Source organism: Athene cunicularia, assembly GCF_003259725.1.
Source record: "Athene cunicularia isolate RWA chromosome 1 unlocalized genomic scaffold, athCun1 chr1_part1, whole genome shotgun sequence".
NCBI classification, from domain to species: Eukaryota; Metazoa; Chordata; class Aves; order Strigiformes; family Strigidae; genus Athene; species Athene cunicularia.
Window position 1 is genome coordinate 44,688,297 of NW_020799091.1, and position 69,211 is coordinate 44,757,507.

The window sequence follows — 69,211 nt, forward strand, 5'->3', positions numbered from 1 at the left end:
ACCAGATTATAGTTTCCTTGTCACACTTTTTGTGTAAGTGGCCACAGTGCAGCAGTAGAACTGTTTTCTACAATGCATCACAGAATGTGCAGTTGCCTTGAGAATGAGATGAATTTTGATGTAGTTTAAATGCAATACTGCTGAGGTGGCAGAATAAGCTTTGTGACTTGAATTTTGGCTAGACAAAAAGAAAAAAACCTGCATGCTTGCTTCCTTTGCCTTTTAATTTGGCAAGGAGTCATTGCTTTCTCCAGAGCAAAAATTTTATTTGAAATCCTGCCATTACATGGGATTTATCTGATGTTGTCTAGGTGTTTACAGTGTAGATGCCTACATCTGACTTGCCATCTTAGGCTCCCTTTCTAGACAGTGGAGAGAAACAGTAACTTCTAGAGCCCAATACTCTGACCTACTTTAGTCATCTACATTAGAGTGAGATTACATTAGGGGTGTCTTGAGTGACAAAAGTAGAGGTAGGAGCTTAGCTTTTGATGTAGCCTAGCTTTTTTGTTAAATAAGGCCTGTGATGGAAAATCTCACCCAGCTCTCAGGAAACAAGTGTTTGAAAATAGTTGTCACCAGTTTGACTTCTTTCATTGAGAAGAATTCAGATTATTTGCTTAGACATTAATTGACATTTAGTTTTCTCGGGCTAATAGCCTGCACAAGGATCCAGAGCAGCCCACACTTGAAATTAGTGGGTGCTTCACAGTCTGCTCCTATAGCACTATGACAGGATCTGGAACTTCAGGAACTGATCTGGGACTCCATGATTATATCCAGATAATTATAATAATTCTGTTCCGACTCTTTCCCTTATAATATCACCCAAATTATTTTGAAATCAACCTGTTTTAAAGCCCAGCCTTGTTTTCACTGCACTTAGCAATTACAATAACAAAACCAAATGAAAGCACCTTCAACTCAATTCTTCATGCACTGAACATTAAGAGTCATGTAAAAGATTGTTTCTGCCAACATTCTTTCCAAAGTACTCACAGTTTTGAAAACAATTACTCAGAACAATATAATTTACTCAGAATAAAAGGGAAGGAGAAGTTGATATTTAAAATGTACTAGCTTCCTCATCATTGTAACAGTCTATTGGCTGGTTTATATCAAAGGACAAGTATTTTGTAAAAGCAAGAAGAGAGTTCAGTTGTTTCTTCAGTTTCTTAGCCCATTAAGCCTTACTTGCAGATGTGTTAATTTAGGAAAGATATTCTCCTTTTTTTCACACAGTTCTGTTTGCAATTGATGTCTGCACCTGAAATTTATTCCTTGGAATGTGTTTGGAAATACTAGTTCTACTTGTGTGGATAAAGGAGGACAATGAGACAGCCGAATTCTTCAGAGAAGCTGTGGAGGGAAGATGCCATTTCTGTGATAACCATTTTCTATTTTACTCCTGCAGATCACCTATGTTTCAACACATAATAAATCTGCCTTGCTATTTTATCTGTTATTTGAACAGATGAAGAGTTTTATTTGACTGCAAAAGTATTTATGAGTAAGGAGAGGGTCTTAAACATGTGCTAACAAAATATAGTGCTCTCCATATTTACATATATACATACTCTCCATATTTGTCATGTAACTAGAGAAGAAATTCAGCCTGAAGAAACTAAAACGGCAATGCTGAATGACTCTCAGCTGAGGGGCTGAATGACCGCCCCTTCACTAAGGAGACTGGCTTACTTTAATATCTAAAGCATCAAGATTCTACAATAATTTGATATCATCTTGATTGTATTGCTAGCTGCTTACATCAACATCAATGAAATAGGAAATACTTTTATTGTGATTTTAGTTATGTGCCTTATACGCATTTTGGACATAGGTGCATAACATAGGATTGGCAGTCGCTGGTCAACCCAAAGGTCTATTTAGCTCATATTCTGTCTCGAACAGTGGCCAAAAGCAGATGCTCAGGGAAGAGTGGAAGAACTGAGAAGGCATATATGTTGCTTTCCCTGAGTGTCCTCCAGAGTCTATGTCAGTTTGCATGTTAGGGTCTTTCTTAGACAAATGTAGTTTCTCTTTACTTAGTAATCATCAATGGATTTCTCTTCCACAAGCTTATCTTGTTTCTCATTGAACTGGTTTATGTATGGATATACACACATGCATATATAAGTATTACGTACATACACGCACACACACACAAGTACAGAAATAAACTGTTGCATTTCTTAAACTATTGAAAACACAGCTTCCTGCAGCAAGGACCGCCTACATATAAATTGTAGGAACACCTCTTTTTTTTTGTTTGTTTGGTTTTTTTTTTTTCTTCCTACTAGCTTAATTTCGATGCCAAATAGCTCTTGTACCAGGGGAGAATTGAAATACACCCTTCTCATACTCTTTGTGATTTTTTTAGACCACTTATACCTCCTTCCAGGTATCCCTTCAGTCACTAAAAAGGTCTTAGTTGATGCATTTGTTCCTTTTGTGGAGTAATTTTGTATCTTTGATCATATTTTTTTCCTTCTCTGAACTTTCTAAAGTTTAACTCCATCTTTTCGGAATCCCATTTTCAGCCTTTGTCTTATTTCTGTTGTTATTGATTTTGGAATGCATTTTCTAATAAGTCTTCTACAGGAAGCCATTCTGTGCTATCTGTACCACAGCCAGCATCTTCCAGGCATGGGGGAAAAAACCTACCTTTGTTCCATGCTCATATTCAGCTTTGATGTGGGTAAAGAACAGGATCACAATCTGTTACACTTGTGTGGCATGCATAGAAGTTATGTGTGCTGATAACAGTAGTGTGGAACCCACCTGTCAAATGAAGATTTCATTAAATAGGTGGGATATTGATTCACTTATTTGATTGGTATAAAATTTCCATATAGGTTTTCAGATGACAATCAAGTTCTCAGTCAACTAATTTGATCCAAATAGTAAAAGAAAGAATCCTCACTACAAGAGAAAAGGCTGCTTAGCTCTAGCAGATAATCCCAGTACCATACCAGCACAAGGAGAGAAACCCAATCTATCAGATAAGTATAATTTGAAGTTCGTCATTTTATGGGGCAGATACATCTTCTTGTCTGCACCATAAAAAGAACAGCCTGGGGGAGTTGTCTTCCATGTATTTACTGTCCCTGTGACAAATTAACTGCTAGAAGAATATTTCAGATAGGGAGCAGGAAGAAACTTTCCTCCCCTTAACTTCTTTGCTTCTAACATCACCTAACAAGATGGCTTTCCCTGAGATCAGCACTGTTGGTTCTTTTTCAGAGCGCTCTCAGTGGAGGTTTTTAGGTGACAGGGATATTATAAAGTCTTTCTTATTCTTTAATGAAAAAAGCACATCTAATCATAATTCTCACACTCCCACTACTATTGGTCAGAACATGGTTTTCATTTCTTTAGCCACACATATGAATGCTCTTTGTTAATTCAGATGATGGTAACACATTAACAAACAAGCTATTTATCAATTACATAAGGTACAAAACTGGTTACAGCCATTCAGCTGGTACCACACAGATGTCATTTGACTTAGCCAGATTTTCAGCACAATTTTCCTTAGATTTTATCAGTAACTCTTTGTATTCTTTAGGTAGAGTAGTGATGGCAGTGGTGCAAGATCAAGATACACAAGTTTAGCATACTGTGGACCAGACTTTCAGGGACTTCTATAGGATATTTCAGTCATTTGCAGAGTAGGGAGGTATTCATATTGTGGGAATATCAGGCCCACTAACACCAAAGACTGTGTATCTCCATGAAATGTGCTGGCATCTGCTATGATTAATATTTTTTCTCTGCCAAGCAATTTTAGAAAGGAAAGCAGAAAACACTGCTCAGCCATTTTCCGTGGCAATTAGAAGCAGTGAAAAGGTTAGACATTTTGCATACTATTTAAAGCATTTTTTCTTCCTTCTTTAGTTTACGAACTTTGACACACCCTTTGGGAGAACAATGGACTGCCAAATACATCTGCATTGTCACAAAAGTTTTCTTAGCATTTCAAAAATGCATATGAAAAAGCTCTGTCAGTGCTCCTTCCTGTACTCAGAAGGGTGTGGTTAAACAACCAGCCTGCATACCTTACACTAACCAGCTGAAAGGTCTTCCCCAGGAATGGCAACCTGCAATAGCACTAAGAAATGTAAGCTGGCCTGGGAAAAGTTAATCCATAAAAGACGATGTTATCTCTGGTGCATTCTGGTGTTTCATATCAGACTTACTGAAATGTTGTACTCAAGTGAACAGCAACATAATCTAGTGAAAATGGCTTTGACTTGTTCTCCTCTGCATAGCAGCTGTTGCTACATGATATTACAAGATTACTCTTTACTTATTTTAATCACTCAATAAAATATATTAATAAAATATTAATAATTATGAAATATATTAAAAGTACTAAACCGCCTGAAATGTAGAATATAAAAAGGAGAATTCCATGTGTATCTAAATATTCAAGTAGACAGTGTTGGGACTAATACTGGTATGTGGTAGCAAAAGGGTTGTAGTGTTTTTCTATCTTCAGTGAATATATAAACTTTAGGGAGGTAGAAAAACTGGTAATTCTGTTACATCCCACAGAAAATATTATATAACTCAGTGGTTAGGGCAGTCTGCTGGTAAAAATGGGCTGCTGTCAAAAGGAGTGATTTGAACTTGGGTTTAGTCATAGACTAAGTAACTTTTCCCATTGGTAGGCTGTTGTTTTCTTGTCCTGTTCTTTGAAAGACCTAGGCATGCTTGGAGATGAGTCATGTGTGGATTAGGCAGAGGAATTCTGACATTTTTTCAGACAATTTCTGACATGAGCACCAAGGGAGGAAAAAAATTGTTGAAAAGGACCCCAGGCACTTGGCACTGACAGTAGTTGCTCTTTACAAGGCTGCCCAGGACATTGTTTATCTCCTGCATCATAGTCTGACCCATGGAGAAAGTTTCCATCTTACATCAGATCAGTAGTTTTATTTATTTTGAGATGGCTGTCTAAGAGCAGAAGAACCAGAATCTTAAGGGAAAGTTACAAAAACCCCATGAGAGTCTAATGATAGACTAACTGGCCCATGGGAAAAAAAAAAAAAATCATACTCCTTATTTCTCTCTCCTCTCTCTTGCAGTCATGAATGCTACTGGCATTCACACAAGCATTTCAGATCTGGTCCTGAGTCACATATACCTCTTAGTAAGCGGGTACCCATAGGCAATAGGTTCCCTTGGATAATTATTTTGACCAGGGGTGAAAAGTACCTCTGTACACAGGGGTAACACAAGTTTCAAGCATTCCCTTTTTTTATGTAGGGCTGAATCAGGATTTAAGGGAGGAGTAGTCCTTGTGTTAGTCACCTTCAAGAGGAAGGTGTCACTCTATGCATGAGCATCAGTTCCTTTTCTATGTTAAGCAGTATTATATTTGCTGCACTGAGTTCTTTTTTCCTTAAATGACTCTTCTCCTGTTGGCATAACCTGTTAGAAGTGCTGGCTACATATATAGGTGATCTTAGACCAAGCTTAAGCAAGAAAAATGTGCTGGTGGCACAGATGTGCAACCCACCTCCCAAATAAATGTTACATTAACTAACTGTGTCTGACTCCTAAATGCTGTCTGGCAGCTGGCCATCATCCACTGCCAACACCTATCTGTGTGTTTTAGAGTGTTTAGTTTTAGTCATATTTTGACACCAGTTATGTTGAACACAATTCACTTCAGAAAAATCAGGTCCAATGAGTAGGACCATACTACATAAATAAGGAGGATTAGGACCTGGGCTTGAGCAATATCCTCTCTTTGTCCTTGCCATTATCATGCACACTCCTTGACACAGTTTTGTTCCTGCCAATTAATTATCTCTGGAAAAAAGTCTGGGTCTCTCTAGTACAAGCCCCAGACTGTTTCCAATAGGAGAGTGGATGAGGCCACGCACGACTTTTTGGAAAGCTAGTTTAGTGATATAGATACAAACCATGTTGTGCGACTTGCCCTCAGGTCAGAGATTGGGTTTTGATATGTTTAACTTAATAGGATAAGTGTAGCTGTTTATCTGCATCCTGAAACTAAAAAGTTTGAAGAACAGTTTGAAAATTTGAACAGAACTTGCCAGAATGTCTTTAAATCTTTCAGATGCCCCAATAATAATAACACTATCTGATAATCCAGGAAACAGTAGTTTACCGATCCTACCTCGAAGGTCTGGAGTATTAAAGGACCTTTCTTCTGTAAGACTAGGCATATGAGAAAAAAAAAGTATGTAGTAATGTATTCCTCTCTTTGTGGGAGGAGTCACAGAATGGCATTTTGTCTAAAATGTTGCCTGCTGAGTCATTGCTCATTCCCATCTCTTTCTTGTGAATCTATATAAAAGCTCAACAGGGTTGTGCTACATTATGTTATTTTTGTATGATGACCATCTTATAAACCTTAATAAGGATGTGGAGGTAGCACAATATTTTGCAGTATGTTTTGTATTTAAGAATGGAAACTCAACAAAAAATTGACAAGAAAATCATGTAGATAAAATGCATCTTACTAGCAATCAAGGGACATAGACTTTTTAAAAAAGTATAAACTAAAGCTAAGTACACAGAACATGACCATCTTGTTCAGAGAACAGCAGGAATTGGGAAGTACAATAATGTATTGCCACTGTAGGGTGCTACATGCATTTGACTTTAATAATACTGAATATGCCATTCAAATCTAGATGATGACATTTCTGAACTAATTATGTTCACTTTTCTGCCAGTGCTACTCTATTTTAAAAGTCAACATCCCCTACTGACAGTTTCTTAGGAGGCGTTTTAAGAATTCTTTGGATGATGAGGTATTTAAAATGAGCTTGCTAAAAATGGCCTCCAAAGTATGCTGGCAGTCTAAGCAGCAAGAGATAGTGACCTCTGATTACTAATCAGAATTGTGTCCCTATAGCTTGTTATTAATAAATTTAAAAGGAGTTAATGTAGGGAGGAATTCTAAGACATTTCTAATTTTCTCACAGAAATCTTGCCAGGCCATGAACTCTGCTAATATAAATCAATCTTTATCAGAATGATTTTGGTGGAGTTATATTCCATTATATCTGCTGAGGATTTGACCATTTATGTTTGTACCTATTTTTCAGAGAATTTAAAAAAAAAAAAAAAAAAAAAAAAAAAAAAAAGCAGAGTATTTGCCTAACTCCCAACAGACTACATACATACTATGGTGGTAGGTAGATATGAAATCAGTTACTGACATCACCAAATCACTCTGCTGTTTGAACGAAAAATAAAATTCCTTCAATTTAGTTAAATCAGTGAAGCATGTGGTGAACCAGTAGATTAGGTAAATTACATCCTATGATTAAAAGTCGATCATGGACAACACAGAGGCATATACACACTTGTATTTTTTGCATTGCTCTTTTCTGACACTGCTGAAAAATCTGTGTTCAGAATGTTATCTGTTTGTGTTACAACAGGGGAATTTTCTTGTGAGCGAGAAGGGCAATGAGTGAGACATAATTCAAATTCTGATATAGTCTGAGCAATTAAATTTCACTGTATCTACATTTCTGACCTTTCTTCAGATGAATCAGGATGAATGAAAACAAAACTGTTCTCTAACCCTGACTGCAGAACTGTTCACACAATCTGGGGATAGCTGGATTTGTGACACATCTTATTTGTTATCCTGAGAGCCAGAGGCAAAGTTTAAGTTCCTCTGAATTTCTTCAGAGTATGGGAAGTTTTTTCATGAAAAATAGTTATGGGTCATTTTCACTGTATGCTGAAAATGTTCAATTCCTGATACATGGCACTGTATCATATATTCTTTATTCACCAGGTACAATATTTGTATGTGATACCATAGAGAAAATCAGACAGAATGATTAGCAGTAAGTCAGATTTGCTTTAACCTTCAAAAATATTTTTATTTTTTCCCTTTTCCAGTTTTGAAATATTAAGTAATCAGCATAGCTAACATTAAAAATGCACTATCTATTCAATTTACTGGTTGTTGCAGATCAGTCAATAAAAGATAGCTAGCCTGCTTTATTCTTGAGTGGAGGTCAGTACCATTGTTGGAATTTCTTATATGTATGTATTTTCTTGTAGATGGTCTACTCTATCATGCCAGCTGCTAAAGACTTAGCAAGGACTGTCTTAGAATAAGCCTCTGTCATATTCTGGGTAATAATTAATATAATCTAGGACCTGGATTGTGAAAGAAAAGCACATCAAAACAAAAAGGTACTCCTAGTCTTAACTGCTATTATAAATCAAAGGTATGTGACCATTTCAATTCAAAGTGTATGTAGATAGTTTACAGCTAATTTTTATTGTGCATTGCTTATGAGGAAAGACATATGTTTTATTTGGGATGCATGGGTATTAAAATTGAAAAATCATAATATGTCTGCAAAGAGATGCATTCATAAAATCTTTTTGATTGTAAAAAGATAAGCATATAGTACAGTGTACCTGAACATGCCAGGACTGCTATAAGTATTTTTCACTTTCAGAAACCCAGAAGATGAGATGTACAAAGTTCAGAAAGGTTTGCTTGTTTGTATTAATTAATTCTGAAACGTGGTAGTTAGTAGTTTATACTTGGTATTTTCTTGTCTGCTGCTCTGCTTCATCAGCTGTATTTCATCAGATATAACCGATGTTTAGACAATAACTTCATGTTACTAAGTACCAAGCCTATGAAGAGATAACCATCATCAAAAATAAAGACTAGAAATATGGATAAGGTGATATTTACTAAGGTAATTTGTGTAGCTTTGCTTTTCTGTGTTGGAAAAAATTCTTAATTTTCACAAAAGACAATAGGACTAAAGGTAACTCAGAATCTTATATAACCACATCTTATACATTTCGTTACAAAAGCTCCTCAAATATAAAATGTGTGGGCTTGTATAAAATACCTTAAAACCAGACTCTGTATCTTAAACAGAACCAGAGGGTCATATACAGCATTCCTATAAGGCAATTTATGTTCCTCATTGCTGTATGTATTAATAGTAAGGCTGTTATTAGCTCTTCTCCACAAGAAACGTATTGCAGCCATTGTAAAAAAAAAAAAAAAAAAAAAAAAAGTGAAGGAAGTCTCTTCTTTCTGTTTATTACTGGCTGTACTGAAGGAGAATGCAAATGTGCACAGATAAGAGAGACTTGCAACAAGATCTCATGTGGGAGGGTTTTCCCCCACAGATCTTTTGCCTCTGCCCACATACTCAAACTACGCAAATACTTAATGCGTATCAGATTCCAGCGTGTGTTCCCCACATAACATTTCTGCCGTATTTTCCTTTGATGAAATATGGCGTTTCTTCATGTTTGCCTGTGTAAATATGTGAAACACTCCAGCTGAGAAGCAGCCCTGTAGCTCTGCAATGTGTTTTTCTGTGGAAAATCCAAAGGAGTGTAGTATATTTCTTCCCAAAAGTAATTGCTTGGTTTTCTGTTTCAAGGTCTGTAAAAACATTTCATTTTGTGAAACCCAGCCCTACCACACTTGAAAGACACAGCAAGCACAGATGTATAACAACTCACTGGTACTTTTAATTGATCTGGTATTTCTACAAGGTGCCACCCTTTTCCACACCTCCTACCTCCTCCTTAAGTGACTCAGCCTCTGAAGGAGAAGTCTCTTGACTTTTCAGACAGCTGGATGGGGAACGACAGTTCAGCTCTCTGTCTGCTTTGATTGTACCTCACTTCCAGATATCTCCAGGTTGACGTATCACACTGAGCCACATTAGGACACTAACTTCTACCATATCTAGGTAAGGGTATTTACTTCTCTGTTTTTATATACCGTATAATGAAAGTCCCACTGTTTTAGATGTTTTGTGATTTTTTTAGTGTCCAGCTAACGATCCCACTTCAAAGAATTTGATTTTCAAGAAGGGTGGAGAACTTGACTATGAAAACCCAGCTCTTAGGTGTTAAAATTCCCTGGACCTTTCTGAAATGTTCTCTTGGCCATACTATCTTAATTACTTTGTTACACACATTATATTTCTAACTGTATTTTATTTTAGTGCTATTTCTCTCATAACAAACTCACTGTTCAGACCACTTCTCCCGAAGAGCTGTTTTAATGTGAGTTTTGCTCTTTGGTTAACTTTATTGTTTCTATATTCTTTCCCTGGAATTTTTATCAACAATTAAAGAGTATTAAATTTTCATTTATTTGCTTCAAGTATATGATTTTGAAAATAAAAAATTAGCAACAGTTTGCTTTTTAAGAACAAACTACTTGTGAAGTATCAAGAAATCATTTCAACCCTTACTAAAGGTATAGCAAAATTACCCATTCTGCTTTGATACAATGGCTTATCTGTACTATGAATGGAACCCATGTATAAACAGGAAGCATTCTTCATCAAAAATATAGCAAAATGAAAGCAATGAGTTGAATAAACGAGTCTAAAATTATCACCCCCTTTTGATACTCTATTATAAAAAAGTCCAGCTTTTAAAACTCATCATATATTTCTAATCTGAAAACACATAGAAATTTGGGTTCTGACTTAGCAGCTGATTTTACATTACTGACAGTTCCAAAGCTTAATTTCTTTCAAAACAGAATCTCCTCCGCCCACGTCCTGAAAAACCAGTTCTGAGAGCTCTTTCTGCTACAAATAGATGAATGATTTCTGTCATACATTCACGTGTTCTCTAGTCCTACCTTGCCTGTTCTAACTTTGACTGTTTTCTCTTTTACACACATACATGTTGTTATTCTTTGTGAGGGTTGTTATCAATTCTGTGGCCTAAACTGTATAGAAAAATGCTCATTTAAACACTAAGTATTTTAGAAGTTTACAAATGTATGATATGGCTATTGCTCTGATATGATGTTGAAAAAAAAATCACTCTAGGGATATGTTTTTGTTACTTTTCAATGTCTTTTAAATAAATATAGGGGGTTTTATGTGTAGTTTTCAGAAAAGGCACAAAAAGGCTAGCTAATTGCCAAATAAACAGAATAATGTTACTTATAATTTTGAAGCATATAAATGATATTCCAGTGTTTATTTGTTAAGCTCTGAGTACACGCTTGGTACTGTGCTGAGTTAGCAACACCATTATTCTTTCGACTGCATGTCCTGACCTACAGTCTTGAGCTACTGCAGTGGATGATGGTGACAATTTTGGAGGGAAGAAAGTGCAGCATCAGTTATACATACAGATCTGCACCTGAGTGGGCCTTTAGGGTTATTATTTAGGATGTCATATGCTTGACTGAAATAGCAAATTTGGAAATGTGAAGGATGGTACAGCTGTGGGTGGCTCAGGCTGATGGTGACTTGAAAAACAGCCTTCACCTGCAATCACGAAGTGACGCCATGTTTAGAGATACAAATTCTTATTAGAGTTGAAGTATAGGTAGACAGATCTGACAGCCCAGTCATAGCACTTCTGATATCTGAGGGGGTAAATGATGGATGTAGAGAACAACAAAATTGGCATTAACTTCCAAACCAGAAAGATTTCACTTCACACAATTATGAATGTCTACAAGAACAACTGTAATGATGTGTCACCACAGTGTCTTATTTCTAAGGCTTGGAGAAATTTATCCTGTATTGTCAGAATTACTGTAATCAGTTGCTTGTTCACAGATATTCAGATATATTCCACAGAAATGATGGAGAAGATCACAAAGTTTGCTGACCTGACATAAAAATTGTTGACTGAAGGCAAGGAAATATCATAGTGAGCTTTGAAACTGTGATTAAGTAGGTTCGAATGTATTTTCATTTAAAATGTCATATTCTCTACATTCATCTCATATAAATGAAAGATAGGCCATGTAGTATAGAACTGACATTAAGAGTTCCAGTGGAGAGTAAAAAATCAAAAAACAAAACTAAAAAAATAAAGCTAAAGTAAGCCTTCGTTTTACTCTCTCACAAATAGTTATACTATCCAAAATTTCTCCTAGACTGCAGTGAAAGCAAGACAATAGTTAAAACACAAAGGATGTGGGAAATTAATTTCTTAACCTTTTATTAGATTTCTAATAGAATAATTTAAAATGTGGAGCAGAGTGTTCACAAGCAAATAAATGTTCAGCTTACTTCAGAACAGAATAGTCCTTCAAGGAGATGAAATTTTGGTGGAAAGTTTCATATTTGAGATAATGAAAGAACAAAGTATATGTTTATATTCTTCTTCATATGGCAGATACTAGACTTCTCTGAAAAGCTGAAACTTTAAGGATGCATACCAAACAGTAGTCAGCAAGCTGTGACTGTGTAGAGCCATATGTAAGAAACCTGTTTGTTCCAGCTGGCATTTTACGTGGACATGCTAAAGTCAGTGGCTTCTCTACAGTCCAGGCTGCTTTAGCAGTGAAGCACAAGTAGTTGGAAGATGGGAAAATTCTGTAACTTTTTTGTTTTAAACTAGATGTTAATCTACAGCTCTTTGTATCACCCAGTTCATTAATAATAGTAGGAAGTTTGATGTTTTAGGCATTCACATTTGGCAGTGCTTTATATCAAAAAACTTCAGTATAAAAACCAGATGTTTTGACTTTTGAGAGAAGGTGTACCTTGCTTGACACTCCCTCGACACTCTCAACATCTACTATGTTGAATTACTTATTATACAGTGTGACGATATGCGGTACCTCTTAGCTGTGGAAAGAAATATTTAAAAGCAAAATAAATATAAACTGAATATTTATAAATAAGGTCTTAATCACTGTCATAGCTAGAAGCCAAAGAACAAAGCCTTTTTTTGCTTATAACTAGTTCAGTCTGATGTGGAAAACATGATTCTTACAGGAAATGTTTGTATTATTCTTATGGTTTGGTTGTTTTTGTTTTTTTTTTTTTTTTTTTAATACAGCAATGCATATATGTGAAACATAATTACATAGACAGCTAGAGCCAAAAACAGAAGAAGGAAGGCAAGAGGACTCTATGTTGGGAGAATGGGTGTGTTCAGTCCATCTGAAAACTAGAAGGTCTAGTTTTGAGAATTTAAGGCAGGCCTGAGGTCTTCTGCTGATCAGTCACTGCAGGATGTGGAAGGGATATGTAGAAGTGTGAATATGGCTATTTGTGACAAAAATAGAATTTGAGACCTGTGCTGTTTTCTGAATAACTTGCTAGCAACTTGGAGGGGCATTTGACTTTCCCTGAAGTCATGTCTCTAGGGTTTTTTGGGGGGATTGTATTTGGATTTCCCCCCAAAATGGGGGAGGGTCTAATCCAGGATTGGCATGTCTTAAATCTTTTGGGGAACTGCTCATTGGACTGGCTGGGGCAGTTTTAATTTTCTTTTAAATTTTCCTGACGCTGTTTTTAAAATCAAATTACACTGGAGCTGCATTCCTGTTTGTTTTTGTTTTGCATTCCAGCTGAGTTGTTTTGCTTCAGTGGTTGAGATCTTATTAAGAATGCCTGAACATAATTTACTACTATACTATACTATACTATAGAAGCCTGTAACTTTTCTTTCTCACAATTTCATTTATGAAGTTAAAAACTTTTTTTTTTTTTTTTTAAATCTCCCTTGAACTCTAGACTGAATATAAGCAGTTAACTGATCTGTGTAAATAATGTGATGGTTTTTAAATGAATGTGAACCTCACAATCTTCTGTTCATTTCTCTTTCCACATACACAGACATACACACACTTAGTTCACAACAGTGAAGACCAAGAAAAAAAATGCTTTGATGAGTTTTATTCTGTCTGTTTATGCAAGATTCTTTTCATTTCTAAGATCTTGAAATTTAAATCTTACTCTGATGATTCTTGATTGCCTGTGCTAGAGATGAAAGTAGGATATTTTTATTAATTTGCATTTTAAATCTTAATGGATTAATCTTTGATATACAACTTGAAAGTTCGGAAGCAAGAAGTAAACCTTGAGGACAATATGACAGTATTCTGTAAGACTAACATGCTTGGGTTTAAAATTTCAGAATGCCTGGCACATTTTCAGTGCTGACTATAAAAGGGAGTGTGCCTGTTTCTTGTATTCATTTATGCATATTACTTTTGGGCTGGGAGGCTAAGTAGTAGTTTATTCTGGATGCCATATACATGTGCAACAGAAATATTCTTTTGCCCTAAAATCTTTAGAAAGTGAATATAGGACAAGAGACAAACCAGAGTTTTAATTAAATGATGGAGGATGAAAGAAACACACTTGCTGGACTTTCTTTTGTCATGAATGAATACAACCGGGAGTTGCAAACCTGCTTTCCAGTTGATTTTCAGTGTCTCAGTGTCATTAATGTATTTGTTGTTGTTCTGTAGATTTAAAGACAAGCCTCAAAATTTATGGATTTTTTCTTTGGTGATAATTTATATTTCAGAAAAAACATCTGAGGCTTTCTTATTTTATCAAAGTTCTATGTTACTTCCTTGCAGTTTTGTGAGAAATTTCAGATGCCATCATGCATCTATGGGAAGGAAGGCTATAGTATAACTTGAAGTCTATATGGAAGTTTCCTGTAATTTTTAATAACAAATATTTAAATTGCAAAATGTGTATTTTTAGAACAATATTCTAAGCCTTAGAAGGAGTGTATTTGGTTTAATTTCCACAAAAGAAGGCTCCATTTTCAAAGTTTTATGATTCACTTCCCTTAGGAAATGGCTTTAAAAGTCTTTATTAGAAAATAAATCCAAGTTTCTTCTATATAAACTACTCCTTCTCCAGATGAAGAACTGCCAGCACTCATTGCTTGTGAAATAGACTGAAATGTCAAGCTTCCTATTATCTTGGGACTAACTGCAATACAAACCAGTATCAGATGTCCAGCTGTTGCTAAACTGAAAACATAAATAAATCAGAGTCCTCTCTATCATCTTGTGACAGTTCAGGAAAATTTATAGCAAGGTTAATTGTTATCTGAAACTGATTGCTCGATAACCTTCCTGAACAGTTTCTGAGAAATTCTGTGCATATATGCTTAAAAAGATATTTTATAACCTACTGCAAAATAAATAAGGCTCACCCCAGCCCTGAACATATTTTTATTGGGTGGGAACCATATCCAGCACTCACATGTTTTCTACACACACTGTGCCAATGCATGCTTGATACCAACAGTTAAGGTTAAGGGGAAGGAGTGCGGGTCAGAGTTTTCCATGCAGAACTTTAAACTCTTATAAACATCTGGAATTTCACAAATGGTAAGATATATGTAGACTTTTGGACTCCAATATTATTTCTGCATTTATATCTTTACTTTTAAAAGAAATCTGTATTTGTTTACATCCAGATTTTGGGTTCCTGCTTACTTTTCTTGGTAATCATAAACTTTTTTAGCAGTTGTCTGTTAGAAAAAAGATAGAAAAATCTGCTCTAAATGCTATTTACTGTGGCATCCACTACTTTTATATGTTTCATTGTCAGTATTACTTTTAGTAATTTTTCTAAGCTTTTGCCAAAATTCAACACCTTCTTCACCTTCCAGCAGTAAAGAAAGAGCCACAGACTCCAGTCTCTCAATCCACTCTGTCTTAGGTAGATGGCTAGAGAACTGGGAATGTTTCTGATTTTTAACAACTGCTTCTGTCACAAAAACTGTTTTCCAGTGCTTCTGTAAATTTTAGCAGCCTGACCAGTGGAACTGGTTGGGAGCTTTCCAGTTTAACATTGTTTTCTTGGAAAATGTGGCTTTTCAAAAAGGAATCCATTTGCTAAAGAGGGTCCAATTTTCTCCACACTCTTAAGTTAATGTTAAGTTTGCTTTTTTTTCACTTAAGGGGGAATTTTTTGTCATTGACATATTGTTATGTTCTGCTTGAGTCTTTCTCTAGGAAAGCTGATATTCAAAATTCAGTTTCAAAGCATAACATAAAATCTTTAGAGTGGCTCATCTCCCAAATAATTTTTTTTTTTTTTAAGTCAGCAGTCTTGAAGGCTCATTTTTTAACCTGATTTGAGATAAGGGAAGAAGTCAGTGACTGGAAAACTGCTGCAAGGCAGAAGAACTGCCTCTGTCCTGGACCCCCAAGTTAGCTGCAGGCCACTGAAGCTGTGAGACCCGTCAGCAGGGCTGGGTGAGCCCATGTGCGCTCGAGGCGCCACTCTGAGCCACAGGTTGATAGCATCTTTCTATTAAGCTAATCACCTCACCCCATTCTTCATTACTCTGTCTTGTCCTCTGAAGGCTCTCACCACCCTACATGTTCTCAGGGAAGGAGCTTATGACAAGGAAAATGAGGGTGACAGGCAGAGATGCAGGGCAGGAATACACATAGTCATCACCAGGGAGGGAAAAGTCACCACCATGCCTGAACTTCAGTTTGAAGAGAGCTGCAGCTAATGCTAAGTCATTCTACACTGTCAGACTAAACTTGTGCAAGCTGACCGAAGTGGCAAACAAATTTAAATGGCCTTTCGGGCTGATTCCTAATCTCACCACCAACTCTGTCTTTTTTGTGTTTTCTTTTAGATTCCCACAGGACACTCCACCGAACAAAATGTCAGCTTTCAGCATACGAAAACAGTCTCCTAATCCAAGCGGTAATATTGAGTCTTCTTCATTTTCTGATCTCGGAGCACTTAGAGGTTGAGGTGTAGCCTCCCTTCTTTCCAAGCTTTGCCGTGCCCATTGTGCGGCTCCCTCACCGTGCACGCTGCCACTCCAGAGATGACAGGCTGGTTATTAAACTCACACTAGGAGCCACTTCAGATGCAAAGCCAGCAGTGTTGTGCATAAGCTTTTGCTGACAGAGACTGGGGCCAAAACACCACACAGGGCATAGGGTGGTGGGGCCAGGCAGCCAGGCAGCGTGGCGGTTCCCTCTGCTGAGGCCTGTGGTTTGTCTGGAAACCCCACAGGAGCATGATGGCTGGGAGTGGGCAGAGAGGGGGCATCCATCGATCGCAGCAACATCTCTTTGACTTGCTCAAGGGAAATGAGGAGAAACTGAAGAAAACTAGAGTGAGGGAGAGGAGAAGAAAGCTATTTAATCGTTGTCAGATGGGGTTGTTTGTTCCTTTGGGGGACAAAACTTGAGAAGGCCTGGGGTTTGCTTTCTATGCAGAGAAATGACCAGAGGCAAACTGGAAACACAATGAAATTTTCCATTTCCCAGAACCTACAAAATAATTCTAAAGACTGAAATGTTTTGAGGTGCATGAGGATCTGGTTTATGTGGCATATGTCAGGCCTAGCTACACCAAAATGGTTTATCGCAACAGAGAGGAGCAGCTTGGCTCTACCGTGTTAAGGACATTAACTTTTTATTGCCAAAATAAGAAAGGGATAAGCTCCATCTGCCTTCGCTCATGTGACCTGAACTGTTGTATCACATCTGTATTTATTTTTTTTTAACTGAAACTTAGGAGAAAATCAATTAGACTGGAAATGAGTACTCTTCAGCAAACCCAAGGCCTCATACTTTAGCAAATTGCTTGTTATGTTTCTTGAAAACACAATATATATTCCTTGGTTACCACCTTTATAAGACATTTCCCAAAACCTTGTTTGCACTAAACAATTAAGAAAGCCATGATTTCTGTGAAACCCAAGTAATTTTTGGGTAGGTGATAAGAGTTTTCCTAAAATGCCATTGGAAAAAAGACAGTAATGCATATAGTTGAACTCACATTTTTCCTACTTCCAAAAATTAACTTTTTTTTTTGTTTTCTCAATGCAAATCATTGTACCAAATCAAAAATATCTAAATATTTATGACAATGGGAAGGTACAGCTTTTGCTATTGGATCTTCATTCAAATCCTTGTATATTGAATGTTGCAAAATTTTTTTCCATTTATATTCATCCAAGTCCCTGTTACATCCTGGTCACGGCTAGTATTATGAGTATATTCAAAACAGTAAATATTTAGGGCAAATGCACTTAATATAGTCTTGTTTGCTAATTACAACTATCTCCATTCTTGACAGTCACTATGAGACAATGTTTTTGTTTAAACTGATGGAGGTCCTTCCTCTTCTCAGTTTGCAAGAAATGTTTATTTTAATAGATATTTTAATGAACCACTGGAGCTATGCAGGCGAGGCTGGGATGTCTTCATTTTTTTAAGGCTTTAAAGTCAGATTTGAATAAATATTTTTAAGAGAAAAACTAGCTCAGCAGTCAACAGGCTGATGCAGAGATCATGCAGTGAGGATAGATGACTTTTTGTTCTTACCCTGCTGTAATTGTCAGCACATTCTTACAGATCTCACCTTTGATGTGTCTGTTCATTTCTTAATGGTCTCAAAGGGCTGCATGTATGCTGCTTAAAAAAGAAAGCCAAACTTTGGCATCAGGACCAAGAGACAGCAACACACATCTGTGCTATCACAGCCATACTTCTTAAAAGTTTGTCACTTCTCTAGCAGCTCAGTCTTGAAGATAGCTAGGCCAACACAGAGCCAGGGAACGTTTGCAACTAGGCAAACAAGAATGATGAGTCCAATCCTTTAATTCCTTCACTGACCTTCTTTTATTTGACAGTATGGACATATCTACAGTGAATTGCAGCATGTAAGAGCAGACACAGTTTGGGTTACAGTCAGATATATGTTTTTAGACTGAATTTTTATCTCTGTACTACAGTGTTTTTCTTTAATGAGAAAAATGTATTTTAAAAATCAGTCTTGGCCACTGTCACTTAAAATAAATATTTGGGGGTTTATTATGAGTTGGTCTTTCACTCACTGTAGCTATTTGTCATTTTTCATGTATCACTACAGCTGAAGTTCTTGTATCAAAAGCAAGAACTACAGTTTCTTATAAATCACATCAGAATGCCGAAGCACAGCTCTGACAAATGATACAAGACTGACTGCATGTATTTTCTGTGAAGTGTGGTCTTTCCATACATGATCTTTATGGTCAAATGTCCTTACTGAACACCAGATATTGATGTCTCCTAAAATCTTGTGATGCTGAACTCCTTTTGCTTGGATACTCAGAGACTGAGGAATTCGTGGAGAAAATCATGAAGATCTCCACAAGAAAACCCAAGATACACAGTATTCTTCATCAGACAGTTCCTTGATTAATTGGTTGTTATTGAGAAAGGTTTTGCATATTTTGTTTTTCTATTTCATTGTCTGGGAAAGTTTGGGGCAAGTATCACAATTTAAAAAAAGGACTTCCTATTTTGGCTCAAGTTCTAGTCTTCCATTTTAAAAGGGAATGTTAACAGCCGCTCACCTCAAACAGGATGACGATCTGAAACCTAGGTAGGAAGAAAAAGAACTGACAGTACAGGACAATAGTCATTGAATGTTTTTGCTTGCTTCTGGGCCAAACTCCTCATAAAGGGAAACCAAAAGAGATGATAAACATCAGCTTACTAATACAGTGAAGAATATATATTCTCACAAATCAAGTGAAGATCCAATTGTTAGTTCCTCAATATACTAAATATCAGCATTGTTGGGCAAAGAAATTTTAGGTTGTTTTCATAAGTAAATAAGGCTTCCATGTTCATACAGTGTGTGAGTGTACGTCTGTCTGTCCCTCCAAATAGCCTTTGAAACCATACACCAGTTTTAGTTAAATTTGATCTAAAGATATATATCTTAAAGGTATTGCTTTTATTAAAAGTTCAGTAAAACTAGGTAGCTTGTTAGAAAAGAGATTCTGTTCATTCACTCACTGAGGAAGAAGCTTCAGAGGGAGTCTGACCCTTTTGAGAAACCTGAAAATCCACACATGTTGGGCTGGAAGTAGGTGGAGGACCATGTGATCATCTCAAGATTAACTTTCATTTGAAATTTACATCCTGTCACACATCTGCAAATACAAAAACCACAGACAACACCCCAGGAAACACGATTCATTAGTCTGACTTCTCTGGAATTACTGTTGTATGTATATTTCATAATTCCTTTATCAGATCTGTGTCATTTGTTTACATTAAAAATATATGAAGCTGTTTCATATTAAGAATGAAACTGAATTTAGTAGGATAAACGGGGCTACTGCAATTCCTTCAAGGCTGAATGGATTAAACCACAAGCTTTTCAAGGAAAGAGTCTACATTAAACAGCATAGCTGAAGTTTCAGTCTGTGCTAAACTTTTACATATTTCAGCCTTTTTATTAGTGCTTTGAGTATCCAAAGTTATCCCATACGTTCATTTTCAAGACGTTTCCCTGCATTTGCAGATAATAAGAGCCCCTCTGTTGCAATCAAAAGCAGACAACAGGCTACTCATGATATTAATAAACGAAGGACCCTTTTGCAAGATAACAGCTGGATAAAGAAGAGGCCTGAAGAGGAAAGGTAAGAAAGATATGACATACACTTTTTTCTGTATTTAGTTCAGTATTCTGTGTGCATTATCTTGGAGTGTCTGCTTTTTCATGAATGATATGAAACAGAATGAAATTAATTTAATCAAGGAACTTTTTTTTTTTTTTTTTTTTTGTTATCTCGATGAGGTATTGATTATCTTTTGGAAGTATTAGTTTGTTGGACTTTCACTATGTTTTTCATTGGGACTTTTGAGGACTGAGCATTTAATGAGATATCAGGCTTCTCTACCAGAAAAATCCCACATTTCACATATTTAGGTTGCAAGAATATGATCTGACTTTTTTGTTTTTTTTATGAACATGAAGATTATAAATCTTGGCAAGTTCTTTTAAGGAGCTTAAGTCAGAATAATTAGAAATTTACTCTAATGCAAACTAGGACTTGTGTTACAGTAGAAATTCCACCTTGAGATCTGGGCTTCGTTATGTCATCCATGAAGAGCATGTAGGAAGAGATAATTTTTACTCCAAAATGTCTAAAGTCTTCTAATGCAGAGATCTGTAGCTGGTGTGGTTACAGTAGTAGTAGACAACTGGGAAATCTGACCAAGTACAGAAAACTTTTGCCAAGAAACAATTTTCTATTTTTATATTCAAATTTTAACTAATCACTGTCTTTCTTTTGCTTGAAGTGCTGATGAAAACTATGGAAGGGCTGTGCTTAGTCAATACAAATCCCAAGATAGCCTACACAGGTACAGTACAGTATCTGAACACATTTCTAATGATATTGCCAAAGGAAACTAAGTATCCTTTTACTAATATCCTGTTTATAGCAAGAGCTTGCTATGTTCATTTTTAGTCTATACGTTTCCACTGTTAATCTGATTCCAATGTCAATAACTGTTAAGTCAATCATAACAATGGAGGTAAGGTTGGTTCTGTTGACACCTGGTCTGAAATCCTGTATGATACCTCAGTTCAAGACTTATATATATTATTTTATTGCTGATGAGTATTTTAATAACAATAAAAACAGTGACTAAAGTGGCATTTCTAACCTTTTTTATAACAGTAACTCAAATGAAAAAGAAGATCAGAAAGCCATACTTGGACGATACAGGTCTGATACTACCTTGGACAGGTAGGGCTTTTTACTGTATGTATTGTATTTTCTGATTCTCATATCTGTGAGAGATCTTGAAAATGAAAGCATGAATGAAAGCAGTGGGGTTTTTAAAATTTTGTTATTTATCAGGCATCTAAGTAGAAGACTTTGAATGATTTTTGCAGGAGCTGTCAGTCAATGAGAAAAATTGAAACGTGATTTGAGAAAACATTCTTTTGATACCCAGTTCTTCTTTTTCATTACCAATTTCTGTATGTTCTTGCCCCGATAAATGTGTCTCTGTACAGATGATAACCATGCCTTCCCAGTTTCTTGCTTTTCAAACTATAGATGAAAGTCCTGCCTCCAGTAGTTAAGCACAACACAGCTAAACCCCTAGTTCTTTGCAAATCTTTGCTTCCACTTCATATCACGATCAGTACAAATATCAGAACCGTATGTTTATCATACAGGTACTTCATTTGAATGTCATCTTCACCCTTGACCTCTGTTAAGACATGACCATGCTTGCGTTTCAAGATTCTTTCTGTGTTGCACCTTCAAAATCTAGCCCCCATTAACATCTGGTATTCACAACATGCTGAGGCTATGAGTACCAGTACTTAAATGCACACTGTGGAAAAAATGCACTTGATTGATTGGATCTTAGAGCTGTGTTATTTTGTTTGACGACCCTTACTTCTGTTGTAAGAAACAACAAAAAGCTTGTTATGTAAAATTTACCTTCTCCATAGAAGTCTGTAACAGGATAGGCTACAGAGCTGTGTGATATCACCCCTCCATCAATTCTTCTGCAGGCCAGTGAATCCTGCTGCATTTGTTCACTGATCACAAGGAAGCCATTCTCTAACTTCAATTTACCTGTTGATCATCTCTGTATCTTTTCTGTTTCCACATTAGTCTTTTTGATCTCAGGGTCCAAATCTCCATGCAGGTATTTAAGGTGGGTTCACACCTTGTATATATAGCGAAGTATAACAATGGCTTCTGGTTCATTTGCTAATCCTTCCCTCATACTTCATAATATTGAATTTGCTCTTTTGAGTGCTGCTGAGAATTGAGCTTTCATTTTCATAACATTATCTATATAAATCAAAGACCTCTCTTCTGAGTGATAATAGCTGGTTCAGAGATCAATTGTTTTTCTTGGCAGGCATTACTCTGCATCTAAGAAAAATGAATGTCATCTGCCATTTTAGAAATCTGACATCCTAGCAGATGACTTCTGAAAGCCTTGCCAGTCGGCATTTGTTTTGACTACCATGAGTTAGTGTAATTGGCAAGCAACATCATCTCACTCTCCTTTTCAGATAATTCGTGAACATATGGAAAAACACAGGTCTTGTACAGATCCCTCCTTCCACTCTGAAAAACTGCCATTTTTCAAACCTTTGTTTCTTACATTTTTTAACCAGATATTTATGTATGAAAGGCCTTTCTCTGTTATCACATAGGAGAATAGTTTATTTAAGAGCCCTTAAAGCAAATTTCTATGAAGCTCTTTGGAAATTCAAGTAGAATATATCAGTTATGTCACTGTTATCCACATGCTCATTGACTTCAAAACAATTTTTAAGGCTCGATTTTCATGCATAAAGCCCTGATTACTAATTTAGAAGTCATAGGACAATTCCAGTTTCTACAGTGCTGCTGAACAACATTGTCCTTTTGTAGTCTATGTCAGTTTGCTTTATGCTGAGATACTGAGATATCTGAATCATTTTAGCTTGTAAGTTGGTTTTGTGTTTTCATATATACAAAAATATCTAACATAAAGGATTAATATGCAACAGATGAAAGAGAATATAAAGAAAGGATTATGTACACTTCTGTTAACTAAAGCAGAATATGTCTATAAATGGAGTGAATAATGATGGTTCTACCTTAAAATCATCACAATGAGGAAGCTTCAGTCAAGTTGCTTATTTTTCCTCACTGATCACTGGTCTTCTCAAAGCTGTAATATAGCCATACCAGGATTAATTTGTGCACACCCATTGCCAGCAGGCATCTCTGTAAGGGATGACCACATGTTCTGCATCTCCTCAAACCTGCAACCTAAGGCATAAAAGGGTGTGGTGATGTATTTTCTCTTAGCACCTTTTCATAGCCTGCAGTCAAATTTGGTGCTTCTGCTTCCACTTTGAAGGATGTTCTCCACCAGGTACAATTCACTTATTTTCTCATAAATTTTGTCTGGCAAGCATAAGTACAGAAGTCTCCAAGCTTAGAATAGACCTGTCTGCAGAGCAGCTACATTGTTTAGTTGCCTGTGTGTGGCATTGGAGATCTCTCAGATCTGTTTACAGAATTTTTGTAAGTCATGCTGTCTATATGGAAAATAATTGTCTATGCAAGATGCTGTAAAATGGTAGTCTTCTATCCTGAAAAGGTCTTTGGGAGTTACCTGTTTTCAAGCTAGATACTGGAACATCTTTCCACAATTCCACTTTGCATCTCTTCTGGCCATGACTGTAATATTCCAAAAGACAAGGATAAATCCTTGGATCTATCTGGATCTATCCAGGTGAATGTCTCTTCAGTAGCTAGTTTTCAAAATGGCAAATGAAGTGGCAAACAGCCACTGAAATTTTAATTAAAAAAAAAAAAAAATCCAAAATATTTGAGGAGTCTAGGAGTAATTCTGAATATGGGAGTAATTTTTTTTAGTTGCATGTGTAAATGTGACAATGAAAAGCCATATTAAGTACAACTTTTTTCTTCCTGGATACTGCCATATCCATGTTCAAATAATGTATTGTTTGATATGAATTTTGCCTAACCCAGTATGTGTAAAATTTGAACATCAGCTTCAGTATTAAGGACCTCCGAGGGATGTTGCAGATGACAACATACAATTGCACTATTGGCTGCAAGCACAAGGAAATACTGAGCACTGTAAAATTGTTAACAGAAATCCATAGCTTGGTGGCAGTAGGTGTACATATACTGGTACTGGCATGTAGATCTACACATCACAATCCAGACAATAATTGCATTGTTCAGACAATCGCAGACAGCCTTTCTGGATGTAATTTATCCTTTTATTTCTCTCATTATAACAACTATTTGACAAAAGATGGGAGAAAATTTAAAAAACAGATAGTGATGATGAAAATTACATTGCTATTTTTCCAAGTGCTAAATGCTACTAAGTCCAGAACAGCTTCCAGGGAGAATAAATCCTAGCTGCATTTACAGCAGTTAGACTTGAAGAGATGGGACTGAAGCAAACAAGACACTTTCTTTGTCCACTTTATTAATAATTTAATCCTTTGGAACAGTAGAAATTATTAGAAAATTAACTGAGAGCAAACCAGATACCACTGTTCAGTCATGGTATGAACCTGTTTTGCATATCTTGAACACTGCATGTAGCATTTGACTTATGTGAAGAGACTACAATAGAACCAGAAAAAACTAAATAGGAAGGTAAGAAAGGATGACCACAGGGACTGAATAGCTTTCATGTGCTGGATGTCTGAAGAGACAAAGATTTGTCAGCTTGGAAAAAAGTGATATAGGGAAAGTGATTAAGGAAGGAATATTTTCTGTTTCTTGAGCTGTAGGAATGAGGAGATATTCTATAAAATGTTTAGGTAATGATTTCAAGAAAAAAAATATAAAAAAGACCAAAAAAAAGAAAGAAATATAGAACATTTGATTTTCCCTTAACATATGTATTAATTATACAAGTCACAACCACACGATGAGGCCAGAAACTTAAATTGCTTCAGAAAAACATTAGATGGGTTAATGGATCATTGATCTAAAGGTGTCTGTTGGAGACAGCGTTCTGGGTGCAAAGAGAGAATATTCTTTGACCACTGCTTATCAGAAATTGAAAAGTTGTGAAAGGAGAAGTTAACATAGTTACCATTCTTTGACTTTTTTTCAAAGCTTCTGCTACTTTGGGCAGCAGTAGAGTAGGATGCCAGACTAACCCTTTAAGTCCTTAAAATAAGCAAATGCAGAGCTACTTAAATTATTGTGCTGAAATTTGAAAATACGAAACGAAACGTGAAAGAAATGCTGGTTCACTGGATAGTTGTGACTTAGAAGAAATTCCCATGTTTGCAATCCAAAGTAATGCTAGAAAGTTTAGTGAGACCTCTAGTGATCTTTCGAGTAACTGTAACTGCCGGTCACAATCACAAGCTCCCCGTGTCATGACATAGTTATTTGCACAATTAAACAATTTGAAAAAAAAGTCACAGAGCACATGCTGGTGCAGATTGTATCCTACAGCTCATTTGAAGGCTTTTTATTAAGTACAACAGTATTCTGTGATACTTGGCTGAAGGCAGGATACAAAATGTTTTGCACATAATATTGGATTGTATTTCTAGGATTATTTTGTACCCTCTGTTTATATATGTTTGTAGCTTCAGTTTATAGATAGGAATAGATAACTAAAATTAGGTAATTTCTATATGTAAATGAAATGCAGATCAAAATATTTTTCAGCTGTTTTAACCAAATATGTAAAATAACCCTCTCAATTTAGTATTTGTAATCTATTTCAATGTACATCACTTTATATTTGAGCTTTTCGGAATCCCCCTGTTCTTACTAAAGGATATTCCATATATGGGAAGAAAGTTGAAATAAAATCAGTATTTAAGCTTTTTCAGCTACTATAGCTACGTGGTACTTTCTGAGAAAAATCAGAAGGGTTTTCAGAAGGGTTTTAGGCAACAACTGTAGAATCTGTAAAAGGCTTGAAAAAAATCACATGGTTGCTTCTTAGTGTAAATTTCATGGCTTAATAAAGTTAATTCAAGCACAAATATGTTCTTTGTTATGTGTTATTCCTTAGGTCACTACTGTGCTTTATCTGGGATTTTACATGAGTATTTTCAAATCACATTGATCTCTTAAACCTATAAATAAAATAAGACTGTTGCATCTCTCAAGGGATGGTGAGGGAGAGGAAAAGGGGATAGTTTTATGTACTGCTTGACCGAGCGTTCTTTTCTTTCTAATATTTTCTCATCTAATTCAAAGGAGTTGTGATAAATTGTTAACGAGACTTGATACAGAGTGTTTGAACATAACCTTTTAAAACAGTTCTTTACAGTGAGCTAATTAGACTCTTCAGATATTAATGCATTAGACTGATATTAATTCAGCTTTTGTTCTATAACTATCCTGATACTGGGGAATTTTTAATCTGTATGTAGGGCAAAGTGGTGCTCCATCTTTGAACTTTATTGAAAGTGGTTTCGTTTAAAAAAAGATCTAGAGTGTGTATTATAAATAATTTATGTGTTTCTGACAGAATTCCAGCCAGAAGTGATACTGATAAAACAAATAAGTCCCCAACTCTGAATAATAAGCAAAGCAACAGGTATGAGTTTTGGAAACTTTATCATCTAAGTATTTTATATTATAATTTATCCTGTATCACATATCATTTATCATGCATTATCATCTGAATATTATATATTATCATCTTTTGGATTACATATACATACCAAGAAAATATAGAGAAATTATTTGTGTCATATGGCCTAATATTAGGCTACATTTCACCACCTGACATCTGGAATGCAGATACCTATATCTAGGTTATCATAGAATCTCTTTATAGCCAGTGAGGAGAAAAAGGGTCTTTCTGGAGGACATTTCATTTGATGTTTCTCACGTATTTTCTTTAAAATAAGAGGAATTTTTCTTTAAAATGTCTATTTCTCCACATAGATTAAAAGAGAGACCAGCTCAGATTACACATTTACTCAGCATAGCAATTATTTAAGAAACAAAGTATTTTATATTCAGAAAAGAAATAATGAATGTTTTGAAAACAGTTCAGTGTGAGTATGTTCTAGAGCTCTACATTTCTCTGCATGAATTCTACCCAATATAATATGTATTTCTGAGGAAAGACTACATGAAAAAATTCTAATTAAGGTTTCCAGTGTAAGATGCCATTGAACATTGGCAGTGGAAAAATGGAGTACCCAAACATAAAAAATACTTTTTTGATATGCAGGCTAACTTATTTTTCCAGTGGAATGCTTTTCTTTTGTCAGAAGATCAACATTTTTATTAAACCAGGTTGAAACCAATTTTTAATTTAAAATAAGTTAGCACAAAATGATTGGTATGTTATTAGAAAAGCTGATATGATTCAGAGATGGCCAGTCTATATAGGTAATATGACTACACAAATCGGAACATTTATTTTCTGAGGAAAATATAGCTCTTACGTAAATGAAATTTTTACTTAAAAAATGAAAGTCAGAAGAGCTCAGCCACTATATTTATGAATGTAAAGGGACAAATATATCACTTTATGCCTTCATCAATGTCAGTAGTGTTCTGTCAGTAATAAATTACACAGAATATGGTTGCTAGTGAAGACTGAGCACAGCAATTAAGTGTCATTTTGTGGAGTGTTGAGATATTACTCTGAAGAGCAAATGAGTATCTCTGGCATTTAAAGTTCAAGTGAGGTCATCCTTTTAAATTATGACTTTGCACCATTATGCTGTAAATCACAGTGATGATGACACATGAAACATCATATAAATTGGATTTTATGTAAATTTGTGTGGAGATTATTTTTTAATAGACCCACCATGAATTCTGAAGTGGGATTTAAGTGAGACTTAAATGGTATATACTTTTTCCTGCCAGCAATCAGTAAAATGATTTGTAAAGCTCTGTTCTTCAGTTATTCTCTTTAAGAATTGAAGAGGACAAGACAATATCTTTTTTATAAACTTTATGAGACAAATCACTGGCTTGGAATTTATATAGTTAGGTGTATGAAGAATACCAGCTTCTTTTACAGGCATATCATAAAATAGAGTAGCATTGACATAACTGAATTAAAAAAAAAAAAAAAAGGTTTAAAGTATGAAAAATAAGGATAATAATATTTTAGTGATTGGAGACTGAAGTGCAGGTACAGAAAAGATTTTAAGAAATAAGGAATTACTTTGGATATCAAGTAAAAACACATCTGTACTCTAAGCATCAGAATCCCTTAAAGTGTTCCAAATCTTGTATCCTTTGAGGTATTTCCAAAATTTAAGTTGGCATATACAAATATTTACCATACACAGTTGTATCATTCTGATAGTTGAAATATTTTTTTTTTCCATTTAAAATGATACAGTTATTAAGTATTAATGACTTAAGTATATTTCCCTAACAGACAATCATGGACTCCTAATGCAGCATCCACAAACACTGCTGTGACTTCTCCAATCAAGAAAAAAAGGTATTCATTACCACCGTTGCTTTGTTGACAGAGGATATATAGCACTCTGTTAAACCTCAGTAATGTATCACATAAAAAAAACATTACCTACTTTCTCCTCTAGCACATTTTAACTCTTCAGCAAGCTTCAAGAATCAAACTTTTATGTTCTCTGGCTTCTTCCATGGAGTACTGTATTGCAAGGCTGTCTCTGTAGAACCATTTTTGTGCGCCTGGTGGACATAGCACAACAGATGCTAACTCTTCACTGCAGCCCCTAACTCAGCTAACGTATGCCTTTTCAGTGTCTAAATTTAAAGCATTGTAGCTCACTAATTGCGACCAGCTGAAATTTCTGATGCTGAACTTGACCCTCTGCTGTTACAGTGCGTATGAACCACACAGTTTTCTGCATGATATACAGCTAGCTTTAAACATTTGGATATCAGATAGTATTATCCGGGCAAGAATAAAAACAGAGTGTAAAACCAAGAACTACATTTTAAATTTAAAATATAGCACTGGTGATAGCCATGTTTTTATGCATCCTTCCCAGCCACAAATTCTATCTCTTTGTGATTTTCCCTTCCATATTTCATGTGTAAAAACTGTGATCAGTAGAAATATGAAAACAGAAATTAAAATGTCATTATTTTCATATTAACAGCCCTTCTTGTTCAGTGGAAGTTTATGTTTTTTTCAGCCCAGTAGTTCTCTTCAGGCTCTATAAAGATGTGAAAGGCTATCACTGAATGATGAACCTCTGTTTATGGTGCAATTGCTTTTTCCTCACAATTTCTGGAGTGATAGTTCTGGAGTGATAGTTTTGGGAGGGACACAAAAAAAAAAAAAAAAGAAAAAGAACTGAAAGTGCTTGTGATGTTTATGTGAACTCTAATACCAGCCTTAAAGTGGTTTTTGGGTTGATACTTGACACCCTTTCCTTTGTGCATTCTATTTGGTTGTCCTTCCCATGAATGATCCATTTATTTATTCCATTCAGGTTGCAAAAATAACACCTAGCATCAGAGAACACGTTTTTCACAAGAGTAATTAAAATTACTGTATTATTTCCAATTTCATTTAATTGTCTGGAAAATAATGGTCTAAAAAGTATCTGTGTGCAGTATTTCAAAATACTAGTCATTTAAGAAAAGTTTCAGGTATTTCCAAATCACTTCTGACAATCTAATATTCACAGTATGCTGTTCAGCCCCATAGCATGAAACTAATACTCAAAAATTTATCGCTTAACACTATCAGGCAATCTTGGATGCCTCCCCTGGTTTCAAGTAGTAAGACAACAGAAACAGTGGAAACCAAACGGTAAGTACTGATTGTTAGTTGTTTCCTAGTGCTTGGCTAGAGCTGATTTTGGAGGTGAGCCAATAGGGTAATTCTTTGAGGGACTTGGATGAGTAAGATGGCATGGGAAGAGAAAGCATTCCATACCTAAATACTTGTTTGGGCTCCTAGCAGCATGATGCCCAGCATTAACTGAGGTCTGAGTGCATGAACTTCCAGAGACTTGAGGTTACATAAGTGCTCCCAAAATTTTGCTACAACGCTTTTTGTTGCATTTCATGGTTTTGCTTTGGACTATTCCAGATAGCTCTCCACAAGAAAAATCTGCTACAAAGTGACTACCCATGAGGGCAGGAACCTATTGGTGCTATTTGGTCTAACAGCCAGGGACTAACACTGGGGCCTTTTGGTTAACAGTGCCGACAAAACCTCAAGATCTCCTTAGTCAGCTCTCAGTAAGGTGTCTAAGAAATAATTTAGAAGAAAATCTCAGACTAAAGTTACTTGCAGATGAATGTTTAATGTTTATTTCTAAAGTTGTGGTTGCTTTCTGGCAGATCAGAAAGAGAACATTTCTTGTGCTCTCAACTAAAAGCAGAATATAGATGGTTTAAAATATTTATGAATGAACTTTTGTTATATTCTTTGCTTAGGTCCCCTATTGGCTGCAGCATGGCCTTGTCCTTCCCTAGTTTTAATCTGGAAAATTTCCAACATGAGTATCAATAATAAAAATTAAACAGGAATGAATGGGTACATTGCAATGTTAGGTATAATTCCTTGGTAGACCACTGCCTAGGGAGTTTAAGGAATCTCTGTCACTGGAAGACTTTAAGATGAATCCTTAAAACCAAGTTTAGCAATTATTTTTAATCTAATTCTGTGTTTACTACTGTCCATCTCTTTGACCAAGATTCAAAGTCATTCACCACCCAGCAGAAAGATAGCTTCTAGATGCTAAAGTTTATTTTCTTTTAAGTCAGTGCTTACCAGATATTTTTAATATGTCACCTATGATGAATTTATCTGGTTTCATTTCAATAATCTCACTATGTTCATGGTAATATTGAAAGTATAGGATAGGATGCATCTTCTATATGGCATTTGCCCAGCTTCCAACAGAAGCTGGGATTCCTGTGTCCTTCTCAACACTAATTATCCAGTTACTCCTCTACTCTCATAGTTCAGAGAAGACTGAAATACAGGCTTATTCTTTCTGAAGTTTTCACAGCCCTTCCTGGATCATCTAACGACGACACCAAGGACAGTTGGTTAAACAGTGATGTGCATTAAATAATTAATTTGTTTATCTTTTAAAAGTGTTTGAAAATGTGAAAGCTATTTCAAATTGTGAATATTGCTGAAACCATTAATAGTTGCCAAAGGAAAACCTTCTACTCACCTGTGAGTTTCAGGAAATAGAATGTCAATAACCACAGTTTTAAAAGGTCACTATCAGTCATAAAGATGGGTGGAGAAAAGAGCTGTGTCTTTTCTTCAAAATATGAGAATGCTGATTATTCTGCTATCCTCAGAAAGGGAGTTCAGCAATCATAGGGTTGTGGGGTTTTTTGATCAGGGTTTATTATTTCCTTACCTTTTCTGATTCTGAGACCTGATTCTAGCCTTTTGTACTCAAGCATGACATGTAAACTTCTAGAGTGCTTTGCCTCAGGTCTAGGCTGATTTACAGAATGCTTAAAAAAAATTGCAATTGAAACCAAGAATGTAAGCAGCTCACTGTAACTGAGGTTTTGGGTTGTGAATTGTGTCCTGAAAACAAAACACTATTGATCAGAATGATTGACTGGAGAATGTTAATTGAAGAACGATTGTTTTAGTAACATATAAAGAATATGATTAGAAATTAGTATTATGCTACTTGAGTTAAACAGGTTATGTTCCACATTAAGAAACAAAGAAAAATAACATATTGGAAGGAAGGAAAACTAAAATTAATTTCTCTTGGCTGATCTGAAATCTTGCCAAGTGCTTTGTTACTAGCATTTTGCTACTTGGTTTCTGAAATGTTTATTCTTTTCTTTCTGTAGGACCACTTCAGAAGATTCAGAGGCTCCAACAATGTATGTTTTATTTACTTTGCTTCTTAGTAGATTTAGAAATGCAACACACTCCTGTGCACAAACCTTGATTATTATTTTACATTTATGTATAATACAAACCCTGTATAATTTACCTGGGAGGGTTCCTCCATAGTCAATGTCACAGAAGTGCATGAAAAAGACTTCCTTCCTTGCAGAAATTTAATTATTTTCACATGGCTTAGAACATTTCACTGGATATTTATTCAAATTGAAAAAACAACTATAACTGCATAAAAAATTAAAACTGCTTCACAATTTTAGTTCACAGTTATATATGTTGCTAATGCAAATATTCCTTTATATTAAATTGATGCTTTAAAGAGAGTGAAAAACAGAGCCTGAGCAAAGTGAAGAAAAAGTAGCAAATTAAAAAGCTGTGCACATGCAATGGCTTGTAATAGAAGGCGTTAACATAAAATGAATTGATGTAAAGTACTCTAAACTTATTTGAGTGTCTGCAAAGATTACTCTAATTTTAGAAAATAAATTTATTAAATTAATTCATTCATTAAATGTACATTTCACATTGTCTAAATCAGGAAAAAGTTACTTAACCAACCTGTAATCTCATGGATTATAATTAAGACATCTACACAACTTGTCATGGTTTAGTTGCCTTCCTAAAAGAAACATTATCTAAAGCAGCATGTAACTCTCATTTCTCACTTTATTGCCTACCTTCTCCCTTTCTTATAATATCTTATAATTTCAGTATTCCTTTAATGGCCAATCTGTCCACACAAAAAAGTAAAAATAGAGAAGTGCAACTGATCACTTATTTAGATTTTTAAAAATCAGTACTTTGTTAAATAAGTAATATGTTAGTCTTTACTAAATAAGTAAAATTTATTTAGTAGTTATAGAAAAGTATTTTAAAGTTCCTTTATTACTAAAATAATTTTGAAACAGTGAAGGAACCACTTCTTACTAGATCCATACTAGCAAAACATCTAGTCTTGGAATACTAATTTTCAAAAGTCTCAGTGGATGGAATAATCTAGTCAAGTAAAGTATTACATAACTATATATATTTTTAAATATATATAATTCTTTATATAAATAAAAAAAAAAAAACAAACAGAAAATAGTTTCTCAAAGAAAATCCAAATTCACTGTAGTTACCCTTGTAAGAATTATATCAACAATAATAACCCATTTAAATGATATAATGTGTTTCCAAATATCTTCTTGTGCCTTAAGTGTGTTTTTACTATTCTTCTTGCAGGGATGCCTTTTCACCAGAACAAGTGACCTCTCAGAAATCAAAGACTGATGTGGACAACAAAGATACAGCAAGGTAACATAAGCAGATATACTCAAAACAATGTTTTGATAAACATTGATAAATGTGATAAATGCTGTATTAAGTACACAGTTTGTTTGATTTCCATATTTGATAGCTCATTTGGACACAGTGCTACTCTAAGTCCTACCAATTGACCCAAAATGCAGACTTAGAGCTCCATCTCACTGACTTGCTAAGTTATCTCAGATGTTTAATTTTTTATTCCTTCAGTCTGTCTAGCCTGCATCTTTAAGAGCAGTATATAGATGCTGCAAATGTTTGGAAACACATGAATTGGAGTTGTATGGATTATATAGTATATTTTCTTTGGTCTTCAATAAATTGTAGGAGAGGTAATATCTGCACACTACTATGTATATATAAAAAACCCTAAGTTGTACACTGCACTGTTAAAATTTTAAATAGTACAAACCCAACACATACCATTTACTGTGACAAAATTAGTATATCTAAACAGATGGACTTGTTCTTGTGGTATGAGTTAGATGGCATATGTACTAATGTATCTTGGAAAGTGTACAGGATACTATGAAAACTATTGGTGGAAAAGACATAGATTTTTTTTTTTTTTTTACTGAAATTCCAGAAAATTGTAAGGTTCTCTACTGATGGAGATGTTACATTTTCCAAAACAATCAGCAATAAACATGCAAAACTTTGACTTTGTGACCTCGACAGGATAAAATGTTTGAATATGCAATTACAAAGTGAGTGAATTAGAAACAGATTTCTAGGTGTGTGCATTGAGAATTACAGTGTCTCATTTTGCAGTTTTTACCTGGAAATATTAAATGGTGCAGACACTAAAATCTGTTTAAATTAGCTAATTTTATTTAATTAGATTCATAAAGTACAGTTTTCTGAGATCTGAAGCCACAGACCATATTATTTTGAATCGTGCCCCTCTCCCCTAAAGCCCCCAGTATATAAACCGAGTACAAAGTCATTAAGAAAAACATCTGAAAGACAGTTTAATCCCAAGGAAAAAAAGCAATGTTTCAGGGAAACATTTTCTTGCCAACAAATGTGGGAGATCTTGGAGTATTAAATGTCACTCTATTAACTAGGGAAGTCACAGCCATTCTTCACTCCTAAAGGCTTGTTAAGGTCTGTCTTAATCCCCACCCTCAATCAATTCATATTCATCATCCCTTGGTGGTTCTCATTACCATGTCGAGCTTTGTATTCCTGTCCCTCAATTGGTGGAGAGCTGGAGGAATATTTTACTGGTCTACAAGTTTCTATGGTAACATTGTGCTGCTACAGCTATTTCTGTCACTATATAACCTATAAGTAGCCTGTAATCTTAGTGGGCAAAATTCAGCCCTCTCTGCTCCTGCTATAATTCCTTTACATTTGACTGGTGCTTCAGATGTCATCCATCTGCTGCTGCTGTGTTAGCTTCACAAAACTACAGATTTTTGTTAAACTTGTGCTAACCAAAATTGCATTAAGCAGCTGTCAGCAGAAGTGCCTTTCTTCTATTAAAGACATCATATAAATACTACACTTTTGGAAAAAATTATTGTGTCACACAGGAAGTAAACAGTACATGAAGAGTATTTCTAGTAACACCGACATTTACTAGAATAATATTTCATCTTACGTCCTTTAATTTCCTATATTTTTACTTAGAGTGGGAAGATTTCAGGTCACGCTTTTTAAAGCCATACTTAACTGATTATCTGTCTTTTGTTCAGGATTCTGATAGGGATGTTAAAGGAATAATAAATTCATTTCAGTATAAAACAAGTGGAAAATGGCAATTTGTTTTCTCTCACACTGGTCAGCAATACAAGGAAAATCTTTTGGAAGGTATTTACCTGAAAAAGATGTCAGATACTATCTCTTCTGGCTAAAAGTGTAAGTTTCACTGTATACGGTTCCATGCAAGACCTAACACTGATTCTGTTAAAGTAATTTTTGCATTATTTTCAAGTACAACATTTAGACGTGGCACTCATCTTAAAACACAGAGTATACAATAATATAACTGGAGGCATGGATATATGGCTCTCCAGCTTTAGGATATGATTAACAAAATGGAATAGGTGTCTCATGATTAGTTAGGGCATCTATAGGTACCCTAGACAACATAAGTAGGCTAGGATCCAGCAAAAGTAAAGATAATGACTGTCGAATAATTGTGTATTTTTCGGCGTATAATAGGTCACCCTCAAATCCTGTCTCTTGGTATCTTACCAATGCAGCAACATATGAGCACTGCATTTTAGATACATACAGAGACTTTTTTTTCTGATTTACTCAATGAGTTTGTTATTCATTGCTGGTCAAGTACTTTTTGTGCTCTCTTTCCATTTCAGTGGAGATCCAAGATTCTCTCTGTGTTTTTCCATTACAGAATTGTAGCGAACATTAAATACAGGTGTTGAAAAAACTGCGTTTTTTAAAGAACCATGTTCTGTGGTCTTGTTAAATCACTTCAAACATCCAGAGGGTGTTTAACACAGCTTTAGTCAATCTTTTGTTAATGATTATAGTTAGGATGCAGAAACGTGTATTTGTATAAAATGCTTTTATATGGGATTCACTTGTATTCAACTACACTGCTTCCTTGCGTATGATCTATACAGAAAACAACGGTATTTGGCACAGTGAGCCACATTTACCATGGCACTAACCAAGTTATTACCACCAAAAGATGCAGAATAAGCAAAAAACCATATTTTCAAGAGTTCATAAATTATAGAAGTAATGAATTTATCTCTTATTTTGCTTAGATACACCTGAATTTGTTTTGGATGTACTTGAGGAGAAGCTTTTGAGATAAGAGTAAAGGAGCTATACAAGAACTTAGAGATCTCACTCAGCTCTTAAAGCATCCCTAGTGAGATTATCTACTACCAGTGAATGACTATGAGTCTGTAGGGGCACAGGCCATATTGTAGAAACTTTTACATAAGCATGTCTTATTGGTATGTCATCAACAGCAACATTAGGTTGAAGAAAATGTTTCAGCTGTGTATTTGTATGTATGTGGGTGAGAGAGTCATCTAAATTTCTAGAGAACAGAAACAAGGAACTAGAATATTTTTTCTGACATAATTAAGCAGATACTATATTCCTGGCTCTTTAGGTTTTTGTCTTCTATAAAGTACAGTACACTGTATAATAGTTCTGTACAGGATTTTCCTATATTGTAGGGGGTAATTCACTATAATTACTCCTGTCAGTAGCAAATTTAGACAATGCTGTAAATATGTTTGTATTATGCATCCTTTTAATTATATTCTTATTTGACTTGAGATGTGTTGCCAGTTTTCATTATAAAAGATCGTGAAAGAACAACACATTAATTACCTGTCCTTTAACCATCTCTTGTAACAGTGACACATTTTTCCATGTCTATCAACATTTGGAAACTTTTAAGTGTAGGAAAAATGAAATACAGATATTTTTTCCAAATTATTTTATAAATATGAGTAAATTGGTATCAACTTGGAATTTTTCAAACTAATGGAATTAAAATCATCATGTCAGATCTCCTAAATAAAAACTTATTGATAAAACTTTTATTACTCTAGAGCTGCAAAGAGCACGAAACTGAGAGAACATGTAGATGCATTTTGAGGCATTGGCCAATTATGTGTTCCCATGACATGAAAAAGAATTCTGGTCTATGGAGAGAGACAGGCAATTCCAAGCAACCACTGGAATCATCTTAGAGAATTATCTTAGGTTGGGCTAAGCTTAGATGACCAAAATTAGAAGGCATGACTCCCACATCAGGTATTCCTGTGTGACTTTTCCATTATGATGTCTTTTCTATTTGCCTTCACTTTTTAGTGACACCTTCAGGAGACCTCTAAAATGTGCTGAAGGATACTTGTGTCATTCAAATGTTGTAAGCAATGATACTAAAACAGAACTCATGTAGCCATACTCATAATTCAGTAGCTGTGACTGCAGCCAGATCCTGCTTTGGCTACAATGATGGTTTTTTCTTTATGGTATATTGAAGTGGCTTTACACTTTCTAAATTGCTTTTGATAGTACAAATTAATACTGTCATTTCTGATGGTACATTTTTGCATTTCAGCAGAAGGTACTTCCTAATGACCAGGGACCTTCTGCCTCCCAATTCTGACATATTCGGCATTCAGTGGAATTCTGGTTTACAGCTTTTCTGCATGTTGATATAAATGATTTGCTGTTGCAGAGCTTATGTGAAGAGACCCAAGCCCATTATTCCTAACTGAAAAGTTAATACAGTGTTTACAGGGTCATACATATCCTCCAAGCAAAACTGAATCAGTTTTTGTTCTTTTTCAGTGATCCTTCCTAGTCCACCTCCTATAAAAGCTTCTGATCAACAGCTTCTTCCTCTGTATTTAACTCCAAAACCCTCTGGGCTAAGCATTACACTGGTTTTGGCACAGTATAAATTGGCTTTCACAGTTGACTGCAGACCTCTTCTGTTCCCTCATCCTCGGCTGTTATTGATGAAAGGTCTGAATCAGGGTTTCTGGCACTGATTAGTGAGCATAGTGGTGTGGAAGGAAATACATCCTGCTTCAGAATAAATGCCATTCTCTTCTCAAAGAACTTCTTTATTCATTCTCAGTTATACATGACAAAGTCTGATATAGGGACTGTAAAGCAGCCATGGATGGCAGATCAAAATTCAGTCAGGTCCGTGATGTTAAGCTTTATACAGTGAGATGGCTGACATACTTAATATACTCTAGATTCACTCTTTTAGTCCAGATTTGGAAGGTCCAATTGGCAATCAGATGTTTTTGTCTTCTTCTGTTCTGGCATGACTAGATCAGAAATGCCTTAAGGTTTTAGCCAGACTTGGTTAGTGTGGTCTTTGCATATTACGTCATGTCAGAAGAAGCAGCTGTTGATCAGAATGCTTTGTAGGTCGACTGGGAGAGATCACTGAAGAAAGGACAATAGACTCAACTTGTTCGGTATCACATTTAGGAATATTATATATATATATATATATATATATCTATCTTATAATATCATCTATTAGAAATAGGGAGTCACCTCTGTAGTTTTTATAATCCTGCTTGGGGCTTTTAATGAGAAAACAGATGGAGACCTATTGTACTGTACATGACTCCTTTAATAGAGATGTGCCTCTGGATTGCTGATAGCTGATTGCTGATTGATTGATTCTGGATGATGACTGAGTGAGTAGATCTGAAACCTCACTGAGTATCCAGGAATTTGACAGGAAGTGCTCCACTGATTAAAGACATTACAGCAAGTCTTCTGAAATTTGTTTGGTCCTTCAGTTTTCTGGTCCATAAACCAACATCTACAATATCAGTGCTTTGCTGATATACATGTGTATACGTATATCAGCAAAGAGGGCTGATGAAATTCTAGGTAAGAAGGCAAGAATATCTTCAAGAATTAGAGAATATCTTGAACTAGAAATGGGCTCGACAAGACTTTTACAGGTTAAGTAAACACTCACTGAATGACTAGGGAGTTATGGGCACATACTCTCCTGCCAGACGAGGTTCAAGAGCATGGCTGAGGTTTGTTTAAAATTTAGTTTCTCACTGTCTTTCCTATACCTGTCCAGGATCAACTTCAGTTTGGCCTCAACATAACGACAGTCAGAAAAATTTGATCAGAGTTTTTAAAACCTATTTTTGTTGACTGTTTTCTTCATTGCCTTCAGAATTTTCAGATACAAACATTAGAAAGGTTTTAGTTGCTTTTATCAAACAACCAATGACATCACTCAAGCTCTTTTAGTTCACATTTCCTGTTTCTATGCCATTTGAAACTTTATCTGAATGTTTTCAAGTATAAAAAACCAACCAACCAAACAAAAACTATTAGCTGTGCTTGAATGCTTGGATGAGATTATTTTGTGTTTTCCATTTTGATGGTGATCTGACTTGTCACCAGTTAAACCAGAATTACAGAACTATTATCCACCAAGAAAGTGAGATTCACAAACATATCTCACAGAGCAGAAGGGCTGAAAAGTATTAGATCTTTATCTCAAGTGAACTGAGTTAGAAATCAAATGCAGACTGAAAGTCAAAGCAAAATGTAGACAACTCATATCTCTGTTTCTGTTTGTGTCTGAGAGGCATAGAGGTCTAAGATATGGCAGGATAAGAGTGTCTGGTTAAACTAAACCACAAATTTTGCTTGCAGCCTGCCTTGACAGCTTTTTTTAAACCTACTTTACTTATCTTCTTTGCTAGCCTTCTATTTGCTGAACTATCTTCATTAGCTGTCAAATTTCTAATCCTATTTTCACAGGCAGCTAGAAGCAAAATAGCAGACAGCAGCCACAAGATTCGTGGTTAACAAGTTTATAGTATGAGGCCCACAGTAGCTCAGTTGCACATAGGTTTTTCTGCCCCTCAGAGTGGGGCTTTCTTGTAGATTCATAGTGCTATAAGCATTTTTCTGCAATTAAAGGCAGACTAAACTTTTTTTTCTGGAGGTGGTCACTCACAAAGAGAAAGGTAAATGAATCAGTAGAATAGTCATCCAGACTTTTGTGATGATAACAAGCACACCTAAATCTTAATCTAGGTGTTAATGTTTTTATTTTGTAATAAATCCATTATTTTTTTCAGTACTTGATCCTTTTGTATGAAATATGATACAAAATCCTCTGTACTGTTGTTCCAAATGTTTTTATACAGAATACAAAAATATATATTTATTATCCTGAGTTAGCTGCTCCTAAAAAAATTCCAGTCATGTCCTGTGGCTGTATTAAAATATTTCATCTTCTTGAATTCATGAGCAAACTATATATTCTCCTCCTGGCAGGCTGTCTAATCTAACCTACCTCATTCTCATCCGTTTTGAAAAATACTCACCCTAGGCAGAATGTTCACAGTGATGTAATGGCTGTCTATGAATATACTATGCTTGGAGGTGGCTTCCTTTGGAATGACATATAAAAAATGTCAGCATCTATTGCAAGCCACTTAAGATATTTGAAAGATATTTCCCCAGATTTGTCTAAACTGCTTTGTGTAGAAGTTTTATGCTGCTGTTTTCCATCATCATCCATGTTTTAAAAAAATTTTAACAAATTTAAGAAGTATGAATTTAGTTCAGCCAGCCTTGGACATTGAAATAGTATATTTTTGCAAATGACAGTTGTACCTGCAACTGGAAAGGCTTCACTGCACCCGATATTTCAATATTCAAGGAGCTTCTTTAATGCATGAATATATAGGTTAGTCTCTTCCCCACTTTAATACTTGACATCTCTTGTAGAAGTATTAGAAAAGGTATAAATCTTATTGTTGATTATTAGCATGCTAACAACTTTCAAATGAAACCTAAACTGAAATTCTGTTTAGGCTCTGTACATTCAGTCTAATTTTTAATGTGAGACTGGGTTATATGGTGATATCAACACCGGTGCCCACTGTGTGCTATTGCTAAAGTAAAAATGTAGCTTTGTTAACAATGACAGATAAAAAAATCAGTGGAAGTATGCCCTGAACCTAATCAGATAAATTCTGACATTTCCACTATGTCATGTAGCTTGCCCTACTTTACATTTTATCCTTTTATAAGTAACAGCTCTCAAACTTTAACTTTAATTGTTAATAACCTGAACTATGTTTGAACCAGTAGCCTGAAGTTGCTTATCCCATGACCTCTCCTTTGCACTAGCCAGACACCTCAAGGCAAAGAACTTTCAAGACGTCAGCCCTGATTACTTGCTGCAGTCATGTCAAGCAGATGTTTCATGAGGGTGAAAGCTTGAGAAGTGTTACCAGTGCAATAAATTTACATCTACAGGTTATGCTTCACAGAAGTTTTGTTCCATAGGAACCATAAAGCGTAGCTGAAAAGGACAGTCAGCATACTTTTGTGTTATAATCTGCAGCTGCAACGGTTTCTGTTCACTTGTTAGGACTCTTCAGTGTTGGCATTCTATAAATCAGGCTACTAGCTGACAAGGAATGCACATGCAGCCTAGACTTTTATTACTTTTGTTAGTATCCCTTTGGATGGCAAGTAGCATCTTCCTCTGAAGTCAGTCAGCGCATTGGGATACTCAAAGCAGTGAAAATAATGTATGATGAAGTAAAAAAATGCTGTTGGCTGCAAAGTCATGATGTTTTAAAATCTACAGAAGGGAACTAATTTCTTTGAGTTGCACCAAGGATTAATCTGGGCCACATTTCTGAAGGAATAATTCTCAAGTTATTGGAAGTTTGTAAATCTCATGGGTTGGGTTGGGTTTTTTTCATTATTTCCAAATAGGCAGTAGGTCAAGGCTGAACCATTTTAGATAACTTTTTTTTGTTTGTTTGAAAACTTGGTGCAAAGTGAACAGAGCAAGCTAAGGTAAAGTAAATCTGAAGTTACCTAGGAAGAGTGTTAATATACATGTGAAAATTTTAAAAGATCATGTTTTAATGCCAGAATCTTTCCTGCTGATCTTGAGGGAATTTCTTCCTTCCCTGTTGGTAGAAAAATGTTACCTAAAATAAGAACAAGTATATAAATGACATAACTTCCCAGTGTCCTACAATCAATTTCTTAGCATTATTAAATCAATTATGTAACAGTTTTTACAAAAACACTAAAATATTTTAACATATCTTACAAAGATTAAACCAAAAATTTCTAGTATTTGGTCCTTGCAGTGTAAGCATATTTTATAAGCATTCTAGTTGGTTATTTTTATAGGAAGATGTCTTTAATGTATCTGTTTCTGAAAGAAGAACCCCACTAGGAATTATTAAAAAATATGAAGCTGAAAATAGTAAAAAAGTGAATACAGTATTCTATATCCATACTGGGAGTAAAAATTTCAAACATCTGTTATACTGAGCTAAGTTTCATAAAAAGCATACTGGAATTTGGTTCGCCAAATGCTTATACTCCTTGAAAATCAGACATAGGAGCGTACTGGCTTGCAGGACACAGCTTTGCTGCTGTATTGAGGTTTAACCTCAGAGAGTAGCTCAGCCCCACACAGCCACTCTCACACTCCCTTCTGGTGGGATGGGGGAGAGAATTGGAAGAGTAAAAGTGAGAAAACTCATGGGTTGAGTTAAACACGGCACAAATCCAAAACGTAGCCCCATACTAGCTACTACGACAAAAGTTATCTCTATCCCAGCCAAAACCAGCACATACTGTTTCAGCCTTTCTTTTGCTCCATGCTGTGAAAGTCAGCAGAAGTGAGAGAGGCTACTGATAACCCTGATGATTAAACTGTATATAACCCCATGACTGCTGCCAGAATGAACAGAAGTCCTAGATCCTCTGCTTTATATGTTTTGGGTGAATAATCAACACTGAGGCCAATATATATGTGAGGGTTGCATAGCACATAACAATCATAATTGAGGTAGCTGGAAATGTAAGGCTTCAGTAGGCTTTATAGAAGATTTGAGATGCATATTTTAAATACCTCTAAGAACATAAAGGAATGGAGGATGCAGAGGACAAGAATAATAATGTATATTTTACTCAAGCCACACACATGCACAGCTGGAGGTTTTTTCTTAATTAAATTAAAAAAATATATAAGTTAACAAAGTAACTACCTGAGGTCTTACTAAATTTATCATTTTAGTGTTGCTACCTTCAAGTACTGAGCAATCTGCCATCCCATTCATAAAGGAAAAGACGTTTTGGGGTAACCACAAGACTCCAGCTTCTGAAGGAAAAGTGTGAAAAGCTTGAAATCTGTAATATAAAGAGAATTTGCAAAAGTACTTAATGTGTAGATTTATTAATTATTGGTATGGAATTCTAGCTAAATGGTAGTAGATACTCCTTGCATCGAACTGGTTTTGTTTCATTCCTAAACAAATGGAGATTTTAATAATCTCATCAAAGGGAGCCCCAAAGCTGACAAATGTGACCAAGAAGAAATCTGGAAAGACTGTCTTTATCTTTCACTGAGATATCGTTTAATGATAAAACTGTTCAGAATGAAATGTCAGTAATGAGATGTATCGAACATTGTTGACTACCAGGTTATAGAACAGGTTCTACAGCTGGGGCACTGTCATGGCATCATGGGCATCACTCTTTTCCCATTGCTTTGTTTTGAGGAGTCAATTTTTCAATTTTTTTTAGTGAGTCAAGGTTAATAGGTGGTTACTTTTTAGGTAAAGTTGCTGAAAGTTTTTCAGTAGATGAGTTTGCATCTGGAAAATGCATTTTCATGGAAATTAAGTGTTTTATAGAAACATTCACACCAGTGCAATCCTTTGAAGGGAAATAAAGGCAGTCAAAACAATGCCCCATGTTTTGACTTGATAGTACTAAATGTTCCATTGAAAGAGTATAAAAGACATTGATTTACACTTTTATTTTTAACAGTTATGTTACATTAATATATATTATGTTTATTAAGTTCGTATAAATTATTAATTAGTATATATTAATATATTAATGTTTAATCTTAGTATATTGAAAAATAAATCTACGAACAAGATCTAATTTAAGGAAGATTTTTTTTTCTTGTATCAGATAATAATAGTAAATCACATCCTATCTCTTTTATGGAAGTTCAGGAATCAGTAGATGCAACCAGTTCTCAGCATCCCTCCGTTTAAATGTGAGCTCTCCTGTGAGCAGGAAGAGTTTATTTGGGAAGAATCTGGTCTAGATAGCCTACCAAATAGACTAATGGATTTTTTTGACTGATTTAGCCAGAAAGACTTAGTCCATAATTACATTTTAGGTAAGAAATTGTTCACACACATATCTGGAATATTTGCCTGGTTGTATTATCTAGTAAAAATTTTTGCTATATCATAGCGTATTAGAGGTCAGGCACTATTTGTGGTTGTCCATGATGCATGTTCAGGAGGAATTATCTTTTTTTACATAAATATTAGGTATAAATTGTTTCCAAAACATAATTTGGTCCTCTTATTCCAGGAACAGCATGGGCTTATGTGCATATGAGGGGCATATGGCTGTGTCTGTGAATATCTTTGAATTACTAAAATTATGTATGCTTTGAACTTTTCATCAGTTTAATTTTGTCTTTCATAAAGAATGTGTCAATTATAATTTCTTTTAAAGTGAGTATTTAATTTGGCTAATTGACAGCTGGCTATACTAATTGTGATTTGATCTAGTTTTTGTTGTGTCTCTAAAGGAACCAAGATCTTGATAACCTCATCAAAGTGAATCCAAGTTCTTTCACAAGTGACAAGAAGTAAGTCTTCAAAGCTTCTCATGCACTATGTTTTTAAGGCAGTGAGTAGTTTATAACTATGAGAATGTCAGGAAAGGTAATGATGCAAATCTCTAAAATGTTTATAGATTAATAAGTAGCAGTCCTTTTACAGAATGCTGGATAGAAAAATACAGATTAATTAACTGGTATGTGCACTATCAGCTGAAAAAATAGTATCTGTGGCACGCTTCCATACATGCCTTATATGCTTGCCCAATAAAACTATTAAAGAAAATTTTTAATATAGTTAGAGAAACAGAATTATACAAAATAGTGTTGGACTCATGGATGACAGGTCTTGTCCGAAAAGTGTGTAGCAAAGCGTTTCAGTCATCAAGGGCACTGATCCATAAAGAACAGCTTGAACTGACATTTTTGAACAGCACATCAGTTCAGTGTGTTTCAGGCCAAGTATCTTGCAGTCTGTACATAGAACTTCAGCATACAAAAAGGGAGGAAGTGCCAGGGTACTGTTACAGTAAGAGCTGTATAATATTTGTCACACCTAACACTGAAATTCTACAGAAAACTTCAAGAACAGTACAGCACATAAAGATTGCCTACATGTGATCATCTATTTTACAGTAGACAACCTCACATATATGCATACATACATATTTGTATATGTACACTTAGCACTAACCCGTAAGCTGAGTATGATATTTTTGCAGATTTTCATTCACAGAGAATTTATTATGACAGAGTCCGAGACTTTGGGACACCATTGAATTTTAAGAGACATCCAAAGTTTCAAGATTAATGTCTACTATGACAGAAGTGACCAAGTTAACAGTTTCACAGAGCTAACAGCCTTTTGCTTTTGCTCCCTACTTTACCTAAAGAGAATCAGGGGTTTTTCTTACATTAGTTAGAGTGCTTTTCAGAGGTCATTCCATTCTCTGATTCACTGAAGCATTTTAATTAATTAAAAAAAAAAAGAGGAAAAAATAGCCACTAGTTTAAATGTATGAAATGTAAAAAATATTTCTGCATATGTAAACTTTGTGAGTCTTTGAATGCTTACATTTTCAGTATAAGTACAGGCATAATCAGTGCTTTGTTAACTCTGGTGACACAGGGAGGTAATTTCTTGTAATTCCAGAAGCAAAAATATGTGGACATTTTGACATATGGACATTTTGACATATTTTTAGGTGTCGTCTTAAGAAGCACAAGTTTCTTATTTTAAATAAAAACTTTTTTTGTTTTTTTTTAATTGTTTTTATTTTTCAAATTAATGATGCAAACAAGGATTAAGCTGCTTTGGAGCCTGTAAATTAATACCAAGTTCTTTGAAAGTTCATGATTCTCCTTCATTATCTTCACTGGCAAATAACAATCTTAAACTATGGCATTGATGTGATTAAACAAGGCCTTTTTATTTTCTTGGCTGCACTAGATAGTATTTTATAATAATATTTTATATTTAATTGTACAGAACTTTACCTTGTGAGTGGAAAATTGTAAACATATTTTCTTATTATGGTCAATGATATAAGTATTTGCAAATTTTGAACATAAACTTAACTATTTATTTTTTCTTTTTAAATGTGTGCATAAATATATTTCTTTCTTTCACCTATATTTTCCCTCTCCCCAGATAGGGGGAATATTTTAACAGTTTTATTTGTCTGTTGTTTCAGAGGAAAAGACCTTGAGGATTTTACTGGAATAAATACTGCTGGTCAGAAAAATAAGAGGCAAGGCTGTCATAACCTTTCCCTTATATACTTATAAAATATTTGTGGTTGGTTGGATACTAGTATTAATAGGTTCTATACTGTAAAAATCATAATAGGAGTCAAAATTATTATTTTTATTTGATTGAAGCTCTAGAATTTTAACTTTTAAAAATTTCTCATCAAATGCAGGATAGTAAGCTTAAATAATTCAGGGTGGAAGAAGGTAGTACTTGACTTTATCTTACTGGAACTCTAAATAGCCAGTGCATGACCATTCAAGCTCCTTAAATTAGTGTGAAATGGTCTTTCAAACTAAAATTTGTCCTTTAAATACAAAAGAGGAGTATCATAAATAAAATTTTTAAAAATCCTTTTTTTTCTTAGTATCATTATTCATTTTCAAATGAGCAACAGTGTGTTTTTTTTCTTAATCTTAAACAATTCTTCAGTGGATAACATTATTATTTTTAATTACAGACCATTTAATATAAAATATTAATGTACATTTAAATGAATATATTATATAGACTACATCTGCTAATATATTAAAATATGAATATGGGAAAATATATTATATCAAATCAGCTTTTTCACAGCCAGTGATTTACAAGTTACTAGTATAAATGTGGTCATATGGTCCTAGAGATTGTATACAACCCTATACAACAGCAGTTATAAGAGAAATCTTGGCTGGATATAATGACAAAGCAATTAACACACTTCGGTAGCCATTTCCATAGCTCATGGTGCTGATGCCTGTACCAAATGAAATTATATTATCAAGTCAAAACGATGGAGCCATGGTCAGTTTAGATGATGTAGGCAGGCCATCTGCCTGTAGCATGGCAACACAATGCAACACAGTGACCATTAATTGAAATGAGATTCAGACGATATAAGGAGGGCTGTCCTGCGTGGAGCAGGTTGCATGTGCCCTCTCTTCCTTGGAGGTTTTCAAGACCCAACTAGAAAAAGCCCTGAGCAACCTGGTCTGACCTCGTATCTGCCTCTGCTTTGAGCAGGAAGTTGGACTAGAGACCTCCCAAGGTCCCTGAATTCCAACCTGAATTATCTTACTATACTACAATAAAAGCAGCATTTTTGAGTCATTTATCATTCTTTTGTAGTGTCACACTGGAGAGAAACTGAAAAATATTGAAGTACGAACTGATAACTCTTACTTCATAACTAAATACTTATGATATGAATGAGTTGTGATACATACTCAGTATAGTTAGGAATCTTCCTTGTGAAATGCATATAATGTCTTCTTCTTAAACATAAATAATTCAACACATTTATTATGTTTTGGCTGAATAAAAAAAAAAAGAAAAAAAAAAAAAAAAAAAGAAATTATTAATTCTGAGGTCTTTCTCACTTTCACAGAGATGAGGACCTTGGTGGTCACACTGAAGTAAAGTCTGATGATGACCAAAGTAAAAAGTGGTGAGATTCGATTCATAGTTCTCTATAAAATTTAAAGAGCCAATATCAAGAGTTGTAACTGTTTAGTGTGATACCAGAAAATGTGAATTCCTAATACAAGCAAGCAGAATTTTTATAACTTGAGTAAGATATCTGTATTATTTCTAAAATGTGCCTGATTAAGTAAATATAACAATATAGGTGCATACATTTTGATAATAAGCAATGACTCAAACCTATAATTTCTTGTAGTGAATGAAAATGCCTGGTGACAAGATGCTCCTAAGTAGTTTTGTGCTTATCTAGGTGTTTTGTGAACTCAGGTGTTCAAAGCTTTCTCAAAGAAAATAAAGTAAATGCATTCATACTTTAAAAGTTTCACTGCTACTATGTTTCTTTATTTGCAAAAACTAAGATCCATTTTGGTCAATTAAAGTGAAGTTAGTATTACATTTTTAGGTAACATTCTGATGGTATCTTTCTGAGTCTTCCATTTAGTTTTATATCTAAATGAAGAGAAAGAACATAGCTATCTGTATACATAAGTAGTTTTGCTATCCTTTATTATAAAATATTTTTATCCTAGCAGTCCCATTTGACAGTCTGACCAGAAAAGAAAATACTGAATATTTATGGTGAATGAGCTTCTCTTTTAGTTCTGAAAGGGGGCCTGCCAGATTAGGAGTCAAGCACAATAGAGGGTGCTGCTTCATGCAGCATGCTATGCATATAAAACAGTGACCAGCACTGAGCAAGGTTCATTTAGCAAAGCTTCAGACCCTGGCAAGCTCAATGAAATAAATCAAGCTGCAGCCCAAACATACAGAATTAAAGCTTATAATCATCAGGTTGTTTCAGATACAACCTTTGGCAGAACCAAACAAGAGCAGCCTTTGTATGAGCTGCTTTGTAAAGTAATCAAAAACATTATTAGCACTTATTCCTGAAATCCTATAATTTGTCTGACAAGGTTTATTTTTATGTTTGGTTGCATGTCATGTTTGTGGCAGGGAAAACCACAGGAAACAAGGTTTCTTTTGCTTGAATCACAATCTTTCTTTTTGATAAGAGTCTATGTATCTGTTTAGCTGGTCATTTCTAATAGAAACATAACTGTAATATACCTTAAAAAAAAATGGAACTAAAATATCATAAACAAGAACAAAACATTATAGAATACTGCCAAGAAAATGCAGAATGTTATCAACCACCGAGACAGATATTAGGAAGCATTTCTTTACAGGATGGGTTGTTAGGCGTTGGAATGGGCTGCCCAGGGAGGTGGTGGAGTCCCCATCCCTGGAGGGGTTTAAGAGTCGGGTTGACATAGCACTGAGGGATCTGGTGTAGTTGGGAACTGTCAGTGTGAGGTTAATGGTTGGACTCGATGATTTTCAAGGTCTTTTCCAACCTAGATGATTCTGTGATTCTGTGTCATTACTGCACAGTTGAAAACCTTAGTGGGCATTTTGAGGAAATTAGAGTTCAGTTACAGTTAGATGAAGTTTCTGGTATGAATATATCTACCAGCAGAAACTGGAAGATTTAAAATTATAGGTCAGTAATTCCATTATTTTTCACAAGCAACAATTTAACAACAGTAAGAAAAGGATAAATTTCTTTTACCTACAGTTTGCAGCCCAAGATTCTACATTTATGGCTGTAAGTGTAACTGAAAGCTGCATAGATGAAAATTATTTCTGAACAGTGTTTTTTTTTTTTTTTTTTTTTTTTTAGGATAACTGAGCAAACATATGAAAATCATCCAAGGGCTCCAAATAATCTCCCAGAAACAAACTACTCCAGTGACAGTGAAAGAAAGACCAGGTACTGTGGACAATTAATTGAGAACCGTAATGTCTAAAAGTGCCCTTTCTTGCAAAAAATTAAGAGAAACCATCTTTATGCAAGAAATTTCAGGGACGTTTAGAAACCTCCCACTGGTCTCTGGAATCATGCCAGCCTGTTCCAAATTCTGCTTCCAGGATCCCATGCACAGAAGCCCACAAAGCATAGCTCTAATGCACAGAGCAGGGAACACAAGACATGCCCTGTGTAGCTCTAGAGATGTAGCTGAGGCATGAAATTTAGGAGAGTAGTTAAGACACAATTCTTATATAACCAATAGAGGAAAGGCATTTCCTGCATGTTAGATACACCATGCTCTCAGGGAGCTTATTTCTTTCCAAGGCTGTAAGGAAAACATTACACTCTTCACTCCAGTGCTTTGTTAAATTCCTAAAATTATATGAGATTTATCTGAACCCACGTATCATGTATCATGAACCCATGTCTTATCCCAGTCATTGAAACTGTAACATGGGTTTCTGATTTTTTGACCTGGTAGAAATTATTTTAAAAAATCATTTCTCTTGCAATATTCTTTCTCTAGCTGGATTCTGTCTCTACAAGCACAAGTACTTCAAATTTGAGTGAAAAATGTGATGTAGGGGTATTTAATAGAATAAACACCAGGTTTGTTGGTAACAGAAAATCATTGAAAAAAGGGAAACAATATATTTTTCTTCATAGTTAAAATGTATTTTCAAGAAATATGACAACAAAAAAAAATATAAATCTTGAATTAAAGATATTTTGGGATTAGTAAAACCTCTATTCAGTACCAACTCACCATCTATGTGGCATAAGTATTAATGTAGACAGGATTGTTTAAAGATATAGTCCTATGTGTAAGGTACTGCTGTACAGGGGTCATGAACTGCCCAAGTCAAGGCTGATTACTTGGAAGGGAGAGGAGAAATCTCTTCTTGAGCCTTACCAATAGGGAAAATAGCAGTCACACTCTCGTATTTTATGGGAATTATGGCCAATATCCCAATCCTTAAATTTATGCACACCTGAGCCTTGGTGTGGGTATGACTGGGCACAGGGTCTTTGATCTCTCATTTTCTTACATTTGCTGTAGGAGGTTGGAGTACAGTTGAAATTTGTGTATTTTGAAACTCCTGCACGGTCTTGAGAGCTGAGGCCATAAACTGGACGAGAATAAAAGCAAATCCAAACAGCATACAATTTTAAGATTCAAAATTAATGTTCAACACAAAAATTAATTAGCATTTTGCAGACATACAGCTTCTGAGGTGTAATATTCTGATTATCTTTAAAAAATAAAATATAGAACAATAATACAGGAATGGCAGGGCAAAGGATGCACTTCAATACACAGTGTTACTTTACACTTGACAAAATGTAAACCCTACCTGAAGCTCTAATCCCAATTTAACTCAAGGAAGTTTACTGAATGAATGATCTTTGCAGGTTATCCTTTCAGGGTTTATCCAGTAGGATCTATAGAGTATATATCGTTAAGTAGTTTGCTGTATAAACAAGTCACACCATAGCAGATAAAGGGGAGGGTGATATGAACTGAAAGAAGGGACTTGATGAGATATGCAGCTATCAGGCTACATTCTAGCTCAATTTTAATTTAGTGTCTTCTCAAGCTGTCAGACTATGCATTTATTTGAAAAGTTTCTGAGTTTCCTCACATTGCAGCTGGAAAGACTAGAAACTGATGCTTTGGAAATATTTTTGCTGTAGCTTCATAGATTTTTGTTCTATACAGTACAATTTTATTTTTTTTTAAGATGAGGTTATATATGTATTTTTGTGTATTTCAACCATAATACTGTTGACAGTTCTTAAGATTCAAGAGACACTGTTCTCTACACTAGGACACTAGGAAAATATTTTCTCTAGACAACTTTCTAAAAGATAAACAGTGTTATTTTCAGGCATGCTGCATCTAAATATCCATATTATGTTGAGTGTGCAATGCACGGTATTCATTTTGCCCTGATCTCAACCCACATTTAACTAGATGATTTGAAATGTCAACCCGACTCAGCACTAGATTCTGTAGCTAAATACAATGACTTAAATGGAATATTTGGGAAAAAACGAGCTTAACAAAAAAAAAAAAAAAAAATAAAAAAAAAAAAAAAAAAAAAGCACAGACAGGCCCTTACTTTATAGGAATAGAGAGGTGATATTCCTGTGCCCCTTTTCACTATAGGCAAGAAACTTTAGGTGCTTACACCAGCAATATACTCCACCCTGTGACATGGTGTGCATGTGTCTAGCTTGCTTGGGGCAAAAATACCCAGAAAATCTCTTTCAAAAGGCAATCACTCAGCTTCAGTTTGCTTTCCTGCTTAGTAAGCTCACTTTCATCTTGTAAATGGAGTGCTGCATGCTCATTTGAGGAGATGCTTTCTCTGTGGTGAGCAAACACAGTTTGCTGCATTGCTATTGAATAAAAAGCATATTGTTATGTTCTATGAAATATAAATAGAACATTTATCATTTAAGGTTCTCATTGACTGTGCAATTTTAATAAATTTCTGGTGTTACATAGAAATGGAATTAGTCATATATATATACATTATGAAAGACAGGTATGTAGAAAAGTGTATCTGGGCCGTGTAACACCTTACATGTTATCAGTTTGCTATACTTTCCCTGAAAAAAAGACATGTTCTTCAAATACATATGATTATCAGAAGTTGTTCTTGACATTGCTAAACATTGTTCAAGAGTGATACGAAACATGTAAAAATTACCATATACCTTATGAATTTCTGGAGGAATAGGATAATTAAATCAGTTCAGAGGTGCTCCAAACATGTAAGGCAATGTGACTTCTTCAGCTGTCACATACATGCTCGTTCTTTCCATGCAAACAAAACTGACAGTTATGCAACTAGAACTTGAGACTGTTAAAAAAGTAAGTGCTGGTTAAATTCATTATATTCCTTCCTACTCTGTTACGAGGAACAATATAGTTACTTTAGTGAACACAAATCTCACACTGAACAGTGTGTATTATAAAAGACCCTCGCTCTACTTCGAAGGGACATGTTGTAATTTTGTTTGGCTGTTTGACAGGTCTTTGAGGACTAGTGAAAGAAGGGGGGAAAAAAAAAAAAAAAAAAAGCAGCGTGTCACCATTTCCTGATATGTATCATTTAGGCTGGGATATCAGCACAGGCAAACACAATACCATCATGCAGATTTTGCTCTATGGCCTTGTGGATTTAATTTTGAAATGTTGAAGAATTAGTCTAAGAATGTTGTATTTCTAATTTATGCTTTTTTATTTCATATATTTTCCTTGACTGTTGTGAAAATACAGAAAAATAACTCATCACCAATTATGATGTTTTTTTAACAAGCATGTCTCATTAGTTAAATTTACATCTTATCATCAGTATAGTGAAACCTTTAAAAATAAAAAGTACCATTTAATGATTGCTATGCACTCATTGCTTTACAGCAAATCATCATATCATGCCTATGAAGAAAATATAACTGGAAATACTATCAAAACTGTTTACTCTACTTCTGACCGGTAAGTACACATTAATAACATTGTAGAGTATCAAAGGACACAGACATTTTGCGTAAGTGTTCAAGTGTCCAGACAAAAGAGAGCAGTGGAAGTCACCATTAGGTTTGTCAGACAGCTTTTCATACAGAACTGCCTTTCAGTAGGATCTTGCCATCAAACCATTACCACAGCTCAGCAGCCTAATATTATGTTAGGCTTGTCAACGCTGACATTTTAAAATATCTATAGAAACAATAGCAAATGCCTTAAGTGATAGAGTTGGCTTTGTGATTCTGTAGCTTTCTACCTCAGGCAGCTGCTTACTCTGCAAAATCTCCTTCCTTTGTGAGAATGGTGTCTGTAATGACCAACTTTATGTACGGATGTGAAAGAATAGGTTCACATGACAATGCAGCTAAAAACTCTGTGTTTTCACACCAGTTAAGATATTCCCAAATATAAGAAGAATATTTGTTCAGTCAGTAATATCTTACCTCATGGGAAAAAAAGAGTTAAATATGCCCACTATTTTCAGTTCAGATAATTTGGATAGTCCTACTACTTGAAAATACTTAATCAGAAAAATTTGTATCCTTTCTAACATAAGTATAAGGAACTCCAGGAATGATTAAATATTAGTACAATGGTTTATCATTGAGTGGAAAGCAGAAAAATCAACACCAACAGGTGTATCTAGAGACAGTACAGATTGATGTCACATAAGAACATAAAAAGAGCTGAGAAAATTTAAAAAAATATTATTGTTACAAATACCAGGTAGGCTGTTCTATACGTATGTTCACTATAACTTCCATGAAGGTAGGATTTCTGTCTGCAGTACAGAAAATTAAAAATATTTTCAGGCACTTCCACAACCTAGAGGACAATACTATATCAGAGTGATCAAATGATGGCAGTTTAAATTCAACTACCCATTTACTTCTGTGATTAAAACGTTAAAATCATTACCCTCCACTTCATCCCCATTTAGTGTACATTCTCTCAGACATTCAGCAGCTAAATACGGTCTCATTGCTGTTTGAAATCATTCAGTTCACCAAAGACCATTCTTTTTTATCAAGATATTTTTGCTATTTGACAATTATGCTCAGCAATTTGCCCATCACAGGAGATATTACACCTGTCAACTAAAATGGAGGGAATATACACATGACATTTCTCCATTTATGGCCATTGTACAGTATACAAATGTCTTTCCCATGTAGTGCACTAAGCTTATCAATTTTCTGCTTGAGATTTCAATGGTAGCTCTTTTTCTGACAGCGGATGTGTTATTATACACACAGGAGTATAATTGGAAAAGATATATGTACATACTGCAGGAAGCCTTTGGGCATAGATGCCAAAATGATCTTAGATGCCCTGCAAATTTGCTGTCATTCGACTTGCTTCAAGGTAAGAAGATTTCACCTGCTATTAAGAAATATAATTTGAATGTAATACCCGCATTTTATCACATATATGATAAAAGAGTATATTTAAGCCTTAGGCCTTCTCCACCTGGAAGAAGAGGAAGGCTTGCACATTGGAGAAGATTTATGTAATCTCTCTCTCGCCCCTATACAATACCTCTTTCTTTCCATCTCCCTTTTCTTCTACTCTCCCTCTCCCTGCCTCTTCTCTTGCAACCACAAAGGATGCAGTGGAACACGTCCTGAATGTTCTATACACATGCTGAATGTCCTTACATTTACAAGCCTTCATTTATATATGCTTACAGTCTGATATAGTGAATTAAAGCATACTTACACTTTCTTCCTATTTTAAAATTTTATTCAAATTTTTTAATGAAGTTTTGTAGATGTTCTTGATTACGAGACATCTAAAACCATGGCTTGTGCAGAAGACACAGTCAAAGGCATTAGTAAGAGGTATTTAAGCCATAGAGGTGAAATAACTTTAGTTTTATGAAAGCACAGATTAAACTTTTCTTGCTTGTCATTCCAAAGCCTAAGCCTCAGCCTAAAATTCACACCTAACTTTCTTCAGGGTATGCCTACCAGTGCTCACCCTTCTAGTCTATTTTCCTTCTGCCTCATTTGTCTTAATACTGCTTGCATCTCCACACAGGGTTTGTTGTTCTAACGAACAATACTCGGCAAAATCCCACATTAGCACAGCTCATTTTTCTGCCCAGTCTTGCATAGTTTTTACTTCTGCTTCTGACAGCAGTTCTTTTACCTAGTTAATGCATGAAAACCCAAGGCAGAATACAGCAGTAAGGTTGTACTTAACACGAATGAACTTACATATGCTTTTTTGTCTCATATGGACTTTCTGAGCTCTGTGAGCACTAGAAATGCAATTCCTTCCATGGAAATCACTATGTAATACCTCCTCAATACTATTATTGCAAGTAAATACAAGTTCTGGTTTGCTTCCATTCTGAAAAGATAGATCAACCCACATAAAGAGAAATGGGCTTTTTATGCATTTAGGAGTGTTAACATGTTAGTGTTTTCTGAATTATCTGTTAAATATTCAAGTTTATTTTTAAAATTATATTCCTTTTGCTACATATTCCCAAGTAGGGACCTGTCTGGCCAGCAAAATTCAGCTTAATTTTTATGTAACTACACATTTATGAAAGCACTGGCAAAAAATTAAACAACTAATGTAGGTCTGTGGTTTGTGCTTGTAGTTATGTATTTAGCTAAGTAGTACAATTTCTCATCATTAATATTCATTTAGCTCCTTACAAATACCCTGCATCCATTAGAGATTTGCATGTAGATGACAGCAGTATAAGGTCTTTGTTTCCTTGTAAAGGTATATACCAAGTGTTTAGTGAGTAAATAATCCAAATTGTACCATTTTTTTCTCTGTATAAAAATGTTAGCTAATCTTGCTGATCAAAGCTTTGAAAATGTGCCCATCCCTTTGCTGATTTATACAAGGAAACATAAAAAAAGTAAAGAGAGCAGACTGTTGTAAGAGTATCTTAATACTAACAGCTTATGTAGAAAAGATATAGAAAAAAACAGTTCTGGAAAACTGGAAAAAGAAAAGTTCTCTAGTACTCTAACATGTTATGCTAATCAATACTGAGTGCTCAGCTGCAATTACATACTAGCCCTAGTGAGCATGTGTAACATAAGGCAATTGTATATTGTCTGGATCCTAGATCTACTCATTTATACTGCCTTTAAGTCCATGATGCTGACATCATACAATTTCTTTATTCATTCAGCTGCAAATGGATGCTCAGGGTAAGACTGTTAATTTTTAATTTTTATAATTAAGATTTTCGGTCCAAATTTATCTGAATAGACAGCCATTGTGAAAATTATGCAAAGGCTTACAGCCTTTCTGGGATAGTGGACAATGTGGTTACTGAATTGCACTGTAAAAGTAATGCTGATTTTCATTTATCTGAGGATAAAATATCCAGAGAAACCAGAATTTGCTATTATTTTATTATTAAAAAAAAAATCTGGATGTAAAAGTTCTAGTTTATAGATTGAATTGCTTTCCTCCTTGATCCACTGTAGGCTTTCCTTGTGATCTTGGGGATTAAACCTCTGTGTTTATCTGTGTATTTTCATATGTGGAACATGGGTGATGCTTCTCTAACTTAAAAAATAAATTTTTGAGACATTTGTGAAGGCGGCATCCAGATTGTGCAATAATGGGAGATTATCATAAAATTATTTCAAAATAAGCAGGTTTAGTTTCTTTAAGATCTACTCTGAGTTGGATGATTCAATCTGATTATGTTTCTTTTTTGCAATGAAGAAAGAAAATGATCTTAAAGGGGTGATTCATCTTATTTTAGGATAAATTTCTAAGCTAAGACAGAGAAAGTACCCTTAGGAAATTTCTGAGGGAAGGAAGGGGTTGGTGAGTATAGCGAGAATGTGGGGAATGAGTTGAGACTAGGTATCTGATTTTCAGATGTCTAAAGGTGAGATATTCAGATGTCTAATTTACTATTCATTAAAAATACTCTTTCAGAGTTCAGATTTTATGATACTGCAGGACTCGTAACCCCTGTTCAGTCTGGGATTGCTTGCTTCCTAAAAGACGGCATGCTGGGAATGAATTTTAAAGAGTTTCATTTTATTTTTTTCTTGTTACTTTTACCTGTGTGTTGAAGTGTGAAGTATGTAAAAGACCACTGGAAGATCTGAAAGCAGGAGACAGCATTTGGATTTACAGACAAACTGTGCACTGTGAGCCTTGCTATTCCAAAGTTAAAGGTAAGATGCAAGATGTATTACACTAAATATAAGAAAAACGATGTAGAGAACTTCATTCAAATAACTTCAGTATATTACAACAGAACTACTGCTTTTGCTCGTTTCTGTTACTTAGACCTTTTCAAAGTATTTCATTCAGTAAGACTGGTCTGCTTAGGATCATATCCAACCTCATTTTCTAGACATGATAATTAGCCGTACCTGTGTGGGAGATTTCTTAAAGTCTCATTGTAATCTGTAAAGTCCTACCTGTGCAGTCAATGGAGACACCTACAGTGAGGCAACAGCTTCTTGTCCTGAAAGTGACAAGAATTGCAAGGCCATCTGAGAATCAGGTTGTGCTATTGAAATGAATAACCAGGGTTCAAAGGTATTTTCACCTAATGTGGTCATTTTGACCAATAAAGAGAAGATACAAAATCTGTTAAATCATAATGAAATTATTATACTGTGAGTACCATTTTTCACCTTTGTGAGGAGCATGGTGAGTAAACAAATGTGCAAGACAGCGAAGAATGATGGTTTTGCTTTACTAATTTTTCTAGAAGTTGCTAGATTTTAAGTCTTCTCTGTTCACAGCAATTATTAATTCATAATACTATAAATAAGTATCTCTGTACCAAATAAAGACAAATGGAAACATAGACAAAATGTTCTGATAAGCTTGTGTTCACCCATGTACTTCTGAGACAGGATCATGTTAACTAAAATTAAATTAATCAATTTGTTTTATTAAAATACTTTGTGTTATTATGCCATTGCAAAATTTGATGGGAAGAGTGAATTTTTCAATTAATCAGATTATAAAATTAATATGGCATTGTGACAGTTGTAAAGCTGTAGGAAGAGATACTAAGGGTCTGTATATTAAACATTATAAATTGATAACTCCTATTTCAGCAAATGACAAGATGGGACAGTCAGACTTCAGTACTTTTTCTAAAAAAACAAACTGATTTAGAGTTTTCTTGTGTGACATTTAGAGAATACTGTTTTGCTTGGCATTTCTGATCAATCTTTTCTCTCTTGCAGAAAAATGGATCTACTAATTCTGACATACAAAAAGCATGATAAAGAAGTTCCACTAGTGTTTAGCTAAGTGTATTGGCCTGTTAATTCAAACCACTGTGGAAAATGATTTAATTTTATTGTTAGGAACACTCTTAAATGCAGTCCTACTGCATGGTTCCCAAAGGAATTAATTTCATGAGAATTTAGATGCCTTTTCATACACATTCCAGGAAGTAAAACAAGACATCATTCATATACTCATCAGTGAAACTGCTAAAATGTATGTAAAACTAACCATAATTTATTGAAATTTTCTGAACAGTAAGACATACCTACACATATATTTTGAAGGGGCTGTATTCTCTTTACTGAAAAAAACATCTCCTCAGATATAAAGATCTGTTATCTTTATATAGCATGTATAGGATTAATCATCTCATCAAAGATTAGTCATTTAAAAGACAGCTATGAGGATTTAAACTACTATTTTCATACAGAGTAAGGTGGGTTCACTCTACCTTTGAGGAGAGACATCAATCTCCAGTGGAAGATTCTTCCCAAGTAACTTAAATGATTAAGATAGAACAAGTCATCTCTGGAAAATGCATCTCTACTACTGCAGAGGCATTCTAGAGAAAAATTGTTAGAGGGTTTTAATTAGAAGTCCACGTTTGTATAATAATTCTGGGAAATATTGTCTCACCATTTTTTTAAGAAGTGCACACAATAGTTGCCATGAAATCATGAAATACATACTTTGCATGACATTATGTTGTTGTATTTATCTTTCCTACTTTATTAAACTGAATATCTAAACACCTTGGATGGATTCATCTGGCCTAAATTTAAACATCTACAGTGTAGACATCTACTTCTAAGTTACTTGCCATATTCTGTCTTTATAGTCATATAGAGAAGTAGACATTTATAGAAAGTGATTCAATTGGTCAGATTGCAAACATTTATTTTACCAGATGTTAACCATGCTGTGAATGTACGTCTTACTTTCCATGGTTTGAAAAGGAACATGGAGTAAATAGTTGAGATTTCTAGACATCTACATTAGGCCAGATAAACTCCTTCCTCTGAGACTACAGTGAAAACATTTTTCCCTTTTGGACAGCACATGCTTATTAAAGTATAAAAACTGAAAGAAGAGTTTGTGTTTTGTTATATGTTTCCACAACACTCAATAGTTACCTGCCTTATTTGCCTAAAATAATAAATAGTTCAGTAATTTACTGGACAAACAAAGGTGTTGACTACTGGTCTCTGTCATGAGATGTTTTAGATCATCTAGGTTATCCAGAACTGATTTTTCTCCCTTACATCTCAGCTTAAAAGGCATTCTTGGATATGACCATGACAGAGTTAGAGTTCTTAGAGGCTGCTGGACCTGAGCAAGATCTTAGAAGGGTGAAAAGTGCAAAAGCCATAGATTAATATTAGACTGTTGAATGGCTGTCCCAGCCAAATGTTCTCTCCTCGTCTGCACGCTCAGTAGTGGAGACAGGAGGTATGGATGTCTGTGTAATTTAAACCATTGGGCCTGCAGCTGAATAATAATGTAACCTGTCATGCCTATCTTAAAGGATGCTTAGACTGAGATGCAAAGGAGCCAGGAAGCAGTAGATAGTTTGTTAATTTTATGAAAATTTCTTATGAATTAATGTCAGTAGCTTTAATAAACCTGTTATTATAGATATTTTTTTTCTGGTGTGTGTCTCTTGATGATGACATATTTTAGTTAAACTATATCTATTATTACCCTGTGCTTTACCAGCAAACAATGAGACCTGCCCAACAACTAAAGAATAACAGTGGTGAAATTTTAATGTTGGGGACACAAATTTGGTCCTGTTCAGAGGCCAACAGTTATTGCTAAGGCTTAGTTACAATGGAAGATGTTAGATGTTCATTTGAGCCAGCACATTAGAATCCAGGATTTCCTAGTGTTTGAGGGGATGAGAGATTTTAGTTCACTCCATCAGAGACCAAGAGCAAACCCTAGATCCAAATTATCTGCTACTTAAATGCTTGACAGAGAAGTAGCAATAAGAAACAACAAATAATAATTCTGTGCTCATTAATTCATCCATGCTGAACAGTCCTGGTAATTTTGCCATGTGTTTTTTTGTTATTTTTTATTATATGTTGTAAGTTTGCTGAAAAGAAACACCGGTTTTGTGATGCTTGATATTTACCATATAAAAGCTGGCATGGCAGTACTCATTAAAAAAAATCATATTAACATCTCAATACCAATGTATCAAAACTTAATTGTTTTTTGTCCTTTTTGCATATCATTAGCATGTGGTGTTTTATTTCTCTTTGAGTAGTGCTTCCATGAAACAATCCAAATGAACAGTTTGCTGGCAGCTGTTTTAATGAACGCGTTATCTTCAATAATGCATTAAATTAGACGGAAAAGCTGTATTGAGAGATGATGTACTAAATTATGTGGGGTTTTGTGATTCATCAGGACCATTTTTCCAGTGTGTAATGGATACTTTATTTTACAAAGCTGGGGCATAGCTCTACAGGGGGAACAATCAAGCAATAAGAGGAAAGGAGTGAAATAATGCATATAATACGTTATGATGCATTTAAATATGTAGATGGCTTCAAAGCTACTGATATTTACAACAACGAATGTCACAAGAACAGCTCTGCTGTATTAATATATTTTGTTGTATCCTGTATAGGTTCTTACAGAATGCTCATCCTGAGCATCCCATCCCTAGCAGTGCTTGACACATGGTGACCAACATCTGTAACACTGTCCGCTCATCTTCCTCCTCTTGAAATAAAGATCTCTGTGAGATTCACAGAATCATCTAGGTTGGAAAAGACCTTGAAGATCATCTAGTCCAACCATTAACCTAATACTGTTTGCCAAGATGTGCTCTCCATTTCTTTAGAGACCCTCCCTAGCTAGGCTTGTAAAAAGCAGTTCAACATCAAAGGGGTCTTGCTTTTATTCAGTAGCTCAGCTCTATTCTTTGCTCCTTGTATGAAGATGCATGTTGTGTTGGGATAGTTTCATGTGTTCAGTTTATTTACTCACAACATATATAGGTCAGAACTCTGTTACTCTGCTTGCCTTCCTTGGTATTTTAACATAACCCTGTCATTTAGAATGAAAAGCATCCACTTTCCTGTTTAGCTTTGCTTTCTGATCATACTTGCATGTTGCTCACTTTAGCTACTCTGTTACACCATGAGGTGTTTTTAGCTTCCAGTGAAGTTGGTGTCAGACTAGGAGGGAGAAATGTAACCTCCTTTTCTCCCTTCTGCTGCACCAAAACACCTTATTTTTCTTCACAGCAGCATAACAGCAGAGACATCCTTCATTCCATTAAGACAAAGGACAAAGACACTTAATACTTAGGCAGGTTTGATGTGCTGAAGTCTGAAATTGTTGACCAAAATAGCTCTGTTTAGCTGCTAAACAGATGCAAAATCACTGAGGTCTTAACACATGACATACTTCCTTTTTTTGACTTCAAAGGTTTACTGTCCTGATTTGTGCTTTGCCTGGTCTGAGCAACCCAGCTCTAATCTCCTGCATCAGAAAAACTGGGACTTAGAAACATTCCTTACATTTCGGGGAGAAGAATCTGCATATATCCTCAAAACATGTTTGCCACACACTGCTAAGATCAGACCTCCTCAAAAATTTCCCAATAACTACCACCTTTAAAAATCATGGAGATCTGAACAGATCACTGGCCCAGAGAGTGGGAGGGCCAAGTCCAATTTCTCCTCCAGCATACCTATGTTTTAACCAAGTCATATAACACAGTGGAACAGGCTGGTGTGCGGAATAAACTAGATGTTCCCATTAATATTTTTGCCATGGTCCATGACCTGTGCAGGGTGAATCCTTATGGCCCACAGGATAGCTGTGCTGCCTGAACATTCACTGTGTGCCTCCTGACCCCTCAGAAATGACTACTGAATAGACAACAGAAACAGTCCTGGGAGTAATGACCAGACCCTGGAATTTCTTCATCTCATCTGAGTGGTCTAATTCATAATTAAAAGCAGTCAGAATGATTCTCTGTTTACCTCTGTTAATGTCTGTTCCTTTCTAGCAACATTAGAGTTGTCTGCACTCAGATTTGTCTGGAATAGGATGGTGAAGGAAGGGAAATTTGGGGGTTTTTCATCTGAGGGTACTAGAAATGTCTTCGTATGATAATCTCTTAGGATCTTCACCTTAGGATCTTCACCTTTCCTGAGCTCTTTTGGACAGAAACTAACTCCTGCTGCTTGTGCAGTGCCCAGCACAGCAGTGGCCTCTGGGTGGTACTGCTGCACCTGTGTAAGTGCCTCAAGAAAAATTCAGATTTCACCTCCCTTTCCAAGCAAGCCACTTGTAAATGTACTATATTTCATGGAGTTTTTATAACTGTGCCAGTTATAAACTGACAGCTACAGTCTCATAGCCTGTGCCAAGACTTAAAACTGGTCAATTTCATCCTGTTAGAGTCAATATCTGAGTATAATCATGCCAAAAGTACTTGTCTGAGTCTGAGTCTTGGCATTGCTGTGCAGTCACCAGACATCTCTTTAGGGAGCTTAGCTATTGTGGTCAAAACAATGGAAAACCAACACTTTAAAACTACCTACTCAGAAAAAAAAAATCCAACGAAACAGAATAATTTCTGGAAAGAAAATGAAAATTTTTCTGGCATTCAAGTAATTTTTCCTAATGGGGGTGGTGAAATAGTGTTCACATGTCAAAATACCCAAAAGAAGCAGAAAAAGGGAAAATACTAAGATGAAAGTATTCAAAGAAGCCAATTAAGGACAAGTGATATTGAAAACTGGGGCTAGGAAATTAAAAAGTAATAGTGTTGCCATAAATAATGGTGCTGTTGAAATCAATAGTCAGACGACTGTAAGATGAATATACCAGAAAACTTTGGTCTACGTATCTTCTGGTTTCTCTAGGGAGTTTCCACCTATGGAACTTTGAATTATCCCCATATGTAGTTCAAATCTTGGAATTAAGAAGGAGAAACCAGCTAACCCTACTCAGAGCATTATAATCTCAAACAGCCAAATATTTAAAATGCTAAAATTTGGAAAATCTACAGAAGTATATGATTGAGAATGCATTTGAACACTGCTTTTGTCTGCTTGTACAATTGATAAAGCTTTTGAACATTGCTTTTATTCGTTTACCAAAGTAACAGATAAGTAAAAGTAGCAGTAAAGCCTTTTATAGCAAAATATCAGTTTTCTTATGACAAAATTCTCCATCGGAGCAAGCCTACCAGTTTTGACATGAATGACATCTGTGGAAAGCTGAAGAAGTAAAGCAGGGAAGAAGCAGTATTTTTTCTGTCTCTTCCACTATAGTGTGAGACACCCCAGACACTCAGTCAGAGGAAACCACATGCTTTGAGAACTCCACTTTATGGTTTTTAACCATAATGGTCACAAGGGCTGTTTAAAAACTTCCCTGCCTTTGAATTCAGAATCAGGATCTCCTCAGCAGGAACATAAATGAAACAGGGCAGCAGAGGTAAGAGGTTCTTTGCTTCTCATAATGAAATTGGAACAAAGACAAGGAAAAGATCTAGCTGAAAAGAATATGCTCTTTGTGTAATACCACAATTCATACACCCTTTATCAATCCAGTGAGCATATTCAAGAAACACCTTTGCTGCACCACTTTTCTTCTACTTCCAGATTGTCCCAGAATGGGCTGATGATAGAGCAGCTCTCCTCCAGCCTTGGAGAGGTGTCTGGCACTGACTGGGACATGCACAAAAGGGAGCCAGAGGCAGAAAGACTGACAGATCCATCACTACCTGGACCCAGGAGACATGGCATGGCAGGAGGAATGGCAAAGGCTTTTATGCTGGACTAATGATCTTTTGCAGGCAAGGTCTCAGGTACTCTGCAAGTTATATAGTATATGGAAGAGAGGGTCTGGAAAACAAGTTTGAATTTAGATTTTCTAACTGTACCTAAACTCCCCTCTAGGTATCTTTACCATTTATTGGATCTGTTGTGACTGAGCGGATTATAGATAGTACAAGACAGGTTTTTGCATGCTAGACTTTTTTTTTTTTAAGATCCTACCTGATGGGAAAAAAGACATCACAAATATATATTACTGGGGCATTTATGGATATTCAGCAAAGATTTTTTTCTTGATGAAACTGAACTTAGATAAAAGTTCAGGTACTTATTTTTTCAAACCATTCCCAATCTGAAATTTTAACAAATGAACCCTCCATTATATTCATGTCATCATTAAATAAGACATTTTTCCTGTGTCAACGGCCACTCTTCCCTGAAGACAAATCAAGTTGAAATGTGGATTCCTGGCAAAATCCTGGCAAAATTAAGCTTAGGAGACCCTAAGCTTAATGCACATACAGTATCTTTGATTACCATAAATACTGATATTCTGGAGCAACTGGGGCTCATGGAAAATTATGCCATTTTGGATTTGATGCTATAGAAAATGCATTCTAATAGTGATTACACTGAACTTCAATTTAATATTACTTCAATAAGGAAAAAGCCAGATGGAATTATGGTAGTTTAAAAAAATAAACTGTATAAAAAAGAGAAAGCCAATTAGCAGGAAATAAGCAACAGCTAGGAAGTCAAAATATTTGCAAAAGACATTGAGAATGAAGAATACATGCTATAACTCCAGGAAAATGTTTAATTGCTCAAATATTTTAGACCAAATTTATAAATTTAACAATACAAAATTGCTAGGACCAGGTAGTATCTGTGCAAAAACTCTACAGCAGCTCAAGTGTGACATTTGAACTTCTCACAGACACTTACCCTATCATTTAAAGTAGGCTTGGTGCCAAACATATTGGAAGCATCAGCTGGGACATCAGTCTTTAAAAAACATGAAAGCTGCTCTGGGGAACTACATTTCAGTTAGTCTGATTTTCTATCAAGGCAATTTGTACAAATTATAATAAATAAAATAATATAAAGGCATCTGGATATGTATGAGTCCACACAGCTTTTTTAAAGCAAGGTATGCTCATGAATATATGAATATTTCTGAAGAAGCAAATATGTTTTTGGTTAAGCTGATTTCTTTAACTGAGTATATTTGGATTTAAAATATTTTTTTTGTCACAGCCTTTCCTTAAGCTATCATGAAATAAGAAAACATGGAATATTAATAAAAAGGAAACAATGGGTTGGAAAATTCCGTTTTCATTATGAAGGGAGACAGGAAACAATGAGAGGTTCTGCCTGACTTCTACGGGGGCAAGGCTATATAAATTAGGGCTTGTCAGCTTGGAAGTAAAGTGACTGAGTTTTATACAGTCATGAATGACAAAGAGAAGCTGAATAGAAAATGATTAATCATTCTGTCTTTCTCAGAAAACCAGAACTAAGGGACACCCAATTAAATTTCTAGGCAGCAGATTTAAAGTAGATAATAGGAAGTAGTTTTCCTTACAATACATAATTAAATTGCAGTGCTAATTGCCACAGGGTGTTGTAGAGTCCTAATGTTTAAATGGTTTAAAAATAGGGCTTAGCAAATGTAATATTATTACACATTGGTGGCTATCAAAAACAAACGGTCCAGATGTCCCGATTTGGTGACTTCTGAAAACTGGAGAAAATCCCTCAATATTTTTCTTGTTTCTGGGATATTTTCCTTATGAAGTTACTATCACCCTTTGTTGAAGGCAGAATACCAGATTAGATGGACTTCTGACGGCATAGTAGTGGCTCTGGCTTTATAAAACTACTTTCACAGTAATTTTTCAGACTGGAATTGCACTTTAAAACAATCTCACCAGACTTAGAGTTTACTGTCCGTGCTCTGACCTTACTGTAACACATCTTTTGTATAACCCAGACTGGATTACCGCAATTAATTCTCTACTGGCTTGACTGAAAGGCAGGTCCAGCCTGCAGCTATTGCTTCATAAAGCAACAGGCTTATTACCAGAGGAGAGCAGATGGGATTTGTAGACTTCCTGCTTCTTTGTTCTCTGCATTGGGAGCCTCTTAGCAACTACACTGATTCAGAAATTTCTACTATAGGATACCATGCATATAGCATCCTATAGTAGATCTCTACTGATTTAGGGCATATAATTTCTCAGGTCTAGGAAACACAGGTTTCATATGTTAGAACACTTGGGGTTGGTGTTAAACACATTTTATCAATTCACGGAACCATCAAGTCTTTGTTGTGATTTGTAAAGAGTCCATGAAGTTCTGGGTTGATCAAACTCATCAGCCAGCATTGGGATACTGAATGGAGCTCATTAACAATTTATTAGTAATGTCAACATTGGGAGGAGAATAATGTGTTTAAAAACCAAACAACCAAGGAGGTAAAATATTTTAATGACTAAGACATTCAAACCATCTTTGCAGAAGACAAGCAGGCCAGCATGAAGACCATGAGACGGTTGTTGGTGAACACACATTTTATCTGCCAGCATCTCTACATGAAGATACATTGTTAATGAAATTACCTGTAAGTGAAATTATGTGTACATGTTAAATTAAGCAACAAATACAACACAGTGAAATACATTTTTACCTTCTACTAGATTCACCTGTCTAGGAAGTGCTTAGAAAAAAGCAGGGTCTCTCACACTGACTGTGAGTGTGGTAGTTGAAGTGTGTGCAAGTTTAAGCTGTTTTCTACTCATACTGCTGGGTGGAAATTAGGAAACCAAAGCAGTCCCACTCAAGGAAAGGTCAACCTTCTGGAACATTTTATTAGGGACAAGATGTAATGAGCCTGATCCTGCCTGTGATCAATTCATCTGAACTGCCTGGAAAAGCTTTTGTACCCATGCTAGGGCACTATGCTCAGTCCTAAGCTTTTTTCCCCCTCAGGAATTCAGTTCTGAAACAAGTGTGTGTGCATGCAACATTTGCATAGGTGACACAAACAGCAGAGGGCAGCTGAAAAATTTCAACTGCTTTTTACTCATAACTGAGGACAAGCATTTCCATGGCGACTCTTAAGATCATGTGCGACAATGCTACATGCTCTAGTGTGTCTCCTGATGTATCTCCAAACTGGTGTCTGCATTTGATTTTTTTAAACGATACAATGTCCTGACCACTGTCATGTTACTGTTCTGGCAACTGAAGAAATTAGATTATACCCATTTCCTGGGTTTTTGTTGACCCGTTAAATAACTTGGCTTGCCTGGTTCAAAAAGTAATTCCTCCATTTTTAATCTCTTTCGGCTATTTCCTCTGCCTCATTGCATCATCCAGCCCTGATCTTATCATAAACTTCTTGGCTTTTTTACATTGTGTATTACTGATGTCTAACAAACTCAATATTATATATGCTCCAAATTATCTTTTTTATTACTTCACAATCTGACTGGATTAGCATACGTGTTTCTAAGAATTAAGTCTAGTACCATTATTAGTGATAACAACCTGAGGCCTTTTGCCTCGGGCTAAACACGTAGAAAGTCAATTCTTCTTTTACTTGTGGGAATAAAGATTACAGCTATCTATAGCAGTGAAAACTGGATTATGTTACTCACTCTGATGACGCATGGCAGAATTGGGGCCAGATGGTTTTTACACTCTCAACGTTTTTCCACTTCTTTCTTCCAAAGAGACAGAGGAGACTATCCGGTTGCCATGTAGTACACTGGGGGCTGCACTTACTCTGTTCAGTGATAAAAGTTACGTTACCTGTAAGTCAATGCTTCTGTCTTACTCTATCTTCCTTTTAAGCCATTCTTGTAGTAGCAGTTTCTTTCTTTGCACTGTAACAGTGCTTAAAAGACTGACAAACAATAGTGCTGTTGTTCTGTGCATGTGCAGAAGAAAGTTTCCAGACTATAAATAAAAGAGAGAAAACTGTGATGGGCTGGGAGATTTCAAAGTTGATTTATGCCCTGAAGAGAGAATTAGTGTCTGTCCATCCTTACGTAAGAAACCCGAGACAGCGACGAAGCACGGTGAAGGCAGTGGCAGCTGCTATTGCTACTACTACTCTGTCTAAAGCTGATGCTCAAGAATTGGGTAGCAACTAACTGATCGCTACTATTAGTGGGTGGCCAAGCAATTGACACGCTTCCCAGAGATTTGCTCCCTATTTCTTATCAGAGCTTTAGAAGACTTCAGGACGGTAACTTAGGAGGTTGCCCCTGACAGTTATAACTAGGGGAAACGAACCCAACGAGGGTTGTGCGATGGCTGAGCTGCCTTGGGCAACGCTGGCTCACCTGCTGGGTGGGGGGAAGGGACACAAGCAATGGTTTCTTTCAATACAGGGCAACGAAGGACAATGTAAAAACACCACCACGAGAGAACGTTGTTCATCTCTCTCTCACAGATCTGAACATTACAAACCCGTCTGTGTATCTGGGCTGTGTTAAAGAAGTCCTTTCAATAGGGCATCTTTCATCGCAGGGGTTCTCATATACATAAACAACTGTGTCGTTATGTAGTTTTCTATGCCTGGTTCAGTCTTCTTGCTTCACCGGCAACGCATCGTCAAAACCACGCCGCTTCCCTCGCTATAAATCAAAAACTCCTGGAATCAGCACGTTTAAAGCCCCCAAACGCCTGCTTTTGGCTGAATTCGTTCCTTTCAAGCCCAACAAAGCCTCTGTTTGCGATTCCCATTCCCATCACACTTTGAATCTGCATAATTATAACCCTGACACCACCAGGCTCTAATTACACGGCTCACGAGAGGAGCGGCGTCCTGGGCCGCAGCCAGCCCGCGGGGGGGGAAGGCACCTTTGTTTAAAGACCCGCGCGGAGGCAGCCCCGCCGCCCCCGGGGCTACCCACGGAGGTCCCCGCGGAGGCGGCCCCCGCCGCCCTTCCCCTGGGCTGATGGCGGGGGAGCCGGGCGGCTCTTTGTTCCCGCCGTGTGCCTGTGCGCGGCGCTCCGGCTGCCGGAGTGGGAGGGGATCGCACCCGCGTCCTCCGCGCCGCTGACGGGAGGCGCAGGAGCAGCGGCAGCGCAGGGCCGAGACGGGTCGGGTCGGGCCGGGCCGGGCCGAGCCGCAAGTACCATGTATCCTCGTCCTGTCCGCAGCAGCCGTCCTCCAGCTCCAGCACCGCCACCTCGTCCAGCACCGTGGCCGCCGCCCCCGGAGCGCCGCGC

General features: G+C 35.7%; 1 protein-coding gene across 1 annotated transcript; it reads left to right on the forward strand.

Moving 5' to 3' along the window:
* The first annotated feature begins 9,632 nt into the window (after positions 1-9,632).
* On the forward strand, positions 9,633-58,233 carry SCEL (sciellin). The gene is made up of 16 exons (XM_026867958.1): positions 9,633-9,740; positions 16,390-16,460; positions 20,070-20,187; positions 20,852-20,914; positions 21,235-21,303; positions 26,570-26,638; positions 28,454-28,519; positions 29,762-29,824; positions 31,855-31,887; positions 33,134-33,205; positions 44,322-44,381; positions 49,247-49,336; positions 52,806-52,880; positions 54,167-54,275; positions 56,977-57,079; positions 58,112-58,233. Exons 2-16 carry the CDS (start codon positions 16,418-16,420, stop codon positions 58,126-58,128), a joined length of 1,050 nt encoding a protein of 349 aa, XP_026723759.1. The 5' UTR covers positions 9,633-9,740; positions 16,390-16,417; the 3' UTR covers positions 58,129-58,233.
* The last annotated feature ends 10,978 nt before the right edge of the window (positions 58,234-69,211 follow it).

Excerpts from the sequence above, each read along its gene's own strand:
- SCEL (XM_026867958.1), top strand. The coding sequence starts at position 16,418 with ATGTCAGCTTTCAGCATACGAAAACAGTCTCCTAATCCAAGCG. Across the intron at positions 44,382-49,246 it reads TCTTTCACAAGTGACAAGAA|GATAACTGAGCAAACATATG; the intron begins GTAAGTCTTCAA and ends TTTTTTTTTTAG. Across the intron at positions 52,881-54,166 it reads GTTTACTCTACTTCTGACCG|GAGTATAATTGGAAAAGATA; the intron begins GTAAGTACACAT and ends TTATACACACAG.